Source organism: Tachyglossus aculeatus, chromosome 14 (genome assembly GCF_015852505.1).
Source record: "Tachyglossus aculeatus isolate mTacAcu1 chromosome 14, mTacAcu1.pri, whole genome shotgun sequence".
In the NCBI taxonomy this organism is placed as follows: Eukaryota; Metazoa; Chordata; class Mammalia; order Monotremata; family Tachyglossidae; genus Tachyglossus; species Tachyglossus aculeatus.
The window spans coordinates 44,542,248-44,614,336 of NC_052079.1; the positions used below are offsets into that span (position 1 = coordinate 44,542,248).

The following is a 72,089-nucleotide window of genomic DNA, read 5'->3' on the forward strand; positions in this document are numbered from 1 at the left end:
CTGGGAATCTGTGAAATAACATTTTTTTGTGTGTGATACTTACTAAGTGCTTACTAGGTGCCAGGTACTGTACTAAGTTCTGGGGTAGATTAAAGACTTGAAAGAGATTGTGTCCAACCTGAATATCTCCAGCATTAGTAAGGTGCTTGGCTCATAGTAAGCACTTAAAAAGTACCTCAATTGTCATTGTTATTATTATTGCTGTTATTACCTCACCTTTTTAATAAAAAGCTGAGATTTTCTAATCCTGGTTCTGCCACTTGTTAGAGGCAAGTCACCTAACTTCTCTGTGCCTCAGTTACCTCATCTGTAAAATGACAATTAAGTTGGTGAGCCCTATGTGGGACTTAGACTGTGTCTAACCTGATTAGCTGCTTTCTACCTCAGTGCTTAGTACAGTACCCAGCACATAGCGAGTGCTAAATGAATGCCATTCAAAAAAACAAAAACAATTAAAGTTATCAAGATAGAGTCCAGCAGTCTCTGTAGGGGCAGAAGCCCTTCTACAGTCAAACTGTGTCTCCTTTGCTTAGAGAATCCTTGAACTGTACATTTGTGTGGCCTTTGATAAGAATAAAGCCTCAGCTCTGATGAGAATAATGCTTAATGGTCCCTGACAGCTAATTAACATGGAAATTAGAATCAGGCCTGGTGAGACATCTGATTAGGAAAACTTGATTATTTTAGAAGTGTTGAGGAATTCTCCTAGTCTCTGGAAAGAAATTCACCAGGTTTAGTTTCCAATGATGATCCCAGTCTGTTGACCTATGCAGGCCTGACCAAGCTGGAGGGGTTAGCCTTCCAGGGAAGGGGCTGGCCCTGTCAGTCTCTCTGTCTCAAAGCCAAGGTGGCATAAAGTGTGTATCTGCCTTGGTCAAGCTCACTCCCCTGTAATTCATTCATTCAATCGTATTTATTGAGCTCTTACTGTGTGCAGAGCACTGTACTAAGTGCTTGGGAAGTACAAGTCGGCAACATACAGAGACGGTCCCTACCCAACACCAGGCTCACAGTCTAGAAGGGGAAGACAGACAACAAAACAAAACATGTAGACAGGTGACAAACAGCTTGGGCTGTCAATATAGAAGTTTTGGTTGTGCGGGCGGTATCCCACCCTCACTTCCAAGTTCCACCTGCTGGCTCAGGCGGCCATGAGATAGTATTTGACCTTGAGATGGCTGGTACCCAAGGGTCACCTTGAGACATACCATCCCTTGGCCCTTGCCATCTGTGCCCACCTGACCGCACCCCTTCAGGCATCCCCTCTGGGTCGCATGGTGGTGGGGTGGCGCTGGAAACCGTGTCTTCCGGCCCCATCCCTCCCCTGACCGCATGGGCCGATAGCCTCCCTGGCTTGCCACAGGAACCAGGAAAGCAGATCCATGGGTCGGGGCGTGTCACCCCTGAGATGGAGCCCTCAGCCCCAGGAGCCATTATGGCCCCTTGTATCCAGGTGGAAGGCCCAGAAGCAAGTGTGGCCTTGTGACCAGACCCACTCTGCACCCTCTGTTTTGGTTGTTTACTCCCCCTTGGTCACAAGGAACCTGGTTCACCGATTGCTGCCAAGGATTGCGGGAAGAGGAAGGAGAATATGAAAAGAAGAAAAATTATTCTGAAATGCCAGCCTCTGGGGAGAAATGATACAATTTTCCTTGAGACTGGCCAAGACCAGCCTGAAGAGCCTAAACAAGCAGGGCAGGAATGGGAGTGGCAAGGAAGAGGAGCAAAGCAGAGACCTTTGGGGGTTTGGGCCCCTAAAACCAAGCTCTCCTGTCCCTCTGAGAAGAGTTCTGACCCCTCAGCAATGCAAAGACTCTGGCCCACCAACATCTCACTCATCTTGTTTGCTTTCCCCCGCTTCTAGATTGTGAGCCCGTTGTTGGGTAGGGACTGTCTGTATGTGTTGCTGACTTGTACTTCCCAAGCGCTTAGTACAGTGCTCTGCACACAGTAAGTGCTCAATAAATACGATTGATTGATAGATTGTAAGCTTCCTTAAGGCAGGAGATCATGTCTCTCCTACTCTCCCAAGAGTTTAATACAGACCTCTGCACACAGTAGGTGCTCACTAAATACGTTTGATTGCTTGACCGATCCTCCGGGAACTCTTCCTTTCACTCTTCCCCTGGCTCCAGAGTATGAAGTTTAAGGGGCTGTGGGGAAGTGAAGGCTGGATTGGCTGGAGTGGGTAGGGTGGGGCTGGACAAGGCCTGGCTGTGCTCTCTTGGTGCTAGGGAAGCTGTTCTCTGGGCAGGGGATAAGCTGTCTACGGCCTTTGGTGTTCCCTTCTCTCTGGTTCTGCCTGACTCCCTCAGAAACTCTGGCTCTTCTACTCCTTGTCAGAGTCTTAGGACGTGTTTCTGCCTAGGCACTTAGCAGTGGTGGGGCTGGTAGGGGGTAGTAAAGGGAGAAAAGAAATGGAGAAAACCCAACCCAAAAGAAATCGACTGTGAGATATTCAGATGACCCAGTACACCCCACAGGGGCAAGCGACTACCAGAGGAAGCATTCACAACTTTGGCGGACTGGCAGCTCCTGGTGGGCAGCGCTTGTGCTTCCCAAGTGCTTAGTACAGTACACTAAATAACAATGATTGATTGATTGATTTAAGGTTTGGGGAGTTCTGCCAGAAGCAGAGGCAGGGATTAGCCAACCAGTGTTAACAGTTTAGAGTCTCACAAATAGCTCGGGACAGGGGCCGCATCTGATGGATTTATTTTGTATTCACCCCCAGCTCTTCGCAAAGTGTCTGACACATAGTAAGGGTTTAATAAATATCATAACTATGAATGCTTTCCCCATAGCAAGTTAAGAGAATGCCATTTGAACTTCAGCCATCTCTGAGGGGGTCATCTGGAATTGCAATCTGTGCATCAAAATTCCTGGCCCTCACTCTAAATCTTAGTGTTTAAAGGCAATAGATGTAAATCTCATTACAAATGCACTTAAAACACCTGTTTCTGATCTCCCCTAAGGCAAGAACAAGAGGAACTGAACCTAAGTAGCAGCAAGGAGGATTTGGTCTTTCCCCTCCCCACAGCACTTGTATATATTTGTACAGATTTATTACTCTATTTATTTTACTTGTACATATTTACTATTCTATTTATTTTGTTAATGATGTACATATAGCTATAGTTCTATTTATTCTGATAGTTTTGACACCTGCTTACGTGTTTTGTTGTCTGTCTTCCCCTTCTAGACTGTGAGCCCATTGTTGGTTAGGGACCATATCTATATGTTGCCAACTTGTACTTCCCAAGCACTTATTACAGTGCTCTACACACAGTAAGCACTCAATAAATACAGTTGAATGAATTTGGTCTGAATAAGTGACATTCCTCAAAGGGATGGTTTTGTATTTTTGAACCAGTGGCCTTGGAGGAGCAGTGTGGCCCAATGGATAAAGCACAGGCGGGCCTGGGTTCTAATCCTGGTTCTGCCACTTGTCTGCTGGGTGACCTTGGGCAAGTCGCTTCACTTCTCTGAGCCTCAGTTCCCTCATCTGTAAAATGGTGATTAAGACTGAGCCCCATGTGGGACAGAGACTGTGTCCAACCTGAATGTCTTGCATCTATCCCTTTGCTTAGTACAGTGCTTGGCACATAGTAAGTGCCTAACAAATACCATAAAAAAAGTGTCTGTGGGATAGCTTTCTTCGGGTGACCTGTAGGAACAAGATAGCTGCTCATAAAATGGGACCGTTTCAGTTGTTCGGATGGAACAGGAGAGGGGGGGTCAAATGGTCTCTAGAGGCCCCTTGGGGCCCTGTGACTGTAATGAGATGCAGTAGTTTTAAATCAGGTTGCCCTTCCAGGATCTGTTTGCAATCTGAGGGCAGGTCCAAGTGGTTTAGCATGAGTTGACTAGAGCCAGATAATTGCGTGCAGCTGGAGCCACCTGGTGACTTCTTCATTCAATAGCGGCCCGATGGTGGGAGCTGGGATCATCAGTCTCCTTCGTTTCCTTAAGAGGTCTCGGATTGCCCTTCAGGAGCAAGTGCTGCTTTTGGCGTGGAAATAGCAGTCAATCAATCAATCAATCAATCGTATTTATTGAGAGCTTACTATGTGCAGAGCACTGTACTAAGCGCTTGGGAAGTACAAATTGGCATCACATAGAGACAGTCCCTACCCAACAGTGGGCTCACAGTCTAAAAGGGGGAGACAGAGAACAGAACCAAACATACCAACAAAATAAAATAAGTAGGATAGAAATGTACAAGTAAAATAAATAAATAAATAAATAAATAGAGTAATAAATATGTACAACCATATATACATATATACAGGTGCTGTGGGGAAGGGAAGGAGGTAAGACGGGGGGATGGAGAGGGGGACGAGGGGGAGAGGAAAGAAGGGGCTCAGTCTGGGAAGGCCTCCTGGAGGAGGTGAGCTCTCAGCAGGGCCTTGAAGGGAGGAAGAGAGCTAGCTTGGCGGATGGGCAGAGGGAGGGCATTCCAGGCCCGGGGGATGATGTGGGCTGGGGGTCGATGGCGGGACAGGCGAGAGCGAGGTATAGTGAGGAGATTAGTTGTGGAGGAGCGGAGGGTGCGGGCTGGGCAGTAGAAGGAGAGAAGGGAGGCAGGCAGTGGTATTTATTGAGCACTTACTGTGTGCAGAGTACTACTAAATAATAATAATGATGGCATTTAATAAGCGCTTACTATGTGCAAAGCACTGTTCTAAGCGCTGGGGAGTTTACAAGGTGATCAGATTGCCCCACGTGGGGCTCACAGTCTTAATCCCCATTTTACAGATGGCGTAACTGAGGCACAGAGAAGTTAAGTGACTTGTCCAAAGTCACACAGCTGATAAGTGGCGGAGCCAGGATTTGAACTGATGACCTCTGACTCCAAATAATAATAATAATCGTGGCATTTGTTAAGCGCTTACTATGTGCAGAGCACTGTTCTAAGCGTTGGCGGGAGGGGGGATACAAGGTGATCAGGTTATCCCACGTGGGGCTCACAGTTTTAATCACCACTTTACAGGTGAGGGAACTGAGGCCCAGAGAAGTTAAGTGGCTTGCCCAAAGTCACACGGCAGACAATTGGCGGAGCCGGGATTTGAACCCATGACCTCTGACTCCAAAGCCCGTGCTCTTTCCACTGAGCCACGCTGCTTCCCCATACTTGGGAGAATACACTATAACAGGATTCGTAGACACGTTCCCTGTCCACAGGGAGCTTAGAGTCTAGAGTGGAAGTTTAAAGTCTACAGTATAATCAGTTCTACAGTATAGTCAGTCATTCATATTTATTGAATGCTTTCTGTGTGCAGAGAAGCAGTGTGGCTCAGTGGAAAGAGTACGGGCTTGGGAGTCTGAGGTCATGGGTTCAAATCCCGGCTCCGCCACTTGTCTGCTGTGTGACTTTGGGCAAGTCTCTTCTCTGTGCCTCATTTGCCCTATCTGGAAAATGGGAATTAAGACTGTGAGCCCCAGGTGGGACAATCTAATCACCTTGTATCCCCCCCCCCCCAGCACTTAGAACAGTGCTTTGCACATAGTAAGCATTTAACAAATACCATCATTATTATTATTACTATTACTGAGCACTTGAGAGAGTACAGTATAGCAGACATTAAATATACATAAATAAATATAACAAGCAATGTGTGCTCGTGTGCAAAACACTGTGCTAAAATATATTTTTTTTTAGTTGAATGCTTACTATGTGTAGAGCACTGTACTAAGTGCTTGGGACAGTAAAATACAACAGAATTAGCAGACCCATTCTCTGCTTATATGAGTTTACAGTCTAGAGGGGGAGACTGACATTAATATGAAAAATTAAATAATTTATAATATATAATTTAAAGATATGAACATAGGTTCTGAGGGGTTGGGGTGAATATCCAATATCCAAAGGTCATAGATCAAAATGCGGAGATGACACAGAGGGGAGAATGAGCGGGGAAACGAGGGCTTAATCGGGGAAGGCCTCTTGGAGAAGATGTGATCTTAATAATGCTTTGAAGGTGGGAAAGTGATGGTCTGGCATATATAAGCTTGTTGCGGGCAGAAATATGAGTGTTTGCTGTTATACTGTACTCTCCCAAGTATAGTTCTTTGCACAGAAAAATCACTCAATAAATACGATTGAATCAATGAATGAATATGGAGGGGAAAGGAATTCCAGGCTAGGGGGAGGATGTGAGAAAAGGGTTGGTGGGGAAATAAATGAATTCAGAACTCAGTGAGTAAACTGGCAGAGTGTGTGGACTGGGGTATAGTAGAAGACTATGAGGGAGGAGGGGGTGAGCTGATTGAGTGCTTTAAAGCCAATGGTAAGGAGTTTTTGTTTGAGATCCAGTTCCAGCTGAAAGTTCATGTCACACACTGCCTCATTAAATTGTAAGCTTTATGTGAGCAGGGAATATGTGTTTTGTCTCTGCTGTATTTTCTCAAGTTATTTTTTCAAGTTAAAATGGAAAGAGCACAGACTTAGGAGTCAATCAATCAATCGTATTTATTGAGCGCTTACTGTGTGCAGAACACCGTACTAAGCGCTTGGGAAGTACAAGTTGGCAACAAGTCGTAAGACATGGGTTCCAATCTCGACTCTGCCAATTGCCTGCTTTTGGCACCTCAGGCAAGTCATTTACCTTCCCAGTGCCTCTGTTTCCTCATCTGTAAATTGGGGATCCAATACCTGTCTTCCCTACTATTCAGACTGTGAGCCTCATGAGGGACAGGGACTGTGTCCAGCGTGAATAAATATATCTACACCAGAGTTTAGAATAGTGGTTGACATATAGGAAACATTTAAAAAATACTATTAAGAAAGAAGAAAAGTGTTTTGTTCAGTGTTTTGAACTCAGCAGGGGCTTAATTGCCACTAATTGATTTTGTCCCTGAATCACCTGGTTCCACCCAGGTGCAGCTGTTAGTTATCACCTTGAGGCTGATGGGAAAGTGCTTTCTTTCACTTTAAACTAGGTGAGTGGGCAGCGCCTCCCATTTCTTCTCTCTTGCTCACCATGCTGTAAGTTAGGCCCTCCAGCTTCCCTGGGGCCAGGCAATGGACAAAAGCAATCGACTTCAGCAAAGAACTGAGAGTGCTGATGAACTACCTCATTGTCTGTCTTCAAAGGCTGTGCCCATAACGGCCTTTGAAGTATCCCAGGGCTTGGGAATCTTACCCCCAACCTCCACCCTAGGTCACTGAGATCCATGACTAAGCTGCCCCATGACTGGTTTTGGGGGTGACCTGGAGAAGGCGGCATCTGCATCACCGGTAAGTGTGTGTGTGTGTGTGTGTGTGTGTGGTTGTCAGAGGGAGGGTGTTGTTTCCCAAGGGAAATAATAGGAACTGAGAGCCACTGAGGATCAGTAATGCCTTGCCTTTCTATGGTGCTTTTCATCAATCACAGTGCTTTTAATCTCATCACTCCTTGGTATTTATTGAACACTTACTGTGTGCAGAGCACTCTGGGAGAGTACCATAGAGTTACCATAATAATGCTAAGTGTAAGTACTTACTATGTGCTAAATACTGCACAAAGCACTGGGATAAATAAATAATAATCACATCAGAAATAGTTGCTGACCTATACAGGCTTCATCGTTTAATGGGGAAGGAGAACAAATATCGATTCCCCAGTTTACAGATGAGGGAACTGATGTATAGTGAAGTGATTTATCCAAAGTCATAAAGCAGGGAAGAGCTAGGATTAGAACCCAACTCTCCTAACTCCCAGGTATCTGGTCTTTCCACACTGTTTTGCTGTTCCTTCAGATCACTCACCTCATTTTATCTTCTGGACATAATAATAATGGTGGTATTTAAGCACTTACACTGTTCTAAGTGCTGGGGAGGTTACAAGGTGATCAGGTGTCATCCCACGGGGGGGCTCACAGTTTTAATCCCCATTTTATATATGAGGCACAGAGAAGTTGTGATCTGCCCAAAGTCACACAACTGACAGTTGGCGGAGCTGGGATTTGAACCTCTGACTCCAAAGCCTGGGCCCTTTCCACTGAGCCATGCTGCTTCTCCAACATCCCAGTGCAGTTGGGAGTGGCAAGTATAGTCATCATTATTTTCAGACAAAGGAACGAGAGACCCAGAGAGCTTTCTCTGAGATCACACAGCCAGTTCAGGGCAGGGCTGTACAAGAATCCTGGTCGATTGACTCCAGGCTGTTTCCACTAGGTTGCACCGCCAAGGCAAAGACAAGCCAAAGAGGATGATATTATGCCAGAAGGAAGACAAAGTATCTAAGCTAGTTAATGAGTAATTAAAAGAGTAGAAAGAGGGGTAGAAAATCAGAGGGCTAACTTCTGTATGCCCCAGTTATCTCATCTTTAAAATATGGACTGAGACTGTGAGCCCTATGTGGCTGTTGGACTGTGTCCAGCCTGGTTAACTTCTATCTACCCACACACCTGGCACATAGTAAGCACCTAACAAATGCCATCCAAAAAATAAAACAAGTAAGAAAATAGGAGCCTAATAAAAGACAAGACTGTACTATACCAGCGATAGAGTTTGTAATGGATCTCTAGGCCATCTGGCCTTTATTACTTCGTCCAGTTACGGTTAGGTCATCTGTGTCAGCAATTCTCAGAGAAAAATCATAATAAATCTGCACCCAAGGAGTTGGTTTCTATGGAAAGCAGCCTAATGGCTCTTCTGGGAATTAGTGGACCAACTAAGGCAGGGCTTTTCCTTGCTATTTGATTCTCTTACGGAAGGAGGTAGCAGCGAGGCAGAAAACTCTGGAAACAGTCCAGAGGCTTTGATGTCTGGCTTTTACAATGGTTGAAATCTTATCTGGCTTAGGAATCCTTCTCGGTTGCTCACAAGGACGGCTTCTGCCTTGACTGATCACGGCCTCTGGGAGTTTGTAATGAGACTGAGGTCCAGGGGGAGACTCCTGACTTGAGGCAGGTGGAGGCTAGTGGGCCGGAAGGTGGGAAGAGAGTGGTAAAGACAGAGAGGGAAAGGAAGACCGTTTAGAGAAGTGGCCTGCCTCTATAGAAGAGAAGCTGGAACAAGTGCTCGGGCCAGAATGTATTTTTGGTTAGATGTCCGGGGATGAGTGGGATTTCAACAATGGAGGAGAGTCTGGAGGGGAGGGCTGTGGATCATTGCTCTTGGGGACTATGGATTTGAAAACAAACATCAATCAATCAGCCAATAGTATTCACTGAACTCTTACTGTGTGCAGAGTGCTGTACTAAGCATTTGGGAAAGTACACTACAATGGACTTGGTAGACGTGATCCCTGACCACGGAAGAGTTTATAGTCTACAGGGGAACACAGACATTAAAATAAATTACGGAGAGGGAAAATAGTAGACTATAAGGATGTGCATATAAGTGCTGGGGGCTGCAGTAACTATTGAAGTGATTAGGAAGTACACAGCCAAGTGCATAGTCCACCCAGAGGGGTGGATGGGGAGGGGAAATGGGGGTTTAGTCAGGAAAGGTCTCTAAACAACAAGAGGATTTTTAAGTCTGGAAAAAAAAAGGTACAAGAAATGTTGGCTCGCAACAAGAACAAACTTTTAGATTTGGAGGAGAGAGAGAGGAGAAGGGAGAAATAGAAAATGGTACATTTGAATTTCAAGTCCTCTCATTACTGAATAGAAAAAGGCAGGAAAATATCCTGAGGGGAAAAATGGTCAGTCAGGATGGCATATGCTCATTCTATGGGCTTTGTAAACAATCCAAACCACGGTGTGCCTGAGGGTTCATGGTTTGTGGAATAGATGGGTTTAATGAAGCATGAGACAGAGATTAATAGTTCTGAGAAAATTACTTCAACAGTATTTGAAAGTCCCTGAAAAGAGCCCTGAATAAGGGCAATAATACCTGGTATTTATATTGCCTCTTTCCCAAGGCACTCAAAGAGCAGTGCACAGGTTAGCTCAGAAGCACTCATTTAGTCTACTCTGAAGCAAAACCAAAAGTTGGGTTTCCTTTGAATCCACTGACAGGACATAGCTCCTTGCAGGCCTCTGTGAGGCAAGTAAGTCAATCCTTTCACATGTTTGAGGACTTTTCACTGTCACCTCGCATTTCAGGTTCCTATATCCTATACTGCTTCTGCATCATCCTCCAAAGCCACTGGGAGCTGGATGGAAGGAAGCGGGCTTACATGTGTGACCTTGGGCAAGTCACTTCACTTCTCTGGGCCTCAGTTACCTCATCTGTAAGATGGGGATGAAGAGTGTGAACCCCATGTGGAACATGGACTGTGTCCAACCTGATTAACTTATGTCTATTCCGGTGCTTAGAACAATGCTTGGCACATAGTAAGCACTTAAGTACCATTATTATTATTATGTTTGGCCATAAGGAAAACCTTGGCAGTAAGGATGATGAAACAATGAAATAGACTGCCCAGGGAGACTGTGGATATTCCATTCCACATGTACATATCAGTAATTTATTTATATTCATGTCTGTCTCCCCCTCTAGATTGCAAGCTCTTTATTATGTTGTACTCTCCCAAGCACTTAGTACAGTACTCTGCACACAGTAAGTGCTTAATAGATATGATTGGCATTCCTGGAGACACTAGATCACTACACTTTGGGTTAGGTATTTTGCTACAGCTTAGAGAAGCAGCATAGCCAAGTCATTCATTCAATCATATTTATTGAGTGCCTACTGTGTGCAGAGCACTGTACTAAGCACTTGGGAAGTACAAATTGGTAACATATAGAGACGGTCCCCACCCAATAGAGGGCTCACAGTCTAGAAGGGGGAGACAGACAACAAAACAACACATATTAACAAAATAAAATAAATAGAATAGTAAATATGTACAAGTAAAATAGAGTAATAAATCTGTACAAACATATATACAGGTGCTGTGGGGAGGGAAAGGAGGTAGGGCGGGGGGAGGGGTAGGAGGGGGAGAGGAAGGAGGGGGAGAGGAAGGAGGGGGCTCAGTCTGGGAAGGCTTCCAGTAAATAAACTAATATAGACAGCAAAACAGAACACGTAGACAGGTGTCAGAACCATCAGAATAAATAGAATTATAGCTATATGCCCATCATTAATAAAATAGAGTAGTAAATATGTACAATGCAATCAGTGGCATTTATTGAGCACTTACTGTGTGCAGAGTACTGAACTAAGTGCTTGGGGAAAGTACAATAAAACAGAGTTTGATAGACATGATCCCAGCCCACAAAAAAATATATAGTTTTTAGGGGGAACAAAACATTTAGGTTGAAAGTAAGAAGTCTGGATGCCTTTCTTTGGGTTCTGGGTGAATGGGAAATAGAGCCACTGGTGAATAGTGGAAACAAAAGTGTACTAAACAGGAACTAACATGGATCCCCACCAATTAAGTCTGAATTTTTGTTTAAGAATTCTTAACCAAAACTGCTTCCTCCTTTTGGGTCCCTGTTTTGACCTTCTTGTAAAGCATAGCTTTCTCTGCTATTTAGCAGAAAAAATGAGACACACTGACAATTTGGGCAGAATCTTTGGCCAATTTAAGATTAAATCTGTAAATTTCATTTCTTCTGAATCTTGGGAGAACAGCCAAACCGCCTTAACCTCCTTGTGCTATGATCTTGTCAATTCTCACCAACTCTGCCAGATGGTGTAAGTCGTATGCTGAGAGCAAGCTTTCAGAGCTGGCAGTGGGAAAGCTATTCTTCTAGAGACAGACATCTTCTGTTGGAAAAAATCCACAGATCTCTCCCCAACCCCTAGGCTGCCTTTGACATTGTGCACCACTCTCCTTTTCCTGAAAACACTGTCTAACTTTGTTTTTTGGGTTTTTTTTTTTTTGGCTCTCTTCTGAGGCTCCTCTTAGCTCTGAGATCCATTCTTCTCCATCTCTTTCACTGGATTTTCTCTGTCTTCCACCCAGCTGCAGATGTCCCTCAAGAATCAGTATCGGTTCTGTCCCCTTTTCTTAATCTATACACACTCCCTTGCAGACCTCATCCACTCCCACGACTCAAACTATTACCATGTGCCAGGTACTGTTCTAAGCACTGGAGTAGGTATAAGCTAATCAGGTTGGACACAGTCTGTGTCCCACATGGGGCTGACAGTTTTAATCTCCATTTTACAGATGTGGTAACTGAAGCACAGTGAAGTGACTTGTGCAAAGTCACATAGCGGAGAAGTGGCAGACCTGGGAGTAGAACCCAGGCCCTTCTGACTCCCAGGACTCTGCTCTTTCCGCTAGGCCATACTGCTTCTCTTCCACCTACCTTTCCCGTCCTAGTTGACAATATCACCAGTTGTGTAGGGATGAATCTCTATCTCTCGATCCTGAAAGCTTGGCATTATCCCTGACTCCTCACTCTCTTTCAAGTCCCTTATTTAGTTTGTCACCAAATTCAGCTAATTCTTCCTTCACAACATTTCCACAAGCCACTCCTTCCTCCCCCTCCAAGCTACCTCCACACTGGTCCAGGCTCTTGTCATACCCCAACTTGACTGTTGCATCAGCCTCCTCACTGGTCTCCCTTCTCCAGTTTAAGCTTCACTCTGTACCTGGGCCATTTTTCTAAAAAGTCATTCAATCAGTCAATCATATTTTTGAGAACTTACTATGCGCAGAGCACTACACTAAGCACGAGAGCATTCAGTCAAATTTATGGAGCACTCAGTGTGCAAAGCATTGTACTAAGCCCTCGGAAGAGGACTAAATACAATATAACAGATCTGGTAGTCAAGTTCCCTGCCCACAAGGAGCTTACAGTCATTCTGAGCATATCTCCCCACTTCTCACGAACCTCTATTGACTGCCATTTCTCTGCAGCTTTAAGGCACTTGTATCCACTCTCTCCCTATTTCTTATGTACTCTTGTCTTCATTCTTGCTTGCATGGTTCATTCCACTCAAGCCAATGCACGTACCATGCCTCATTCTCATCTTCTGCCACCCATCTTTTCGCTCATGTGCTCCTTTCTGCTTGGAACTCTTTCTTTGTTCAAGTCCCTGGACCACTACTTTCCCCATCTTCCAAACCCCAAATCACATCTCTGGAGGCTTTCCCCTATTAACTTCTCATATTCTCTTATTTTCCCCATCCTCACTCTGCGACCCTTCCTTACCATCTAAGCACTCGGATACTCACATCTCACACTCATGAGCAGGTCTTTATACTTTATTACTTCCCCTTACCTGCATTTGATTTTAGTGTCTGTCTCCCCCACTAGACTGGAAGATCCTTGAAGAGAGGGATCAGGCCTACTAACTCTATTATACTCTTATTACAGTACTCATTAGGAGATGCTCATTAAATCCTATTAAGTGATCCATTCAAGGGGGTGAGTGGCAGGTCGGCCATTTATAGGGCAAGTAGGGATGAGCTTCTTTGCTAAGAACCCTGGCCTGCTAATTCCTGGGAGAGCTCATAGGTTTATATTGGTTCTGCAGGAGTCCTGTTATATGCTTGGGTCAGATATGGGGAAGCAGCATGGCTCAGTGCAAAGAGAATGGGCTTTGGAGTCAGAGTTCATGGGTTCAAATTCCGGCTCTGTCAATTGTCAGCTGTGAGACTTTGGGCAAGTCACTCAACTTCTCTGTGCCTTAGTTACCTCATCTGTAAAATGGGGATTAAGACTGTGAGCTGCTGCAGGACAACTTGATCTCCTTGTAACCTCCCCAGTGCTTAGAACAGTGCTTTGCACATAGTAAGTGCTTAACAAATACTATTATTATTATTATATGGCAGGGGCTGGAAGCAGTATTTGCTGCACAGAAACTCCTCACCATTGGCTTTAAAGCACTCAATCATCTTGTCCCCTCCTACCCCACCTCACTGCTATGCTACCACAACCCAGACCACACACTTCGCTCCTTACTTAGCTCAAACCAACAGATCCCACTTCTAAACCTTGGGCAAGTCACTTAACTTCTTTGGGCCTCAGGTCCTTCATCTATAAGAGGCTGTGATGAAGACTATGAGCCCCATGAGGGACAGGGACTGTGTCAAACCTGCTTTGCTTGTATCTGTCCCAGCATTTAGTACAGTGCCTGGCATATAGTAAGCACTTAACAAATACCATAATTATTATTAGGAGAGGGCAGTGGCCTGGAGCTGAGGAAAGGAGGCTATTGCTTAGTAAGTGCTTAACAAATACCACTATCATTATTATTGCTATTATTATTATTATGTTGCCTTGTTTCCTACCACCAGGGACTCAGATTTGTTGTTCATTATGAGCAGGGAATGTGTCTGCTAATTCTGTTGTATTCTCCCAAGTGCTTAGCACAATCTTCTGCACTTACTGAGTGCTCAAAAAATACTATTGAGTGATATAACAGCTCACAGAAAGTGCTTTGAAAAGTCCCATGGGACAAGTAAAAGCTCTCTTGTTTCTTTATCATAGCAAATGAAGAGTCAGCGCACTATGGCTAGACCCCAGTACCTGAGGGTCAGGAATCATGGACCCTGTTTAAATCTATTAGGCCTCTCTATGCTTTCACAGTTTTGCTCTTGGCTCACATATGGTGCTCAGATGGTCTCCTACCAAAAATGAATGATGAGTCTGCTTGGGAGCAAATTCTTTCTCTGAATATTCAGGGCAGGTTGATCAAATAGTGAAATCACTTCTAATCTGTGTTTTCTCTTGTGGGTGATCTTTTTCCATTACTATTATTTCCCACAGCTTAGTTAAACAAGCCTGGTTACCATGGCGATGGGCACTGTATAAGGCTAGCGTTTATTGTATGTATCTGCCCATGAGTTAATGGAAGTTTCCTTTCACCAATAGTGCCTGGTGAGCAAGTGACTAGGGCACTGTTTTGCCCAGACTGGGTGTTCAATAGATTTGTTTCAACGTGGGGATAACTGGCCATTTCTCTGGGGTTTCTGATCCAAAGTTATGTCAAGACAGTGTTGTGTAAATGCTTTGAAAATTTGGAAGTCATGGTTGCAATTTTACTGGTCCAAGATATTGAAAGAGGAAACATCTTGATCAACTGTGAATAAATTTCTCCTCCCAAACCTATTCTGATGAGGATGGACTGCCAGTGGGAATTAATATTAGTCCTTGGGCAATGTCTTCAAAAAGCCACCTGTTCCTAATGAAATTGTGGTTAAATGATCACTGAGTACATTGGTATTAGAATTTAGGGGAATGCAACTGGTGAATAGAACTAGTTTTACTTGCAAATGGGGCAGAGATCTTGTCTTATATTCTCTCAAGCCCCCTGCAGACTGAGACAGTCCTGTATTCACCTTGCATTCACCCCCTTAGTAGGTAGTAATAGATGCCATGGTTATTAGTATGTGATTTAAGGTTCCAATTTTGGCCATGCCCGCTGCATGTGTTGAAAGACAGTGGAGCAGAGGCCAATCTGAGTCTGGTCATTTTCAAGTCTTCACTGTGAGTGTGAATTGTTTCCTTGGCCTGAAATTATTGGCCCTGGGCAGGCTGGACCCGTTCTGAGGATGAGGGGAAGTGGAGCCAACTTTAATGATCAAGCAATGCATCAAGCAGTCCTGCCGACTCCACAGCTAGACTGTAAGCTCATTGGGGGCAGATAATGTGTCTGTTATATTCTATTATACTCTTCCAAGCACTTAGTAGAACGTTCTGCACACAGTAACTGCTCAATAAATGATTGACTCTCCTCACTTCAGCTCTGCCAGGCGGAGGCCCAGAGAAGTTTGAAATGGGGTTGAGGAAGCAAGGCCGTATTACGAAGCTGCTAAATGGGACTGTGGGAGTAATTATTATTATTATAACAAAGTCCCACACTCCCAATTAGCAGCCTTAAAATGTCTGTTATTATTGCACTAATATGTAATAGAATTATGGATTATAGTATATATTATAATGACAGTAAAAATAATAATGGTGGTATTTGTTAACCTCTTACTATGTACCAGGCACTGTACTAAGAACTGAGGTAGATTCAAGTTAACTAGGTTGGATATAGACCATGTCTCACATGGGGCTCACAGACTTAGAATGAGGGTTTTCCTGGGTTTATATTGGAAGTCGGGGGGGTGGAGGAGAGGAAACCACAACTGCTGGCTTCTGGGCTGCCAATACCATAAGTCCAGAATGCTATGTTGGGTCTCCAAACCTCCCTCTCCCCAGCTCTTCTGGGGCCCCGTTGTCTTTGGGTTGATCTGCCTGAGAGGAAATTTTCCATCTTTGACCCAATGAAACATTTGTGGAGTCTGCAGAATGTTCTGCTCCCGCCGCCCACAGTCATGTGGGTTCCTGCTGAGTGATGGGAGAACTGCATTCTGGTCCTGCCCAGGAAGGAGATTACTCCTACTTCTGATGGCAGACGCCTGGATTGGACCATGGCGTTCAGAAAGTGGAGTGACCAGCAGTGGTTTCCTGCTGACAAAAAAAAAAAAGGAAGGAAAAATGCGAAATTTTTTTTTTAAAGGAAAATTTTTGTATGGATAAGCATTTTGGGTTCTGATCTTTCTTAAATCACCGTGTTGAAAATCAGGCTGGGGACGGTGGGGAAAATATATGGTTTATATGCAGCCATTATAATCTTGGATTCTGTGCTGCTTCTGGAGCCATGGACCCTGCCTCTTGATTTTGAGCTTGAAGGTCAGCTCAAAACTGGGGCTGGAGGAGGTCGAGAGAAAGGAAAGATGTAGCAACTTACTCTGTGGCTCCCATCCCTCACGAAGAGGAGGAGGTGAGGGGGAGGGGAGTTAGGGGAGTGACTATTTCTCCCTCCAGCAGCATCCAGTCTCTTGCTCACAAATTTGCTCCCATGCCCTTGTCCCCTGCCCCAGGGCAGCAGTGGCTTGTTGGAAGGGAGTCCTGGACCCTATAAAATGGGCCCCTGGGAGAGAGAGGGAGGCATGTGGAGCAAGGGGCTAAGCATGTGAAACCCGTAACTGAGCATGTGGTTGTTGAGATCCAGAATGCAACAGGATTAGCATCTGTCTCCTAAGAGTAATCGTGGTATTTAAGTGCTTATTGTATGCCAAGCACTGTCCTAAGTGCTGGGAGAGATGCCAGATAATCAGATGGGACACAGTTCCCTGTCTCACACAGACTAAAGGCAGGGGAGAACGAGTATTTAATCCCCATTTTGCAAGTGAGGAAGCTGAGGCATAGAGAATTTAAGCAACTTGTCCAAGGTCACACAGCAGGAAAGTGGTGGAGCTGGGATTAGAACCCAGGTCGTCCAACTCTCAGCCCTGTCCTCTATCCATTAGATGACACTGGCTTCTCTGTTTCTGGCTGCTTCTCTCCTGTTTGAATTGATGATGAGTGCATTCTGGGTTGACTGTAATAGACCAGTGCCTTCTGACCTGAACACTGAGTGCAAGCAGTCAATCAATGGTATTTATTGAGCACTTACTGTGTGCTGCAGAGCACTGTACTGAAAACTTGGGAAAGTACAATACAACAGAGTTGGTAGGCATGATCCCTGTCCACAAGGAGCTTATAGTCTAGAGGGGGGAATGGATATTAAATTACAGGTAAGGGAAATGGGACTGGAAATGACCGATTGGGTCTAGACAGGAAGCATATTATCTTGCCCTCGTGAAGGCCCAAATCACCCGTGTTTTCTGGGAAATCCCAGCCCATTCCTTCCCTGAATGTTTCCTGCAGCAAGAAGTTAAACAGATCATTCCTCTGTAAGCCCCAGGGTTTGGATTAAGCATTCCTTTGCTGCCACTTTAATTTTTCCTCATCTGCTTTGAAAAAGGAAATGCCGCCTTTAGCCAAGCACAGTGCATCCAGGAGATGATCCAGGCTTCCATCACAGTGGTTCAGAGAACGTGGTGGGGGAAACAGGTCTGCCTGCTTGCAGCCTGGAACAGGGCAAGAACTCCCCTGGGCCTGCCCACTGGCAGCCTGGAGCAGGACAAGAATGCCCTCTGGGGCCTAGATGCTTCCTTTCACACTTGAGGTAAATGCAGGATGGATATCTCTATAATGAAATTCTCAGGATGCTGATGGTTTGCACGATCATTCAGGTGGGAGAAACTCCTGCTGTCCTTGCCCAGAGGAGGGCACAAGGGCTCTTCATACCATCTTAAGATGAAAGATGCCCAGGCTGGGGGCTCGCCAAAGGCATTATGGGACTTGGTAGGGTTTTCAAGCGCCAAATCCAATTGTGCCAGGAAATAAATTGCTCTCCGTTTCCTGAGTGGCATTCCCCGCGTTTGTCAGTTGATCCTCGGTATTCAAATAGCAGGCTTGGGCTCAGCACAGCAGGTTACAAAAAGCAAAGGCCCTGCTAAACTGCTTGGGATCCTAGATTCCTCCTTAGCTTGGGTGGAAAGAATCCTTGCAGTTTCCTAAGAGTAGGGGGGGATGACTCCTGTTTCCTCATCACTTTGCACACATTAAGTAAATATATGTGCCCTTTCTTTTGGAGCTCCTCAGTTAATATTATGCATTCCTGTTTCCTGACTGCTGCCTCCCTCCCTCCCTCTTCCCTGGCAGCCCCCGACATCTCCCAGACAAGCCACATTGTTCCAAAGGGCAGAAGCCTTTGATTCCATATGCTTATCGTTCTAAGACATTGTTTTAAATATTTGGGGCTACTAAGCAATAAATACTGCATTGTTTGTTTTGCCTTTTTTTTTGAATGTTTTCTAAGATGGTTCTTGGATTCTGTATTATCCTGGCTCTGTTTTTTTTTTTTCCCTCATGTGGCCCCCCTCTCCCTGCCCTAGTCCTTTAATTGCTCTACCAGGTGCTCTGTCTCTGTTACTGACCAGGGCCACCTCCCCTTTTCCTAATATTCCTGTCTTTCCCACAGGGCATTCCTTAATCCAGCAAACTCCCCACAGCTTTACAAAATTGAAGTTCTTCTGTTTACACTAACTCTTCCACTAAACGCTCATGGCAGTTATCTTACTTAGTTTCCCATTTCCTGCTCTTATTCTTGGTTAGAAGCCAGGCATCACACATTTAGACGAAATCCTGCCTCTCCCCACATAAGGGAAAGGCCGTTTCCAGGTCCGTTCACGGAAAGCACATGTGATATGAGGACGGTCCTCTGTGTGGCAGATAGCCCACAGGCTTCCCTTCTACTCCCAGACGGATGGCTGAGCTCCAGGCCTTCGGCTCTAACCATCATTAAGAGCAGAGGAGAGAGGCAAGCTCTCATTATTAGTATTATTTATTATAATCAGCGGTTGCTCATTCAAAACCAGACTGGGGTCAGTTCAAACTGAAAATGGTAAGAAAAGCTATGCTGAGAAGCAGCATGGCCTAGTGGAAAGAGCGTGGGCTTGGGAGTCAGGGGACCTGAGTTCTAATCTTGGCTCCGCTACTTGTCCGCTGTATGACCTTGGCCAAGTCACTTCTTTGTGCCTTGGTTACCTCATCTATAAAATGGGGATTGACTGTGAGCCCCATTTGGGACATAGACTGTGTCCAACCAGATTAGCTTCCATAGAGAAGCAGAGTGGCTCAGTGGAAAGAGCACGGGCTTTGGAGTCAGATGTCATGGGTTCAAATCCCAGCTCCACCAATTGTCAACTGTGTGACTTTGGGCAAGTCACTTAACTTCTCTGGGCCTCAGTTACCTCATCTGTAAAATGGGGATTAAGACTGTGAGCCCCCTGAGGGACAACCTGATCACCTTGTAACCTCCCCTGTGCTTAGAACAGTGCTTTGCACCTAGTAAGCGCTTAATAAATGCCATCATTATTATTATCTACCTCAGTGCTTAGTACAGTGCCTGGCACATAGCACTTAACAAATACCATTAAGCAAAATTCCCTAGCGCTGGCTCATACAGTGTGTTCCATGAGAAATAGTTTGGTGTCAAGTAGAAATAATAAATGTGATATCTGTTAAGCGCTTATTATGTCCTAAGCATGGGGGTTGAAAGAACACAAGTCAGCAGAGTTCCTGTCTCATATGAGGCTCACGTTCTAAGGGCGAGGGGAAAACAGGCATCCATCCATCAATCAATCAGTGATGATGATGATGGTATTTAAGTGCTTACTATGTGCCAGACACTGTTCTAAGTGCTGGGACAGATACAAGCTAATCAGATTGGACACAATCCCTGTCCCACACGGGCCTTACAGAATTAATCTCCATTTTACAGATAACTGAGGCAGAGAGAAGTGAAGTAACTTGCCCAGGGTCACACAGCAGGCACTGGTGGAGCTGGGATTAGAACCCATGTCCCTCTGCCCTCCAGGCCTGTGCTGTACTGACAAGGCTACACTGCTTCTCCCAATATTGAGGTCTTACTGTGTGCAGAGCATTGTAGCAAATGCTTGGGAGAGTACAATACAACAGAGGTACAATACAACAGAGTGGGTAGAGAGGATCCCTGCCCACATAGTTAGTGGTTCTTAGTCGCTCTACTTGATGCCAATTCTTTTTAGTGATTTCTTTCAACAGCTGCAACGCTGTTCCTGTCATCAAGGCCACTACCATGCTAGAGGTCTCTGTCCTGCAGGGCTCTGGCTCCCCCGCCCCCCCCGGCCTTGAACCTTCCCAGGGCTCAAACCACGGAAGTCCACCTGGGTTCCCTGGCTTTGCAGCCCCGGAAATCTCTGGGACGATGGTAGCAGCAGCAGCAAGATCTCCTTTGAGGATGATGGTTTTTAGCCATTTATTCATTCAATCATATTTATTGAGTGCTTACTGTGTGCAGAGCACTGTACTAAGCACTTGGGAAGTACAAGCTGGCAACATATAAAGACGGTTCCTACCCAACAACGGGCTCACAGTCTATAAGAGGGGAGACAGACAACAAAACAAAACATGTGGACGGGTGTCAAATCATCGGAATAAATAGAAATAAAGCTAGATGCACATCATTAACAAAATAAATAGAATAGTACATATGTACAAGCAAAATAGAGTAATAAATCTGAACAAACATATGTACAGGTGCTGTGGGGAGAGGAAGGAGGTAGGGCCGGGGGGATGGGGAAGAGGAGAGGAAAAAGGGGGCTCAGTATGGGAAGGCCTCCTGGAGGAGGTGAGCTCTCAGTAGGGCTTTGAAGGGAGGAAGAGAGCTAGCTTGGCGGATGTGTGGAGGGAGGGCAGGCCAGGGGGAGGACGTGGGCTGGCGCTTACTATGTGCTAAGCACTATTTGAAGGGATAGGAAAAAGTTGGTCAGGTGGTGCTGGAACTGTTAAAAAAATCAGTTATCAATCAATGGTAGATATATTGGGCTTAAAGTATACGCATCACTGTACTAAGCACTTGGGAGAGTACAATACAATAGAGTGGATAGAAAATCAGTGGCATTTTTTGAATGTGTACTGTGTGCAGAGCACTGCACTAAGCGTTTGGGTGAGTACACTACAGTAGAGAAGCAGTGTGGCTTAGTGGAAAGAGCCCGGACTTGGGAGTCAGAGGTCATGGGTTCTAATCCCTACTCTGCCACTTGTCTGCTGTGTCACCTTGGGCAAGTCACTTAACTTCTCTGTGCCTGTTACCTCATTTGTAAAATGGGGATGAAGACTGTGAGCCCCACGTGGGACAACCTGAGTATCTTGTATCTACCCCAGTGCTTAGAACAGTGCTTGGCACATAGTAAGCACTTAACAAATACCAACATTATTATTATTATTATTAGATATGATCCCTGCCCTCAGGGAATTTACAACCTAGAAGAGGAGGATAGAATCGAAGGGAAAGCATGGAAAGACAGGGAGGCATGTTGAAGGCTGAGATGGGAGAACAGGAAAGCCAGAGAACCAGGAGGGAGAGGGTGGGGCAGAGAGTCTAAATATATCAGGATTGGGAGCAGGAGACAGCTAGTTTCATGAACCTCAATAGGGAAAAGGTCATGTGGGTATCTTCTGTGGTTCCCTGTCAGGCAGGAGGAGGCCAATAAATCTGGAAGTAACGTAGACCATTCCCAGGAGTAGTCGGTGCAGAGTTGGTGGACGATAAGAAGAGAGGAGATGAGTGAAGACAGACCCCGGTTTGCCTTACTGCTCCTGTACTCCCTGGCCCTGGCCAGGATTGTTAATTCGGAGTCTCTTGGTGAAAGAAAAAGGGCTGACCCGGCAAAGGCAGACCCTGGAAATACATCCATCAGATAGAAAGGAGAGCTGCTCATTAAGGAAATATGTTTCAGATTCATAAGAAGCAGCATAGGTCTGGGAGTTAGGAGTACCTTGGTTCTAGTCCTGGATCCACCAGTTGTCTTCTGTGTGACCTAGGGCAAGTCACTTAAATGTGCCTCGGTTACCTCATGTAAAATGGAGAATAAGACTGTGTCCACCCTGTCTGGCTTCTATCTTCTCTGGGGCTTCGAACAGTGCCGGGCACATAATAAGCACTTAACAAATTCCATTAAAAAAGAAAAATCAGAGTTATAGCCAGGCTGGCTTCAGGCTTGTGGCAGCAACAGTTCTTAGTGCCGAAACCAAGCCTTGGTAAGCAAAATTAGGAAGGGATAGTCACTCTTTCAGGCCCCTGGACTATCATAGGCTGCCTCGTGCATCAGTGAGGGTGGCTCAGCACAAATCCTCGCCACCACCAAATGGACTCCTGCTAACAGGATTGGCCTCTTCACTCCTCAAAACTAAAGTCTTCTATTTAATCTTGGCTCCTCTCTCTCATTCAACCCACATACTCAAAACATCACTAAATCCTGTCAGTTCTACCTTTACAACATTGCTAAAATCCTCCCCTTCCTCTCCATCCAAACTGCTACCACATTACTGTAAGTACTTATCCTATCTGGCCTGGATTATTCTATCAGCCTCCTTGTTGAACTCCCTGCCTTCTGTCTTTCCCCACCCTAGTCTATACTCCATTCTGCTGTTTGGATCATTTTTCCTTCAAAAACGTTCAGGCCATGTTTCCCCACTCCTCAAGAAATTCCCGTGATTGCTCATCCGTCTCCACATCAAACAGAAACTCCTCATCATTGGTTTTAAAGCACTTAATTACCTTGCTCCCCTCCTACCTCACCTTGCTACTCTCCTACTACAACCCAACCTGCATACTTCACTCCTCTAATGCTACCCTTCTCACTATACCTTGATTTCATCTATCTTGCTGCCCACCTCTCGCCCACATCCTACCTCTGGGCTGAGACACCCTCCTTCCTCATATCAGACAGGTAATTGCTCTCCCCCTCTTCAAAGCCTTATTGAAGACACCATATCTTCCAAGAAGCCTTCCCTGACTAAGCCCTCCTTTCCTCTCCCACTCCCTTGTGTGTCACCCTGACTTGCTCTCTTGTCATTCTCTCTACCATCCCCACAACACATAAGTATGTATTTCTAATTTATTAATGTCTGTCTCTCCCTCTAGACTATGAGCTCATTGTAGGCAGGGAATGTGTTATACTCTCAAGTGCTTAGTACAGTGCTTTGCACACAGTAAGAATTCAATAAATATGATTGAATAAAGTTTACAGATCTTCCAAGGACAGTCTCTCAAGTGCTAAATTAATCAGTGGTATTTATTGAGCACTTGCTGTGTGCAGAGCTGCATGAAGCACCTGGGAGAATATAATAGAGTAGGCATGTTGCCTGCCCAAATGACAGGAGGAGCTTTTGGCAGCAACCTTGATATCTGGAGAGTCCAAATTAGGAATGCACTGCACACCCAGATAGGGAAAGGAACCAGAAAAAAAATGGGAAGTTTGGGAGCGAGGGCTTTTGGGCCACTTTCACACAAATGGGTGAAAACTCATGGGTGGTTGTATCCACTTCTAAAACAAAGGCTGCTCTCTTTTTTTCTCTAGTCCAAACATACACACACACTTTTCTATTGTACCAGGAAACGCCTTGCACTGGGAAGAAACTGGCTGATTCATTGTCAAGAGTGAATTCAACTCTGAATAACACTTCAGGGTTGTATTCATCTGGAGTTTGAAAATGAATTTTTCATTTGTATATAACCCAAAGAATATTTTGCCAACTTGGATTCTTGAGGCAAATCTAATCAGGTTGAACATGGTCCATGTCCTACCTGGTGCTCACAATATTAATAGCCATTTTATAGATGAGGTAACCATAGAAGTTAAGTGACTTTCCCAAGGTCCCACAGCAGACAAGTGGCAGAGCTGGGACTAGCATTTCCTGAATTGGACTAATGTCCCCCTGCACCTTCCCTCTAGCCTGGGGTCCCACTTAATCAGCTCTCTCCCCCTACTTATCCACTCTCTTCTCTCACTGGACCCCAATTTGCCCCATTAGAGAAGCAGCGTGGCTAAGTGGAAAGAGCCCAGGCTTTGGAGTCAGAGGTCATGGGTTCAAATCCCGACTCCGCCAACGGTCAGCTGTGTGACTTTGGGCAAGTCACTTAACTTCTCTGTGCCTCAGTTACTTCATCTGTAAAATGGGGATTAAGACTGTGAGCCCCCCGTGGGACAACCTGATCACCTTGTAACCTCCCCAGCACTTAGAACAGTGTTTTGCACATAGTAAGTGCTTAATAAATGCCATTATTATTATTATTATTATTAGGAGCAAGCAGCGTGGCCAAGCGCAAAGAGCTTGGGCCTAGGAGTTAGACGTCGTGGGTTTTAATCCAGGCACCACCATCTGTCTGCTGTGTGAGTTTGGGCAAGGCACTTCTTCTCTGTACTTGTTACCTCATCTGTAAAATGGGGATCAAGACTGAAAGCCCCATATGGGACAGGGACTGTGTCCAACCTGACTGCCTTGCATCTACCCCAGCACTTAGAACAGTGCTTGGCACGTAGTAAGTGCTTAACAAGTACCATAATTATTATTATTATTACAAGAGGGGCTTGAGAATGACCCTACCTTGCTCTGGCCCTGCATCTGCCTTGCCCCGCTCACTGGATGCCTGCTTCTCTGGCATTCTCTGAAGTAACAGTTGCCACTTTCTTTGCTGCCAAAGCATCTTTTGGCTTAGTCCTCCTCTGAAGCAGCCAGTGTGCCAGCAACCAGCCACGCTTCAGAAAGAACCTGCTGCTCTGCCAAACAATGGGCATACAATACAGTGCCTGGCACATAGTAAGCATTTAACAAATAACATAAAAAAAAAAAACCCAAAACCACTCCAGGAATTGGCCTTGTTTCTAATCTCCCTCAGAAAGTGGAAGCTATGGAAGAGCAAACACATTCCCTAACCTCTAAGATAGGCCACAGCCATAGGTAAGGGTGGAGGTGTAATACTGGGGAGGATGCTTTTTATTGATCAATATAAATTTCAATTCTTCCTCTAGACTGTGAGCTTCTTGTGGACAGGGAACATGTCTACCAACTCTACTATTTGTTTTTCTCGTGAGCACCTGGTACGGGGTCAGCACCTAGTAAGTGCTCAATAAATAATATTTATTTATTGATTGATTCCAACCTAGCAGGCCACATGCTAACTGATCTGGACTACTCGGGAGAATATTTGTACCCTTGAGAATGTGTGTTCCCGTCTGTAAAATGAGAATGCTTGTCTTTCCTACTGTTTGGAACTTTGAGCAGCAAAAGCCATATGGCAGATTTGAAAAAGAGTTGAGCTATCCAAGATAGTGTTTTGCAATATCCCTAGCTATCAGTCCCCATGATGGGTTCTGGCCATTCAAATGGTCTAGTCAACAGCTCTGTCAAATGATGGCTGTTTTTGGGAAAAGGTCTAATGAGAAATCTGCAGAGATTCAATCAATCATTTATTGAGTGCTTACTGTGTGCAGAGCACTGTGCTAAGATCTTGGAAGACTACAATATGACGGAGTTGGTAGACAAGTTCCCTGTTCACAATGAGCTTGCAGTCTAGAAGGAGAGACAGACATTTATATAAATCAATAAATTATGGATTTGTACATAAATGCTGTGGGGTTAAGAAAGGGATGAATAAAGGGAGCAAATCAGGGCGATGCAGGAAAGTGGGAAAAGAAGGAGTGAGGGCTTAGTGAAGGCCTCTTGGAGGAGATGTCTTCAATAAGGTTTTGAAGGTGGGAAGATGAGGGTCTGGGAAGGTGTGATGGTAAGGGAAGGCTGAGAGGCTGTGGCAGGAAAGGTGAGCTGGTCTCGGGGATCTTGTGGGAGGAGAGGCAGGAGGTTCAGTGGGGGAGTCTACTACGGGGGTCCTTGCTATCCTTCCCCAGTCTCACTATCACTCTCCTCTGGCATCTTTTTATGGTATTAAGCACTACACATCAAACACTCTTCTAAGCACTAGGTAGATAGACTGTACCGGGCTGGATATAGTCCCCGACCCACATGGGGCTCACAGGTTTGCCAAGTAGGAGGGAGAAGAGGTATTGAATCCCCATTTTTGTGGTTGAGGAAACTGAGACAGAGAGAAATTAAGGTCACGCAGCAAGCAGGTGGCAGAGCTGGGCTTAAAACCCAGGTCCTCTGGCTCCTAGGCCATGCTGTTTTCCACTGGCACTTGCCAATGCTAGCTGTCTCCCTGGGCCTAAATGACAGGGTGCTGATTGGTCTGAGGCTCTTGCACACACTCAGGAGTTTCTGGGACCGAACCAACATCTTTCCTGCATTAAAAATCACCGTAGGTTATATCGTAGATAAGGAGGTTGGTCTCCCTGTAGGGAACAATGTCATTATGGAGCCGATACTCCAGCCAAGGTGGAACCATATGGATACATGACCACCAGAGGGTAGCATCAGTCCAACTCCTCTGGGCGAGAGTCAAGCCTTTTCCATGGCCTCGATGGGATTTTTTAATTTCATGACGGCGGAGAAGAAGGAAATCTGATTTTTCATGCACGGAAATCGACAGATGGAACAGAGAGGAGATGCTAATGGCAATGGGGGAGTATTGTATTTTAAACATTTTTGTGTGTGTGCCTAAATCAGAGCTTGGAAAAAAACCTAATGGAATAAGATGTTAAATATTTTAAATGGAGGTTCGGTTACAATTTAAGCAAGGTAATGCAAGGCTGTGGCCTCTTTTAAACACACTGCTAAGTATTGTACTGCTTTCTGTGAGGAGAACGATTTACGCCACAATACCAGCCAGGCATAATGCTTTTTATCTAGATTTGTTTCCTACGTTTCGTTGCTTGTGCCGGATAGAACTTGTAATAATAATTGTGATATTTGTTAAGTGCTTAATACGTGCCAATCGCTGCACTAAGTTCTGGGGTAGGTACAAGATAATTAGGTTGGAAATAGTCCCTACCCCACAGGGGGCTCACAGTCTAAATAGGAGATGTATTGAAACCCCATTTTACAGATGAGAAAACTGAGGCACAGAGAAGTTAAGTGACTTACCTGAGGTCACACAGCAGACAAGCTGCATAATTGGAATTAGAACCCAGGTCTCTGACTCACTGGCTCATGCTCTTTCCACTAGGCCATACTGCTTCAAGCTCATATTTTATTAATTTTCTGAAAAAGCAGGAGGCTGAACAGTAAGGTGCTAGCAGAGTGTGTCATCCCCACCACCCCCGACCAAAACAGATTTATTTGCTGCTTAAATATTGTTTTACCTTACATTCACTTCTGTGGTGTCTTTACCCTGAGAGGCTATATGATATGTGATTATAGGTGCCCATTCATAGTTTTTGATTATGTGTTGTTGGTTTCCATACTGTTTTCACCTAACTTTCTTAGGAGAATTCAGATTTGGGGCCAAGAAGCCACTTGGCTCCAGCCCAGAGATGTCTACTGAATTGAGGATGATTGGTAAATTGTACATGCATTAATCTGGAGCCCTAGATAGGCCCAGTAGTCAAAAATTCATTCATTCAATTGTATTTGAACGCTTGTTGTGTGCAGAGCACTGTACTAAGAGCTTGGGAGAGTACAATACAACAATAAACAGACACATTCCCTGCCCCCAATGAGCTTATGCTCTGGGCAGTCGGTAGTATTTACTGAGTCCTTACTTCGTGCAGAGCATTGTACTAATCACTTAGGAGAGTACAGTACAGTAAATAGGCACATTCCCTCGAGGACCTTACAGTCTAATGGGGGAGATGACATTAAAACAAATTAGAGATAATGGGAAGCTACAGAGTGTCCAGAGAGGAGTGGGTACCTAAAGGTTTGGGTGATGTAGAGGAACTGAAGAGATGTTAGGGGAGGAGATAGGGTCAGGGCAGGGAAAACCTGGAGGTGATGTGATTTCAGAAGTATTTTGAACATAGGTATGAAGGAGGGGCAGTTCTAGAAAGATGGGTGAGACTGAGCAAGAGGTCTGTTTTTTATTCATTCAGTTGTATTGAGCGCCTACTGTGTGCAGAGCCCTGTACCAAGTGCTTTTCTGAAGAAATATGCTCAGCAATGGAAGGGAGATAAGCGATTCTGTTCCTACCCCATCATCTTGTCAATCAATCAGTGGTATTTATTGAGCACTGATTGGGTGCAGAGAACTGTACTAAGCACTTGGGAGAGTACAAAACAATACAGGTGGTACCCTGTCCTTCACTGGAAGGCAGAGTCAATATGGTTATGAGGTAGCAACTTGCTTGGCCTTTCTTCTGGCTACATCCCAGGCTACCCCTTCCTTCTGGGCCGCCAAGCTTGGCTAAAGGCCTATGAGAAACCCCTTGACTGCTCATTTATACACCAACATTCATGGGGAAGTTAACCCTGCCCCCATCTTCCAATGCCCTCACTGTCCCTACCTCTCAGCTTTCCACTGCCTACAGAGAGGAAGGGAGCATGTATTGTGGGGGTAAAAGCAAAACGAGGCAGAATGCTACATTGGCACAACTAGGGCCCATCTCTCCCATTTTGCTCAGTTTCCCAATTTACTTGGCCACACGTTTCCAGTTTGAACTTTGGAAGCAGTATTTTTTTTTTTTTATTTAAACTGCAGTCATTGCCACCCTTCCAGAAATGATCCTTTCACACCTGCTGAAGATCAGGTTGCAGGCTATTCATGTCACTTGCACCTTGAATCCTTGGGGGCTTTGGGATATGTAATTATATATGTTGTCTCTCAGCTCTTGCTTCTGTGATCTCTCTCCTGGATACCCCACATCTTTCCTCATCACCTTCCGGTGACCTTGAGGAGGGTCCTGCACCTCAGCGGTTCCTTTCTCAACCAAGAGAGGGCACAAACTGGATGAATTTGCCACCATTTTCAGCCAACAGAGCTCAGTCCCTGGAAACTCCCAGCCTGATTTTCTTGAATTTACCGTAGTGTTTAGTACAGTTCTTGGCACATAGTCAGTGCTTAATAAATGCCAATAATAATAATAATTGTATTCGAGCAGAAACTCCCCACTATCGGCTTTAAAGCAATCACCTTATCCCTCTCCCACTACAACCCAGCTTCCATACTTCGCTCCTCTAATGCTAACCTACTCACTGTACCTCGATCTTGTCTATCTTGCCACCGACCTCTCGCCCGCATCTGCTGTTGGCTAAGAATGTCCTCCTCTTCAAATCTGATAGACAATTACTTTCTCCACTTTCAAAGCCTTTTAGAAGGCACTCCTCCTCAAAGAGGCGTTCCCTGGCTGAGCCCTCATTTCATCTTCTCCCACTCCCTCTGTCACCCTTGCATTTAGATTTGCTCCCTTTTTTCATCCTTCCCTCAGCCCCGCAGCACTTATGTACCTATCCATAATTTATTATATTAATATCTGTCTCTTCTTCTAGACTGTAAGTTCACTGTGGGCAGGGAATGTATCTACCAACTCTGTTATATTGTCTTCTCCCTCACGCTTAGTACAGTGCTCTGCACATAGTAAGATCTCAATATGATTATTATTTGGTCAGGAGGTTGGCCTCTAGAACTCTTGATGTCTTTATTACTATTCAGTCACTTCTCTAGAGCTTTCTACCAGGTGGGATCCTGCCTAAAGGTCCTAAGCTGAGGATGCCACACTTGAGGACAGCCGTGTTTTCTGGGGTCCTGTCTGGCATAAGGTGAGACCCATCAAACAGTGAGGACTGCAAATAAGATTCTGGGGGAGAGTGTGGGGGCTTGCAGAGACAGCAACGGCAATCATTTGTATTTAGTGAGAAGGAAAGCATTCAACTTGTTAAATGTTTCTGACTACAGTGAGCTGGATGGACTAAAAAATAGGGATAGACTGGTGGGCATCTAAAGGGACTCTCAATATTAAAGCCAAAAAAAGGAATCAGATGTGTCTGACTGCAGATAGCGAACAGTGATCCTGAAATGGGATCCCACAAAGGTCAAACTTTGTCCTTGTCAAGGTTAAGCCTTATGTGAGCTCCATCTATGAGATGCAAGATATTTGACTAGACTGTAAGCTCTCTGTGGGCAGGGAGTGTGTCTGTTGTTGTACTCTCCCAAGCACTTAGTAGAGTGCTGTGCACACAGTAAGCACTCAATAAATACGATTGGATGAATGAATGAGATTATCAAATCAGATCCAGTTCCTGTTGCATAAGGGGCTTACAATCTAGGAGGAAGGGAGAGTACGTGTCCTATCCTGGTTTTACAGATGAGGAGACTGAGGCACATAGAGGTTAGGTGACTTGCCCATGGTCACACAGCATGCTAATGGCCGGGGTGGGACTACAGATTTGCAGTCCCGTGTTCTTTGCCCTGGCCTTCACTGCCTCCCATCCCTTCATGACAAAGAGAATAGTTCATTAGAGGGTGAGTAACCACAGAATTAATACCACCATTTTAAAGTGATTTTTAGAGAATTGTCATTAGCCTTTTGGAGAAACAGACAAAGCACCCTACCAAAGGGTGCCATAAATAATCCCTACTTTAGGAGTTTTTAAGCCTCCTCCAAGCTGTTTTTTTAAAAAAAGGGATTTCCCCTCCCACCCACCAATTTAGAATTAGGCCTACCGAATCACCGACACTAAGATCTGCAGCAAGCTGGGGCTTTCACTGGAGTTGCGCATCTCAGCATTAGCTAAGTCAACAACATGACCGAAGTCGGTGTGTGTTAAACTGAGATTTTCTGCTGAAAATTTAATTTCAAATAAATGATTAAATTTTGATTGGGAGTCCCTCCCCCCCCCTGCCCCATGTCCAATGCATTTACTTTGTTTCACTCCAGAGCTTAGCACAGGGCTTTTGCCCAAAGTAAGGGCTTAATAGCTCCAAATAAATGCACTGGTAAGCATTGAGCACCTCTTCTCAATCATTCTGAGAATGATGGTAGATTTTATGCCTTTTATGCTAGGGAGACAAAGTTAACTGATTTTAAAAGTAGGCATTCAGCCCAGTTTTTCAGGTTTTGAAAAATTTCAGTTGTAGTTTGTTTCTTATTCTGCTAGCTTAGCCCCCAGAGGCCAAGTTTCAGCTCAGAAAGAGAGCTCAGATCTCTGATCTAAAAGCTCTTGAAGTTTTGGGTTTATTAAAGGAAACATGATCTCTGAGTATGTGCAGCTAATATCTGCTACTGTAACTTCTGTAAAGGATTCATTAACTCTGCTAAACTACTTGATAGTTGTGGATAACTGAACTCTCCAATGAAAGCATGACCAGGAAAAGATAAGGCTTCATGCTTGAGCATGGTGTTTCTGGTGATATTCAAGATATCTTGAGAAAAGACAGCTTAAGGCCAGAAAGCCAGAAAATGGGTGGAGAAGCTTTAGACCACCCAGAATTTCAATAACACCATACAATAAAATCTTGGCTTTTGAAAATTCCTTGGCCATTGTCTCAGTCTTTGTGCTATTCTTCTAGTTGAGAAAATCATGCTGTTGCCTTTAAATCATGAAGACAACACTGCATTTTTTATGAAGAGGCCTGTGGAGTCTCAGTGTGGTAAATGGAGAAGTAGGGCCATAGAATGGCAATCAAAGCAAGTCTTGGAACTCCCCATTTGGTGTTGATTCATTAAGTAGTGGGAGGTTTGTGATCCCATTATGAGGAGCTGTGGCTACTGGCATACTGTATTTGACAACTGGATGCAATACCTACCTGTTGAGGGGATTTTTTTCTTCCAAAATTTAACTTGCCAAGCAATGCATATCTGGTTTCCAGACTGATTAACCCCTGGTGCATTTATTCAGGATGACATACTTTTCACTGCTTTTGAAAATATCATTTCTCCAGGGTTGTCTTATCGACTGTAAGACTGTAGACTGTAAGCTTATTGTGGGCAGGGAATGTGTCTACCACCTCTGTTGCATTGTACTCTCCCAAGTACTTAGTTCATTGTACTCTACACAATAAGTGTTCAATGAATATCACTGAGTTCCTCACCTTTGAGCTTTGACTACTACCTGAATATGGGACTATGCAAAATTGTAGCACTGTACCAGATGTAGAACAGTGACAGTTTTTTCTTCAGCTTATGTGAGTATAAGTGCTTAGCAATAAACTTGGTATATATACATAGGTCCAGCGATGTAAACGGAACTATTTTTTATGCAAATGTCCCTACACCATGCATTTGCTCCAATACGTGACGTTCCCAAAGTTTGGGTTAAAGTTTAGATAGAGCTCTCTGCCAGTAAAGACTGTGTCTGAGAGACAGCCTGAGCAATTAGTATTGGTAAACTTCTCGATGAATAAATTGCCAGAACAAATGTGCTAACAGCAGCAAGGGATTGGGTTTTAATAGGGCCTAATTAACAGGGACTAATTTGATGTCACAATGGAAAACAGAGTAGCTTGTGTGTATCCTAACTCAAGTAAAATGGGAATTAGTTTTCAGAGGTGTTTGAAATTTAGATTCAATTAATTTAACTTCTTGCAATCCTCAAAAATCTACAGATGCCAATACAGCTGTTCTAATTGGCATGCCCTGTAAACTCCACCATTGTACTGGAAACAATAACCTCACGTAAGCCCCAGTGCAGTAGTGCCCAGAAAACTCCCTGCCATGTGAGTGGAATGTCTAAGATTTATATACCTAATGGTTTGGAAGAGCTCAAAGGATAAGAGCTTGCATTACTGTGGTACCAGTTTGGATGGAGTGGAATTTTAGCCATGTCAAGAGAGAGTACAGTACTCTCTGTAGAGAAAGTAATAGCTAATCAGGGTTTTCCCTCAGTCATTCCACCCCAGCCCATGGACTGCCAGGCCGTGGGACTCCCCCCCGCCCCCCGGGGATCGGGGCCGTTTGGAAATGCAACTCTGTGGACTTGCCATCGAGGTCTCCTTCAGTGACACGGTACTGGAACCCAGCGCGTCGGACCGACGAAGGTGGGGGACAGGCAGAGCCGCTCCTCTGGTCCTGGATGACGCGTGACTGAGAACTTGGTGGGCATGCCGCCTGGATTTATGATCCCTAAGGTTTGGCTTTCTCGCCCTCCCCTCTGTCCATAGCTGAGGACCGTATCTACATCAGGCAAAAACTCCTCACCCTCGGCTTCAAGGCTGTCCATCACCTCATCCCCTCCTACCTCACCTCCCTTCTCTCCTTCTACAGCCCAGCCCACACCCTCCGCTCCTCTGCCACTAACCTCCTCACTGTGCCTCATTCTTGCCTGTCCCGCCGTCGACCCCCGGCCCATGTCCTCCCCCTGGCCTGGAATGCCCTCCCTCTGCCCATCTACCAAGCTAGCTCTCTTCCTCCCTTCAAAGTCCTACTGACAGCTCATCTCCTCCAGGAGGCCTTCCCAGACTGAACCCCCTCCTTCCTCTTCCCCTCCTCCCCCTCCCCATCCCCCCCGCCTTACCTCCTTCCCCTCCCCAGCACACCTGTATATATGTTTGTGCATATTTATTACTCTATTTTACTGGTACATATTCTATTTTATTTTGTTAATATGTTCTGTTTTGTTGTCTGTCTCCCCCTTCTAGACTGTGAGCTTGCTGTTGGGTAGGGACTGTCTCTGTATGTTGCCAACTTGTACTTCCCAAGCGCTTAGTACAGTGCTCTGCACACAGTAAGTGCTCAATAAATACGATTGAATGAATATTTATTTTTTCCCACATTATTCAAAATACCATGAATTTCCAAACATTTCACGGCACTTTCCTGGATTGGTAACTGAATGCCTGGTGAGATTAATCATGTCTTGCTGATGAAAAAACTGGGATTTACCCACAAGGCCACCTAGTGAGAGAGACTAAATGAGAGACACTAAATGCCAGTTCTCCACCCATAGAGGTTATGCTCTGTTAAATCAATTGAAATCCAAGGGTGGCAGCAGGGTCTGGGGATTTGAATTGATTTTGAATGTTGTTGTCTGGTGGCCCCTGACTTGGCAGTGTGGTCTGGTGGAAAGGATATAGGAATAAACTCAATCAGTCAGGCAATCTGTGGTATTTTTTGAGTGCTTACTTGTGTGCCAAACATATACTAAGGGTTTAGGGGAGAATACAACACAGTAGAGTTGGTAGAAACAATTTCTGTCCTCAAATCTTGAGAGGGATTGAGAAGCAGTGTACCCTTTTGGAAAAAGCATGGGCCTGGGTTCTGTCACTTGTGCCAGGCACTGATCTAAGTCCTGGGGTAGATCCAAAATAATTGGGTTGGACACAGTCCCTGTCCCACAAAAAGCTCATAGTCTTAATCCCATGTTACAGATGAAGGAACTGAGGCCCAGAGAAGTGAAGTGACTTGCCCCAGGTCACACAGCAGACAAGTGGCAGAGCCTAAACTAGTAGTAATGATGGTATTTGTTAAGCGCTTACTGTGTGCCAAGCTCTGTTCTAAGCGCTGGGATAGATACAAGATACTCAGGTTGTCCCACATGGGGCTCACAGTCTTAATCCCCATTTTACAGATGAGGTAAGTGAGGCACAGAGAAGTTAAGTGACTTGCCCAAGGTGACACATCAGACAGGTGGTGGAGTAGGGATTGGAACAGCACTTAGAACAGTGCTTGGCTCATAGTAAGTGCTTAACAAATGCTGCTATTATTATTATTATTATTATTGTGGTTGTTGTTAGAACCCATGATCTCAAGCCCAGGCTCTTTCCACTAAGCCACACTGCAACCCAGATCCTCTGACTCCCAGGCCCGCTGTTCTTCCTACTAGGCCATACTGCTTCCTACATGCCTAATATGCCTAATTTTCCTAATACACCCTAATCTGGGAAAATAATAAATGCCAAGTACAGTGTGATGACCTTCACTTACTATGGAGCCCCAGATCCCGGCATAAGGGCTCTTCACAAGGTTGACGTTCTGTCAATACTTGGAATGTTTGGAAGCTTCATCCATTCATTCAATCATATTTATTGAGCACTTACTGTGTGCAGAGCACTGTACAAAGTGCTTGGGAACTACAAGTCAGCAACAGAGATGGTCCCTACCCAACAACGGGCTCACAGTCTAGAAGATCCCTCTAGCTCACAGCTTCTCATAATGATTGTGCATGGTCTAGGAGATAGACCACGGGAGTCAGAAGGTCATGCTTAGTACAGCACCTGACACACATTAAGTGCTTAAATACTATTAAAAATAAAAGAGGGATCCTTTGCCCCAACAGCTCAAAGGGCCTTTAAGCAGCTGTATTCTTACAGCAGGACAGGCCTAAGGAAGAAGAATGCACAGGAATCCTGGATGGGAACCGCCCCACCCTGTGATACGTAAGAGGATAACTCCCATCCCATGTTTGTAGCTCGAATGTATCCCAGGGTCTTCATTATTGGAGCAGGGATCCAAATCATGGCTATCCATGCTTCCCCTGGGCTTCTTATAAAATTTTTCTGGATTTAGTTCAGACTCTCATAAATCAGGCAGGAATTTCTTGGCTCATTCCTGGGCTAAGTAGCACAGGTAAAGAATTGTGAAGCATATGAGAGATGAGCTCTTCTCCCCGCCACCCACCAATGAAGGTCGCAGGGTGTGCACCCAATTATCTGTCCCACACACTTTCTGACATGATCCTTCAACAGCTGAATCCATATTGAATTGGCCTGGATTCTATGGCTCTGTTGTTGTCTGGTCAGCAGTGTCCAAGAAGGGCCGTTTTCTTATTCTGTGTTTTTGTTTGCATGGTCCTTTCAGGCTCTGGGTTGCTCCAGAGAGCTGTGTCCCTTCTTTTTTATTACATGTATTTGGCTTGGGGAGGACACGAGAGGAAGGGACCGGGGGGGAAAATGACATGGCCTCCCACCCTGTGTTTATAAGAACTTCTTTCCAATGGGCCATGTCTGCATGAGGTAGAAGTGTGTTTTCAATTCTCAACTTTGGAGATGGGGGCCAAACCCGACTGCCAGCACATATTTTTCTCTTTCAAGTCTCACACTGATTCTAGAATTTGTAGACAACTTCATATTTGGTTTTCTTCCAATCTTACTACAGAAACAAATCCTTCAGTTTTCATATATATGTATTTTTTATTTTCCAAGGCAGAGAGTAAAAGTTGTTTTTCAAGGAAGTATGCCCTCCACAGGCTTAGGTAGGTGCTGTGGACCTGCCTTCCTTGGCTTGGGCTGATGTTTGGCCAAGCTGGATTTTTCATGTGACCCTAGGATTTTTCTCTCTTTGATCACAGAACAAAAGTGTTCTCAGGATTTATATCACTCCATTCGCCCTTGAGTAAACAGTTAGAAAATCTGGAATCGAGCATGTTTTTAACGACCACCGGGGTCTGTGTTGTTGGTTGCTATCTTTAGCCAGGCGAAGAATTTAGCCTGTGGAGAGAAGTGGTGACCACAATCCCTATCAAGATGTTTCCAAAATGGCTGCTTCCATTAAGCCTCACTCTAGAGGCTGAAGGGCCAGTGTGGAAATCGCCCCAGCACTTCATTTCTTCTCCTTCCTCTGAGCTTTTTATGTAATGTCAGCTATTTAAGTTAGGTTGTAAGCTCCTAGAGGGCAGAACCATATGTCTTGCTTCTTATCTTCTCTCCCAGTGATTTAAGTGCGGTGCTCCATGCTCAGTAGAGCCTCAGTCAATTAATCCATCAACAGTATTGATTGAGGGCTTGCTGTATGCTGAAAACTACACTAAGCTCTTGGGAGAGTACAGTAGAGTTGGTAGACATGTGCCTGCAAGGTATTATGATTTAGTGGATAAATACCATTAAATAATTAAAAAAACACTGCTCATGAGTTCTTCCACTAGACAGCGGCGAAAGGAAAGATGAGAAGCAGCATGGCCTAGTGGAAAGAGCACAGGCCTGAGAGTCAGAAGGATCTGGATTCTAATTTCGGCTTTGCCACTTGTCTGCTGTGTGACCCTGGGCAGGTTACTTAATTTCTCTGTGCCTCAGTTCCCTCATCTGCAAAATGGGGATCCAGTACCTGTTCTCCCTCCTCCTTCAGACTGTGAGCTCCATGTGGGACCTGATTATCTCATATCTTCCCCAGAACTTGGTATAACGCTTGTCACATAGTGAGCACTTAAATACCACAATTATGATGATGAAACTCAAAAGTAGTCCATTTTGCAGCTCTGGTAAAAAGTGGGGTGGTAACCATTGCTCCTTGCATACAGAGAACATGTCTACCAACTCCGTTATACTCTCCCAAGTGCTTAGTACAGTGCTCTGCATGCAGTGAGCACTCAATAAATACCACCTATTGAATGATTGATTTGTGGATGATCTGTGTCAGCCCTGATCCCTACAACAGATGTTATTAGGAGATGACTGTGCTGCTCAACAATCTCAGAACCATACAAGATGGTGAACCAGATATCCCACTTGATAATAATTAAGGTACTTGTTAAGTACTTACTATGTGCTAAACAATGTTTTAAGCGCTGGGGTAGGTACAAGGTAATTAGGTTGGACATAATCCCTGTTCCAAATGGGTCTCACAGTCCAAGTAGAAGGGAGTAGGATTTAATCCCCATTTTATAGATGATGGGTGATAGCTAAAGCCAGGTGAGTTTACAGGCAACTTTGCATATCACTCACTTTTAATGTATGAGAACCAGAAGAGGAAATAACTGAGGAGAGGTCAGAGAAGAACAAGGAGTGTTGTGTTGGTGAAATCAAGGCCTGATTGTGTTTCAAGGAGGAGGAAGTGGTCAGCAGTGCCCAAGGCAAGCAAGAGGTGAGGAAGGTTTAGGTCAGAGCAGGATCTTTAAGGCATGGCTATGAGAGGTTATTGATGACTTTGGTGTGGGGATCTCAGTGGACTGGAAGGGGAAAACCTTGATTGCAGTAGGTCAAGAAGAGAGTTGATGGAGAAGAAAAGGCAGCAAGTGTTTACCACTATTCAAGCCAGGTGCTTGGACAGAAAGGGAAACAGGGAGAAGGAGCAAGAGCTCGCAAACTGTCTGACACATTGTCTCCTTCCCTACTGCCTTCAAACCTGCTCAAGTCTTTCAAAGTATCAGGAGGAAAAATAGAGGCACAAGTAGCTCACGGTCTGTTTCTTGACGAAGCTCTTCATGTCAGCTTGTCTTAACGTTTTAAGAGTGTCACAGCGGGGGGAGGTCATCGTCTCCCTCATCCTTAAACTGATACAGCATTCCACTTCCCAGGGGTCAGATGATCCCAGACCAACTTCCCTACCTTACTATGGTAAACCTGGTGGAGTGGGTTTCTAGGCTTAGGAAAGTGGGGGAGAGAAAAATCTGGCCCTCTTCTGTGGCCCATGATAGTTATTGGCTCTGCCATTCTGCTTTCTGGAAGACTCTGTAGTGGAATGTCAGCAAAGCCCTCAGCCCAAGCACAGGAAATTTAGAGGAAACCCAGAGATGAGCCCCAGCTGTAGCCAAGCCAGGGAATTAGAAGAGCACAGAAAGGGTGGGTTAGAGGAGGACCTAGCAATTTTGAGTGGTCTGAGTGGGAGACAGAAGCTGGGCTTGGACTGCCTTTGAGAGTATAGGGGTGGCTCCCCACGGACCATATCCATTTCCTATAGCTTATCACAAGGGTCTGGATAAGCCATCTGGGAGCAGTTAGAACAATGTCAGGAAATAAGTACAAAATGTTATCTTTCAGCTTTGTCAGTTCGGGCTTCCAGATAATTGGCAAAAATCAGGTGCTCCCCATCTCTGGACTGGGTCGGATCAGTCTGTTATTTGAAAGAAAGGGAGAGAGCTTGTTTTTCTTCTCATTTGGGATCCAGGAGGGAAGTTTGAACTCTGACCCACAAGGATGGTGGTGCCCCAGGGTGGGGGATCACTGTCAAAGTATCGGGATACCCAGGAAAGTGTGTGTGTGTGTGTGTGTGTGTGTGTGTGTGTGTTGGGGAGGGGGGGGAGGTTGCCCCAAGGGGTCACAGAGACCGGAATTGCAGGAATAGAACTGTTGTTTGTGGCAGTAAACTGGACTCTGGGAACAGGGTGAGCCAAACTCCTCTCTCTTCTGGCCACTCCCCAGGACACTCTCCTCCTCAGCTTGGATGTCAGCCACTAAAGAGGATGTAGCAAAGGCATGTGGTTGTTTGCTAGGGATGGTGTTTGTGAGACAAACCTCATGGGCTTTTTATTTTTTAATGGAGAAGTTCGGAGCAGCATGAGGATGAAGAGGGGAGGGAGGTATTGTGGGAGCCTCCTGGGAGAGGAAGGAGAAATGGTCACAGGATGAAAAGGTCTGGGAGAGAAGGGGCAAAGGACTCTACTCATATTAGCAATATATCAATTGTATTGAGCACTTACTGTGTGCAGAACACCATACTAAGTGCTTGCAAGAGTGCAGTGTAACATAGTTGGTAAGACACATTCTCTTCCCACAACAAGTTAACTGTTTAGAGGACTCCTGGCACTGAAGCTGGGAAGGCATCTCAGAGCTGTATCAGAATATTGTGAGCTGCTTCTGGGCAGGGAACAAGCCTACCAACTCTGTTATTGTACTCTCCCAAACACTTAGTACAGTGCTCTGCACACAGTAAGGGCTCAATAAATACTATTGATTGATAATAGCATTTAGGCCCAGTCCTGGGCCAATGTTTGTGTCCTTCTAATCTATATCTTCTACTATTCCCCTATCTGTAGTTTACTGAAGTGCTTGTCTTCCCCTAGAAGACCTAGATTGTCAGCTCGTTAAGGATAGGGATTGTGTCTTCTAGCTCCCCTGAACTCTCCCAAATGCTTAGTACAGTGCTTTGCACTCTGTAGGTGCTCGGTAAATGCTAGATTGATTGGTAGTGCCGGGGTGAGCTGATGGCTTCTGGGAAGGGTCAAGTCCCAGTGAGGGCAATAGGGGTGTTGGAGGGTGGTGAGGTAGAATGTTGGCTGCTCTGTGGGGCTGCATTCCAGCCCTGTTGCTTGCCCGAGGAAAGGGTGTCTTGGCACCAAGTGGGCAGATGGGCCTTCATCTTTGGAATGGAAGTGGGGATGACGTTTGCCCATTTCGGTTCAACCTTAGTCTGGTAAGAGCCTTACCATGTGGCTACTGCCAAGCCTGTCTTTTGGGTCCCTGGGACTGTTAGCGCTCTCATGGCTAGTTATTGTTGGAGCTTGCCCTAGTGGCTTCCTCATGCCTTGGAGGGGCTCATTTCTCATTCCACTTGCCATTTCCCCCAAAGGCCTTTGGCCCTCAACCCCTCCCTTTCTGGCCTTTGTGATGGTCAGCAAGGACCATACCAGCCCAGCTGGAGAAGTCAGTGTTCCTAATTTCTAAGTTCTCCAGGGTGCATTGAGTATGGGGGAGGTCTTGGCAGCTGGGAGAGGGAGAGGTGGGGATGGGTTTTTCCTGGCCCAAAGATATTTGGGAGGATTTGGCAGCTGAATGGGGAAGAAAGGAAGGAGGGGAATGCATGTCAGGGTCCTGGTTCATGAAGTCCACCAGTGCTATTTATTGAGCACTTACTGTGTGCAAAGCACTCTACTAAATGCTTGGGAGAGTACAATAGAATTGTATAGACACTATCCCTATGCACAAGGATTTACAGACCAGAGGGGAGACACACATATAGGGGGATATGAACATAAATACAGTAGTAACAAAAGAATATTCACATGGAGGTACAGGGCTCCTTTCATTGGTAAGGTAATGCAAACAATTAAATGACAAAATAACCAAACTTGGACTGCTTGGCTCAGGCTCATCTTGTACCAATTGGGGTAACAATAAATTAGGAAAACTGGTTGAGAGAAGAGCAACAGAGCTGGCCTCTGGAGAAAGAATCTAACTGTGGTGAGAACAAGGGCAGGAAGGATTGCTGCGGCTGTGGGAGTGGGCATAGGGCAAGGATGGGCTTGTGGGGGGCAGGCACTTGGTGGGAACAGGGGAATCAGGATTGGCTGTGGCTATAGGCAAAGGGCAGGGACAGGTCCAGAGAGCTCAGTGAGAACAGTGTTGGGGGATCGGGATTGGCTATGGGGACGGGAAGGATGTCAGGGCAGGGACAGACCCAGCAAGGGCCAGAGCTCAGGCAGAGCAGGAGCAAGACAGGAGACAATTGGGCACTGACTGGGCATTTCTGCTACTCTATTCATGAAACAAAACCAGCCTTTGAGATAATCACGAAAGAAAAAAACACACCCTAGATCTGGGGAAAAGACTGAAATTAGTTATAAATTCCCAAACTGTAAATGATCAACATAATCAATCAGAATTTTGGCAGTCGTTGAGTAGCTGAGAATGTAGATTTGGGCTGGCTAAAGGAAAAGAAAGGGGATAGTACTCAAAACAGTCTACGTGTGAGAACAGGGTTTAGGACTGGGTGCATTGTGTAGTCGGGCCAGCAGGATTTAAACAGCTCTTCACGGGATTGCAAGTTCCTTGAAGACAAGGATTGCTGGTATTTACTCTGTTATACTCTCTCAAGCACTTAGCACTCTGGGTACAGTAAGTGCTCAGTAAAAAACATTGATTTTATTTAACAGGGGAGGGTCTATGCCTGGAAGCTGTCAGGGAGAGAGCAGTGTCTGATTAGTTGGGTGATCGTACTGAGGAGGTGTTTGTTATGGGGCCTGGCAAGTGTAAACTATTGAGAGAGAAGTTGTCCAGTGGGTTAGGAGCTGTCAGAGTAGTTGGGTGGACACCAAGGGCAGAAGGCACAAGGTGTGTTTCCTAGCCGAGGAAATAACCAACCAGGCTCTCATGTCCAGTCGGTGATCTTCTCCTGGATTCAGGATGGTTCATTGACCTTCCCCAGGATCCAGGTCCAAGCTGGGAGGTTGCTCTAGTCATGAGCCAGTCCTAGAGATCCAGAAGACCCCTGATGATGGACAGTCTCCCCCTTTTTTCATTCTCCTTGTCACACTGCGCTGACCCCCGCTCCCAGCCATCTCTCAAACATTCCCTCTCCACTTGTCAAGTTTCCCCTTCTTGGTCCTTCAGTGAATTCCACGAAGCCTCCTTGACTCACTAGATCAATCAATGGTATTTTTTGAACACTTACTATGTGCAGAGCACTCTACTAAGCACTTGGGAGAGTTCAGTACAACAGGGTTGGCAGACGATTTCTTGGTCTAGAAGGGAAGACTGATTTTAGACACAAGACAGACTCCCTGTTCCCTCAGCTTTTCTGAATTGCAGTCCCACAGTCTACTCTAATTTGATGCATTTATTTGATATTTATGCAACTCTCCACTGGAGCAGTTAGATACAATTCATGATGGAGCTCTAATGGCTCACTAGATAGAAAGAAACATCTGTAACCATGACAGGGTATGTCAAAGGCTGTTGTCAGTTTGCACCTCTAGCCAGCTTGTTGCCACTGGCAGAACGGGTCTCTTATTTATGATATTTGTTAAGCATTTACTATGTGTCAGGCACTGTACTAAGGACTGGGGTAGGAACAAGGTAATTGGATTGGACATAGTTGCCGTCCCATGTAGGGCTCTCAGCCTTAATCCCCATTTGACAAGCAGCATGGCTTGGGGTTGGGGAAGCAGCATAGCTTGGGGAAAGAACACGGGCTTGGGGTTCAGAGGTTGTGGGTTCTAATCCCGCCTCTTCCACTTGTCTGCTGTGTGACCTTGGGCAAGTCACTTCACTTCTCTGTGCCTCAGTTACCTCATCTTTAAAATGGGGATAAAAATTGTGAGCCCCATGAGGGACAACCTGATTACCTTGTATCTACCCCAGTGCTTGGCACATAGTAAGCACTTAAATACCATTAATATCATTATTACTATCATTTTACAGATGAGGTAACTGAAGCACAGACAAGTTAAGTGAGTTGTCCAGGGTCACACAGAGACAAATGGCAGAGTCAGGATTAGAACCCAGGTCTTCAGACTCCAAGGCCTGTGCTCTTTCCATTAGGCAACACTGCTTCTTCATCCATTCTTTTGGAACAGCTGGATCCTTGGACAAACCAAATAAGGCATTTCTTATTGGAGTCATACTGTCATTCACGGCTTGAATGATAAATTCTGCGAAAGCAGAGGTTGTGTCCCTTTAACTTGCTCCCTCTACATAACACTCAACTCCAGGCCACAATGAAGCCGGGCCCTTAGTAAGTGTGAATTGATGTTGTGGCTTGTGATGAAGAGGAGGAGATGGCAAGGAGACAACTGCTCAGAGAGAGGAACAGCAATCCTGCTCTAGCCTCTTCCAGTCTTGCTCTGACTAGGCTCCCTAGGAAGCTCAGCTGCATTATACTGACTTTGGCTTAAAAAGGACCACTTTGGGGTTTTCAATTTCTGAAAATAGAAAATACCTTGCAGAAGAAAATTCTATTAAGAAAACCCCAAGCAGAGATTACAGCAGCCCTCCTGGGAACCTGGCCAGCCTTGAGAGCACGGAGCAGAAACTCTAGCTGTTCTGAGGAGGCCTTTCCCATGGGATCTCTGCCTAGACAAAAAAAACACCTCCAGGCAAATCTTCTCTCCTGTGTCTTTTTCAACAAGGAAAGCTATTGTACCCCCAGCTGCAGAAACAGCTATTGAACATCTACTTCAGTGTGAACAGAAAAAGTTCCAGGTGGAAAGTGGAAGGCAAATCCTGGACAGCTCAGTTGTCATTCATGGGTTGTGACTGCAGTTATAATTTTCCAAACAGGTAGCGAAAGGAGCCAGCTTCTTGAGTCCGGCAATTTGAAGTCGATGCTACAGCCCCAGATCAGGGTAATGAGGTTAAATCTCCTGTTATTGTGGGATGTCTGCTTTCTTTTTTTTTTTTTTTAACTGTGAGGCTTTTGCAGATTTGGGCCCTTTTTATGGTCTACTGTGACCTCTAGTTATTTTTCATTTGTAATAAAAAAAATGGTATTCGGCATTTTTGTGTAGATACAAGGCTATCCAGTCTCTGCCCCACGTGGAGGTCACAATCTAAGAACATAGGACAGGTATCTTTTCCCATTTTATGGATGAAGAAACTGAGGCACGGGATTTAATTTGTCCAAGATCCCACAGTAGGCCAGTGGCAGAGCTAGGACTAGAACCTGAGTCTCCTCTGACTCCCAGACTTATGCTCTTTCCTCTGTCTCACTTCCTCACAGTCCGGCTTTCCTCATCTTGACTTTGTGCAACCTTTTTTGTTTTCTTCTGGAGATGGTTACAGATATCGTTAGTGGTTCAAAACCAGAAAATCAAAAACCACAAAGATAAATCTGCTCTCTCCTCTACTTCTTCCTTCCTCCCCACTCCCAACCATGCTGCTTATCGTCTGCGTAAAACCCCATCCTTATCTTCACGTTTCATGCTCCCAGTTCCGACCCCTGACCCAACTCCTTCCGTCAATAACATGGAAAGGGGCAGGGAGGATGAGTGGGCGAGAAAGGAAAAGGGAGTCCGTTCAGTCTTTCTGGGAATCTGAAAGTGAAATTCATAGTAGTAATAATCTTTTTTCATTCATTCAATTGCATTTATTGAGCACTGTACTAAGCACTTGGGAGAGTACAATATAACAATAGACACATTCCCTGCCCACAGTAGGAAGTACAACCGAAGCACATCCCTGCCCACAAGGAGATTACACTCTTCAGGGGTAGTGTTCCATGGACTGAATGGGAAGGGACAGGAGGAAGGAAACAACACGGGATTAATCTGCAAACCCGATTAAAGCAGTAAATAATAAATTAAAAGGATGACGGAAGAGCTGGCACTGACATCCTGCACTTTGGTTAATAAGGAAGCGTCATGTCAGAGGCAGGCGGCTGGTCTACTGCCGCAGAGGTATTTATTTCACTCTGAGGTCTGGCAGCGTGGAGTGACGGCTTGAAACGAACGCATATTCTCTTCATCCATTGTCACTATTTTGACTTATTTGGAATGTACTGGCAGGACAAGATGTCCAGACATGTTAGAGATTTATTTTCTTCTGTCCTCGACAGGAGTCTTTGGGCTGGACCCTCATCCCCCTCATGAGCCGGGGTCGTGGGTTGGGGGATGGCTCTCTTACTCTCCTGCTTTACCCCCAGGGGCTCTCATGGGAGGCTGCTGTTTGACTCCCTCAAGGACAGTTGAGATGGTTTAGAGACAGAGGAGGAACTGAGATGGGTATGCCCCTAAGGTTTAAAAAGTCCAGATTCTCCCCAAAGCATCAGATCCTCATTGGTGTTGACATAGCCCTCTGTCTTTCCAAAGTAAATGCATGGAACTTTCTGCTGGGATGCCAGGACTGTTGAATATCCAGGTGCAGGCTGACACATTCAGAGCCCTCAAGAATGGAGAGCAAGCTATAAATCATGAAAAGTAGGCAGGGACTTCAGGGGAACATGCTAGTCAGATTTGCCAAAAAACTGAAAAGGGAGAATCTTGGAAGTGGGAAAACGATATATTGTAAAATACTATGTGTGTGCATTCCGGGTTGGGTCACTAAACAATTTATGTCTGTGCAGGAAGAGGTGGTAAGTGAGAATGTTATCAGTGGATTTTGCTGATTTGGGCTCTCTTTTGCCAGCAAAGTTTTCATTTAGGTCTTTAATCATAGGTCTGAGGTGGCCTTCAAGATGGGATACTGCCTCTCTGTGAGAAAGGTGGGAGGGTGGGTGCTCAAAAGTCTATTTGCTGCTCTTGTTTAGTCCCCCAATTCCTTCCCTTCTCCATTTGATCAGATGCTGAGAAATGGGATGGGGAGGTGAGCCAACCTATACTGATCCTACAGAGTTGTGGAGGGTTCTTCACCCAGCATTTGAATCAAAGGTAGTTCTAGGACCACCTGGGCATGTGTGTGTGTGTAGTGGTGGGGAGGAGAGGGAAGTGGAAAGGGAAGCTATATAGAAAGCTGTAACCACCTAAAGGGGCTCACTTTGAGATTGTCCATCCCGCATTTCCAGAGGCTCCTGGGAGATGAAATGATTTTTTTAGAATGACTCCTGGATCCCAGGGATCCAGATTAAGGATTCAGAGGGCAGACTGAGTGTCCAGAATCTGGATTGGAGCCTCAAAGTGACTCTCAAATACCTGAATGTTGGTTAGCCTGTGGCTCGACTGGGGCACTGGGATGTGTAGCAGCGAGAGGAAAGAAGAGGAAATAACAAAATTCCTAGATTCCTGACTAATGTGGGCCACCATTAGGGAAAGGCTCTGCTGGTGCACTGAACTCAGAGTCATGAGAACGGGGGGAAGCATTAGAAGCAGTGTGATTAAAAGGGATAAAGCATGGGACTGGCTGTCAGAAGGACCTGAGTTCTAATGTCCATTCTGCCATTCAGTCATTCAATCGTATTTATTGAGCGCTTGCCGTGTGCAGAGCACTGTACTAAGTGCTTGGGAAGTACAAGTTGGCAACATATAGAGATGGTCCTTACCCAACAGCGGGCTCACAGTCTAGAAGGGGGAGACAGACAACAAAACAAGTAGACAGATGTCAATACCATCAAAATGAATAGTATTATAGCTAATCTCATCTGAAAAATGTGGATTGACTGTGAGTCCCATGTGGGATATGGACTATGTCTAATCAGATTAGCTTGTATTTACCCCAGTGCTCAGTACAGTACTTGGCATATAAAGTAAGTGTGTAATGAATACTATATTTTCTCTCTCTCTCTGTCTCTCTCTCTCTCTGTCTCTCCCTCTCTCCCTCCACCACCTACGAGAGAGGACCCAGGAGAAATTCTTCTAACTCTTGTTCAAGAAGGAGGCCCGAAAGCCAGGAGCAACTGCTATTGCCAGGTCCTGAACTAAGTCTGAATTTGACAATATAGACATCCTTATTATATATGTATGCAGCTCAGGAATATGAGGGAAAAATACTATGTCTTTGGGAAAAAATGGTGTCTGGTCTATTTGAGCCTGAGTATCACAATGGACCTGGAGTTCTTGGGATCCAAAATGGCTTTTTTTTTTTTTGATACTTGTTAACCACTTATATGTCAGGCACTGTACTAAACTCTAGAGCAGATAAACGCTTATCAGGTTGGACTCACTCCATGTCTCACACTGGGCTCACAGTCTTAATCCCCCTTTTACTGATGAGGCAAAGGAGGCACAGAGAAGTGAAGTGACTTGCCTAAGGTCACACAGCAGACAAGTGGCAGAGTTGGGATTAGAACCCAGGTCCTTCTGACTCCCTGAACCGTGCTCTGACCATTACAACATGCTGCTTCTATTTACTACAGCAGGGACATGAAGCCAGTTAAGTTTGTCAAAGGAGCTTTTCACCAAATCCTACTCATTTACATGTATGTGAACGTAGACTAAATGTAGACATGATCATTGTCTGCTACAATCTGACTTTTTCTCCAGTCAGTGGATTCTTTTGTTATGTGCGGTATCTTATTAGATCATTACGGTTGTAAAGAACATGAATTGGACAATATCAACAATGATTCAGATTTCCCTAGACAGAGGTGCTATAGCAGGAAATTACAAGGCAGTCTCATTATGGTTTGTTGTTATCAGTAATGATTATAATAATGTTAAGACCCAATTTAGAGACTGCTGGAAAACCATTTCTTCTAAATGTCTCCCTCTGATCTTATTGGAATCAAAGAGCCTGAAAACTCGGGGTGGGAATGAGAAATTGCAAGATTAGAATAGGCATTGTCTTTTATGTTTTTTTTTTTTTCTTTTTAAAAATGTTGGCACAGCTCTGTGTGGCAAATTCTTGGCATCATGGCCTGGGACTCTGCAGATTTAGACTTACTGTGTATTGCATTCTGGGATATGCTTTCTTATCACTTCAAATAAAGGAAGTCTGATTTTGCCACCTGGATTAAACTTCCCGAACAGATTGGGAGCAAAGATACTAAAGAAAGAAATAAAGTTGAGGATAATGGGCTGGGAGGGACAGCTGATTATTCATAAGGATAGAGAGATAAAGTGCCAAGATTTCAAGCAATTTTATTTCTCTGAAATAACATTGGAAGAATTTTCTGAAATATGGTTCAAGACAGACACTCTGTTTTATAAAGGCAGGGAATGCTATTTGAAAAGAGATTCCTTTTGGCTGGACAATTAATCAGATGACCTTATACAGGCAGTATGAAAACAAATATTTAGACTTGGACTTTTCCAAGAGTCTTTTAACCCATATGGGTCAGTAGGAAATAAACTGTGAGCAAGATAAAAATTACACTTACGTTCATGCTTCCACTTAGATACTCACCCAAGACCACATCCAGGACACTTAGGTGCATATCCTTATGTACCCTCTTGCTTTCCTATTTGTAATTTATTTTATTGTCTGTCTCCCACACTGGACTGTAAATTCCTTGTGGGCAGGGATCGAGTCTACAAGCTATATTGTACATTTCTATATGTTTAGTATAGTGCTCTGCAGATAGTAAATGCTCAATAAATGCCATTGATTGATTTTGGTTAGGTTTCTCAGCCCCAGCCCATCTTGTATAAACCCAGCCTCCTTAACACCCTCTAGATTGTAAGCTCCTTGTGGTTTACCAACTCTGTTACATTGTACTCTCCCAAGTGCTTAGTACAGTGCTCTACACACAGTAGGTGCTACAATAAATATGATTGATATCAGAGCCACAGATAGTTTACAGTTCAGTACCTCATAAAAGTAAGATTCACTCCCTAGTTAAACCTAATTTAGTTAAACATAAAACTAACTAGGGAGAGAACCTTACTTCTATGAAAATGCATTTCTAACTAGAATACAGTTTCAAGGCACAATGGGAAAGTCTTTTCAGCATGGAATATTAACTTCAGAGTTTGTCTTACAAATGTTCCTTCAGGAGAAAGATCAAAGCAAGCCAAGCAGACAAAATGTGACTGAAAACACCTTTTGATATGTTGAAAAGACTTCAGATTTTCACTCCAATTTCTTATTGAACAGTAACCACCCAGAAACCACCAACTAATCTTGCCAAACTTTCCCATCACCATCTCAAAATGCTTTGATCCCATTGTAGGGGCCTTTTTTCAAATCCATCACAACCATTATTATGATAGACATGCTACTCTAATTCTGTTACTATTTTTCTCTTTATTCAATTTGGAGATTTCCCTGCTTGTGTCTGGTAGGTTTTCAAGCAATTTTTACAGCTGGCCTGCTGGAGTTGTTTTTCCACTTCTTGGACTATTTTTGCCTTATCGGACAGTGTGCTGCCTCAGCACAATCATCCAGATCTGTTTCATTGTTGCAAGTCCTTCTTAGGTTCTAGGTTGGAATTCTTAGGTGCAGGCTAGCATCCCACACCAGTTTTTCCCAGGCTACTGTTTGTCCAGTTTGGCAGAGTGACTCATAATCTCATGCATTCCTCTCCTCCTTAAAAGGGTATTAGAAAGCAGGAGACTCCCGTCCTTTCTATTTTCAAGGTTTTCCTTAAAAAGCCCACCTCCTCCAGCAAGCCTTCCTTACTATCAACATCCAATGTCATATTAACCCAGAAGCTCCCTATTGCACGCGAACACACACACACACACACACACACACACACACACACACACACACACACACATATAAAAAGAGAAGCAGCGTGGCTCAGTGGAAAGAGCATGGGCTTGGGGGTCAGGGGTTCTAATCCCGGCTCTGCCACTTATCGGCTGTGTGACTTTGGGCAAGTCACTTAACTTCTCTGTGCCTGTTACCTCATCTGTAACATGGGTATTAAGAGTGTGAGCCCCACGTGGGGCAACCTGATCACCTTGTATCCCCCCAGCACTTAGAACAGTGATTTGCACATAGTAAGCACTTAACAAATACCATTATTATTATTATTATAATTATTATTATAATACCCATCCTTAGCATGCATTTTCCATTGAACATTTGGGTTATTCTGGATCCGCTGTTTATAAATAATCTTAGGTGTGTCTCCTTGTGGTCACAGGTGTGTCTTGTGTGTCTATCATGCTTTCCCAAATTCTTAGTACAGTGTGTTATATTCAATAATCGCTCATTAAATAGCACCGCTATTGCTAGAAATGAGCATTCACCTTTCCACATTGGAGCTAGGAGCCCCACTTTTGGAATGTGGCCAGTGTAACAGGGATTGTGGTGGGGTGGCACTGTTTTTTAACATAAAAGCATAGGGCTTCCAAGTTTCGTATTCTGAGCCACCTCAGAAACTGAGCTTAGCTAAGAGGTCAGTAGGAATATTGGAAATCATTTTCTAACAAAATTGAAAATACCAACCTCTTCATCCATCACCATTAGTGTGATCTTAGCCAGTGTCAAAGAGCAATGTAAAATGTAATGTCAAATGATGTGGTTAAGGAGGGTTTCATTGCCTCCTAAGTTGGTTGTATAGATGTAGTAATGGTAATGATATCTAAGTGTTATGTGCAGATCACTGTAGTAAAGAAAGAATACATAGATGAAAGCACATTCATGCAATTCTAGTCTAGACCCAAACAACAGACAGAGCAGGAAGGAAACCCAAATTTCTCCTCATGCACTCTTTCTGTTTCCTCAGAGTATAAATTCCCTTGTGAGCAGGGAACTTGACTAATGTATCAGTTATATGTTCCCAAGCACTTAATAGAGTGCATTGTCCTCTGTAGGTGCTCAATAAATGCCATTGCCCCTCTTCCACCTACTACTATGGTCTTTGGGTATGGCAGTCCAGCTGTAGAGGACACCTGATTCACATGGATCAATATGTTAGTGGAGATGCCACAGAAAAGAAAAAAAAAACTTTTGTGCAGAGATTTGTCTTTGCAGCAGTTTCAGTGGCTGCAACTGCCATAGATAATTTATCACATTTAATAAACTATTTTAACTTTACTAGCACTTGCTTCTGGCACTCATTGCACAAAAACAATTTAGTCAATGTGTTGGAAAAATGTGCTAATTGCAGCCACTAATTTTCTTCCAACTTAAAATAAATACTTAGCAATTCAGTCCTTTGGGTACGAGCTAATTTATTGTCTGAATGCTTGTGTAGCCCAAGGAGTGAATCGGGCTGGGATGGAGAGGGAGGGGGGATTGATACCAGAAGAGAAGCAGCCTGGCTCAGTGGAAAGAGCACGGGCTTGGGAGTCAGAGGTTGTGGGTTCTAATTCCGCCTCCATCACGTCAGCTGGGTAACTTTGGGAAAGTCACTTAATCTCTCTGTGCCTGTTACCTCATCTTTAAAATGGGGATTAAGACTATGAGCTCCACATTGGACAACCTGATTACCTTGTGTCTCCTCCAGCACTTAGAACAGTGCTTGGCACATAGTAAGTGCTTAACAAATACCACCATTATTATAGGGAGAAGAGTGGCTCTGCCACTTGTCTGCAGTGCGACCTTGGGCAAGTCATTTCACTTCTCTATGCCTCAATTACCTAATCTGTAAAATAGGGATTAAGACTGTGACCCTCATGTAGGGCAGGGAATGTGTTCAACCCAATTTACTTTCGTGAGAAGCAGCATGGCTTAATGGATAGAGCACAAGCACAGTAGTCAGAAGGACCTGGGTTCTAATCCTGGCTCCACCACATGTCTCTGTGTGATCTTGGGTAAATCACTTAATTTCTCTGTACCTTAGTTACCTCATCTGTTAAATGGAGATTGAGTATGAGCCCCAAGTGGGACAGGAATTGGGTCCAACCTGATCAACTAGTATCTATGCCAGGACTTAGTACAGTGCCTGGCACACAGTAAACATTAAACAAGTACCACTATTATTATTATTAAGAGGGGAAAATGTAGAAGGCATTGAAAATTATGACCCTTGGTTGAGTACACTGGAGAAAAGATTCTTTGTGGGGTGAGATTTCTCTTAGTCGTAAATTTCCTCATGACCACTACTGATGCTCATTTACTATGTTTGGAAGGGAGAAGAGAATTGTAATCACCTTTGTCATGCTCTCCATGATGTGGCTTTCCTCATTCCAAAGTGCAGACCCTAGATGTCTTGGCTGACTCTAGCTGTGATATACAGTACCCTTACTCCAGTGCTGTGCAAGGGAGTGAATGAGGGTCTTCCCAGTCTAAGAACCCAGCTTTTCCACCCTCATACCCTTTCTGAATACCCTACCTAGCTACATTTTTTTCCACCACTTCCAGAGCTCCTCTCTATATTCCAAGGATTCCATGGAGAGGCCAAGGCCGAAACAGTGTGACTGAGAAAACAGTTCCAGCCTGTAGAATTGGACTTCAGTTCTAAGAGGATGCGACTGATGGGTGGGAGAGGTGTATGCATGTGTTATACTTTTACACATGTCCAAGAAAATACAGTGGGGTGCTTTTTCCAGCATTTTTCCATTAAGGGTGAGCATTGCTAAGACACCTCTGGTGAAGAAAGGAAAGGTACATCCTATTGCCAGCATGGCATGTCTTGAGTTATTTTTACAGGCGTGGCTTTAGGTTTCTGCTGAGCCATGAACACACACTCTTGCTGTTCCATGTCCAAAGGGAGATCATACATGCCCTTTAGACAGGACTCACAGGCCCTCAGGAAGTCTGGTTGGGAAATTGCTTCTTTCCCAGAAGTTCAGTTTTTCCCTCCTGATGCCGAAAAGCACAGCGATCATGTTCAGGGACTTCAGCAGTCTGTCCAGGATGAGATGGGTAATCAATAGTACTTCCAATGAATCAGGACAGACTTCACAGAGGAGGGGAGAAAGATCCAGAAATGCTAGTTTTTAAACAAAAGAGAGAGGCTAGCACTTAGACCTCAAATACAAAGACTTTGCTCCCCAAGATCTTCTCCGGGCCTAGGGAAGAGTCCGAGGGCTGCTGATGGGTGTCACTTGTGCCCTCTTGTCAGCTCGGCCTATATGTAATTTTTAGCAGGGAATGTGTTTTATTGTACTGTCCTAAGCACTTAGTACAGTACTCTGCACACAATAAACGCTCAATAAGTACGATTGATTTTAGCAGGGCTGGGTGAGCGCACATACACAGATATGAACGCGAATGGAAATATTTTGACAGGCGAGGCACAGATTTTTGCCTGAAAGGCAGAATTTCCCTCGAGAGGACTTCCCCTGAGATTCTAACTCTGAGAACATTTGTGTTTGTAAGACGCAAGTCTGGGGCGAAAGTACAGCTGGCTGGCTGCAAGTTTTTCCTCGAGAAATACCAATGAACATTTTCTGAAGAATTAACTCCTTCCTAATTAGGGCAATGAGACAAAGTGGGGCTGGGGCCCTTTAGGATGCTGAAGCTGTCCAAAGACAACATTATAATTGTGGTATTTTAGCATTTACTATGTGAAGAGTGCTGAGGAAGATACAAGATAATCATGTTGGAAACAGTTCCTGTCCCCATGGTTCCACAGTGTAAGTAGGCAGAAGGGAGAACAGGTATTTAACCCCCATTTTTACAGTTGAGAAAAGCAAGGCAGAGAGAAGTTAAATGACTTTCCCAAGGTCAAACAGCAGGCAAGGAGCAGAGCCAGGATTAGAACCTAAGTTCTCTAATTTCTTCCACTAGGGGAAGGAGCCACATTCCCTATTTCCTGCCATCTGCATTGAAATCTGTGCTCCTGAAGGAGTCAGCAGAACTCAGAAGCCTGTATCTTCTTGTTATCAGGTTGGGGAGAGTTTCCTAAGTGAGCTTAGAATTGAATTTCTCTCCCTGAAACTACAGGACTCAGTTTGGACCTGGTTCCTGCAGTCATCTTAGGCATTTCGAATCTCGGGATCAGGTCTCTAGGTAAGAAGAAACCTGGTTGCAATCTACTTGGTATTTGTGTGTATCCTACTGGTCCCTGTATTGAAGAAATCTTCTTGAACTGAGGGGGCCCTGTGGACTGACCCAAATATGAAATCGATGGCTGAGAGGTGTCTGGAAGTTGATGCTATGGGGATAATAATAATAATAATAATAATAATTGCATTTGTTAAGCCTTTACTATGTGCAAAGCACTGTTCTAAGCACTGCGGGGGGTTACAAGGTAATCAGGTTGTCCCACATGGGGCTCATAGTCTTAATCCCCATTTTACAGATGAGGGAACTGAGGCACAGAGAAGTTAAGTGACTTCCCCAAAGCCACACAGCTGATAAGTGATGGAGTGGGATTAGAACCCATGACCCTTCCTGGACTTCCCCACAGTCTTACAGAGAGCCAGGTGTTATACTCCACCTTGTGAAACTTCTCACAGGGAAGCTGTGGGTATTTTTTGTTCACATCAGACAAAAAAAGTCTGGGCCATTGTCTTGTGCCACTGTTCTACCTGGGCCCCATAGATTGAAATGATTATCTCTTTGCCAAGACTCTGTATAGGAAAGCCATGAAAGTGCTGATCTCAGCTTGGTTCCCAGAGCCACTGCAAATGCTGGAACTGGACCTTAAAGAGGAAGCATGGTTGAGGTTCAGGAAGCTCTTATCCCATAGAGATGGGTGGGGCAGCGCCACACTGGCATCCGGGTGCTGAGAATATCAGAAATCTCCCACGTTGTGCCTCATGGCTTCCATTCCCCGCAATGCGGGAGGAGGGATTTCTTTTAGGCAAATTGAGGCTCAATTCTTCTATCCCACCAATGTACAAGAGTGTTTGCACTGCCAAATTATTATTGTTTTATTATGCTTTCACATGATGAAAGGAAAATGAAACCATGATACAGAGCTCCCAATTCTTAGGCATGTGTGGGCAAGTAACCCTGGGATAAATACGTTCTTCCTAGAGATTTGTCAGTTCTCATTTTGGCACCCAGTGCCATGTTCTGTTCAATTAATCATTTTAGCTGAACTCATCTAATACCTAACCCCTTCTTGTATGGAAATAATTGATGTCTTACAGTGTGCTGGTGTAGAGAGTTATGTATGAATGAAGCCTGGAAAAACTGAGACTCCATTTGCCAGATTCAAAGGAAACAATTGTAAGGAAGTGTAAATCCCATGTTCTTTATAGGCTTTAAAGACTTCTTTCACAAGTATCTATTGTGGTCTTCTGCCTGTTTTTTCAGAACTCTCCAAGAGGTGCACTGCCAATTTCCAAGTGGCTAGTCTGTTGAACTTTCATAAATCTCTTACACCCATACAGACCGAAAATTATAGCAGAAAAGGATTGGAAGTATCCAGGGCACCAGCTCTCCAGTGGTCAGTTCAGTGTGGTGGTGATTTACTTCCTTAGGTTCCATATGTATGTCTGCTTTACTTCTTTCCTTTTGACATCTCTAGTTGCAAATATTTTTTTATGATTGTTTCTCCTGTTAGACGTGTGAGCCAATTTAATCTGCACTTCCCAAACCCTTAATACAGTGCATCACATCAGGGGATGCTCAGTAAATGCTGCTGCTACTACTACTGCCTCCAGGGCCACCAGATGATGGGACTCAGACAGTCTGCAAAGTCCTCTCATTCTCAAGCATTATTCCCACAAGACTTCAGAGAAGTCTCCAGGGAGGACTCAATTTTGACCCTGTTCCACATCTGTAATTTTATGATGATCTGAATTTGTCAGACTTGACTGACAAACTACACCTCATTTCATCTGATGCTTACCACAAGAATACATCCCGACAGCATCAAAGAAAGGGTGGGGAGCATAACCAGGTTTGAACAACCTTCACTATTAAGCAGGTGGGGACTGAGATGAAAGGGTCAGTTTGGAGTCGCCACTGGGCAAGTTGGGTATACAAGGGAAGGGGACTGACTAGTCTCCCTCTGCAACTGAATAAATTACAATAATCAGGTGTCTTTCCCACCCCGCTCCCCCTGCCCAACACATACGCACACCACCATGGTAGCAGCTTAAGGTTCCTGGGACTGGAATTCACTGACTTTATTTTTAACACATCCCCACAAATTGGTACATACTGTTCTGGTGCAGCTTGTCCAAATGGTCTAAAAAAAGGCCGGCTCTAGTGATGATACAGTGGGCACACGGGCTGGTGGTTAAACTTTGCTGTAGCAAATGATACATTCATCTTCATCTGTCGACTGTTTAAAAGCAAGTGGTGAATATGACTCTTCCTTCAATTATGCTTCACATGCCTGTTTCTCTCTGTCTCTGTCCTTCTCTCACTCTCTCTCACACACAAACACACGTACATCCTGCCCCCCACCCACCAAAAGAATCTGTCTTCCTTTCCTCGTGAGTGGGGAATAATTAAGTGCTTTCTAATCAGCCATGTTTATTGGAAAGCTTTTGTTTTTCCCCTCAAGATAGGAAGCTCATTTAAGCACACACCAACCATCAACTTTTAACCTAGATTTTAAGATGTCCCGTGAGAACTGTGATATTTGTGAGGGGAATGTGATGAGATGTGAGAAACTCAGTGTGGCTTCACAGGCCCAGACTGCCAGAGCTTCCTGCTTGGCCTTCCCCGAGCTGATGGATACAGCATGAGCAATAGGCTGATCAGCTTGGCGGAGGAAGGTGGGGGAGAAGGGAAGGAGGGAGGGATGGACAGTTGCTTGGCTCTTTCCTCCCCCCGACTCCCGCCATCCCCCGCAGGTTCTGGAGCATGCTGGTCAGAACTTTCCCAGGCCTGGAAGGGAAAGGATCACTGCTCTTCTCCTTCTCCCTTTTCTCCTACTCTTCTCCTAAATTAATGATAACAATAATGACAACTATGGTATTTGCTGAGTGCTTACTATGTGCTGAGCACTTATTTTGTGCCAAGCACTGTACTGAGCACTGAGGTGGATACAAGATGACTGGGTTGGTCACAGCCCCTGTCCCATAAAGGACTCACAGTGTAAATAGGAAGGAGAACAGGTAATGAATCCTCATTTTCAGATGAGGAAACTGAGTAACAGAGAAGTTAAGTGACGTGCATAGGATCACCCCACAGACAAGCGGCAATGCCAGGATTAGAGAGCAGGTCATCTGACTCCAGTAGCCGTGCTCTTTTTGCTAGGCTGTGTTGTTGGAGGCAGCTGAAGCTGTCAGGAAAATTCCCTTGGCTTGATTGTGTATTGATGCATTCTCTCTTTCCTCACTGACTGTGGAAATGGAGCAGAGCCAGATAATTTACCTGGAAAGACTTCAGTGGATGGGGGCTCTACTCCTTCCCCACAGTCTGGGTTGCCTATCTAGAGCTCCAGGGTCTGGTTTGGGGAAGCGGGTAGATCTATTTTCCAATTTTTATTTTTTATGGTATTTGTTAAGCACTTAGTAGGTTTCAGGCACTGTACTAAACACTGGCATAGATACAATCCAATCACGGACACAGTCCGGGCCCCACATGGGGTTCACAGTCTTTAAACAGCTAATTGAGCACAGAGAAGTTGTGATCACTTAAGAGAAGTGATTTGCCCAAGGTCACATAGCAGACAAGTGGAGGAGACAGGATTAGAACCCATGTCCTTCTGTCTCCCAGGCCCGGGCTCTATCCGCTAGGCCATGCTGCTTCTCAGGAGATTAAAACTGTGAGCGCCACGTGGGACAACCTGATCACCTTGTATCCTCCCCTGCGCTTCGAACAGTGCTTTGCACATAGTAAGCACTTAACAAATGCAATCATTATTATTATTATTTGTACCTGCTGGGTTTGAAGAGCTGAACTAATGTTATTACCATGAAAGAAAACCTGGGATCAATCAATCAATGATATTTGAGTACTCGCAGTGTGCAGAGCACTATACTGAATGTTTGGGAAAGCAGTGTACAGTTGGTAAACAATGATAGCTGCTGACAAGGAACTTCCAGACAAGAGGAGTTTGCAGACTACGGACTTCATTGCCTTAGGTCTCTCTGTGGATTCAGTTTTCTCTAGAAGACAGATTTCCCCAAGAAACACATTCTTCTTTCCACCTCCAGCACACGGAGGACGTGTACTTGGGTGGGAGGGCAGATGAGCAACTGTAAAGGGGTAAAAATTAGGTGGTGACTGAGAGATGTGGCCTGAAGCATTGTCAGCTGTGTTTAGATGTCAAGAGATCATTGGCTAGTGAGGATTAGTGAGGAGGTATTTAAGGTCTCAAAGACCACGCTCCCATCGAGCTGCCGTTACATCTTATCAAGCCGGATCAGTTCCATGGAGCCGAAATGTCTCCTGGCACAGGGAAAGTGAAATAAGTCAGGACACAGAGGCGGAGGGAAGTATTTTCTTTTCCTTCTGAATAAGAGAGGATGTAGGAATGCTAAAGGGAGTGAAGGGAAGCCCAGAGAACTTTGTGGCAAACATCTCCTAGAAACCCCAAGGGGTGCAGGCAAAAATTTGTGACTACTTCAATGGCTTTCCTCTAGGGTATTTCTGTGAAAGCTTCTTGAGGCCCTCTATTGAGGAAGATCTCTATAGAGGCATATCTTTCGTTCCGAATCAATCAGTTGTGTTTTATTAAGTGCTTACTATGTGCATAACACTGAACTAAACACTTGGGAGAATACAATAGAGTAGATAGAAACATTCCCTGCCCACAAGGAGCTTACAGTCTTGACCACAATGCATAAAATCTTATGTCTGACAGAGCCCTGTGTCTATGAGCTCTGCCCACCATTTTGTCCAATCACGGAAGAGAATTCAATTCCTTCTCCACCTCTTCCTCCCCATACCCAGACTCGGAACCCAGCTTCTCTGCTTTGTCTGGGTTCTCATGAGGTAGGCTGCATAGATAGTCGAGATCTTAAGCCGATTTAGGGAAAAGAAGCATTGTGGCCTAGTGGGAAGGGCATGGGCCTAAGAGACAGGGGAACCTAACTGAGCTTCTGACAACTTGTCTGCTGTGTGGCCTTGGGCAGGTCACTTAGCTGCTTCTTTGTGCCTTAGTTACCTCATTTGACAAATGGGGATTAAAACCGTGAGCCCCAGGTGCGGTGTGGACTGGGTCCAACCTGAGTAGCTTATACCTACCCCGGTGTTTAGTGTAGAGCCTAATGGTCATACTAGTGCCTAAAGGTCTCACTTATCTCACTAAGCGCTATTCCAGTGCTTAGTGTAGTGCCTAAAACATAGTAACTGCTTAACAAATGCCTTAAAAAAACAAAAACAAAAAACCTACAGCTCACATGCCCCAATTCTGTGCTCATTTCAGCTGAAATAGAAGAACCTTCTCTCAACCACTGGCCCACCCTGTCTTCCCCCATCTTATCTTTCCCATAACCCCCACCCCTCTGAATTCAAACTGGAAGCTCAAATTCTAAAATGAAAGCAGCACAGAATCAGGATGAGGTAGAAGAGACTGTGAGTAAATTCATTTAAGATATCTGTCTTTCTACGTCGCCCTGATTCTGCATAAAGCAGAGAGAAACTGACTCTCTGAAGTCAGCTGGAAGGAGGTTGTCATCACTGCTGCTGAGGCTAAAATCTCATCCCCATCATCAGATAAATTTAGGGATTAAAAAGTCTTACATGACTGAACTATTAAAAGTGATAGAAGATAAGGATGAGAGAGAAAAGTTCAAAGGTTTGCAGAGATGTTCAGAAGGACTTAGCCTGCTACAAGGGGCTCTAGGAAGATACTGTGGTCTAACCTAAATTGGACAAATTTTTCACTAAAATCAACTACTGCAGCAATTGGCAGTGGGAGCTTCTATCTCTGTAGCCTCCTTTAAAGACTCATAATCATAATAGGGCTCTTTGTTTAGGTGTGATATTATGTTTCTGAATTAATGGAGAATAAATAATAGTTTAGTGATACTAAACTAAACTAGTGATACTAATGTTACAGAATATTGCCTGTAAAGGAATTTTATATTGCGGAGAGGCAGTGAGTCTAGTGGAAGAGTATGGGACTAGGTGTCAGAAGACCCAGATTCTAGTCCAGGCGCTTGGGAGAATGCAGAGTCTGTCATGTTCCCTGTCCACAACAAGCTTACAGTCTAGAGAGGGAGGAATCCAAACAAGCAGATATGCACCCACACCCAGATACACACGCTATTTCATTTCAAATGAGAGCAAAATCAAATTCAAAAGGGATTGAGGCAAACCTTGAATGTAACAAAAAAAAATTACTTTCACAAATTGAAAACGCCCCAAATGTCCCAATTGGATTAAGAAAAATCAGATCTCCAGGTCAGTGCAAGAAGGGATTTCTGGAAACGATTAAAAGCTTGAAAACTGGGAAGTTGCCAGCAGACAATGGGGTATCCTCATGCGAGCAGAATTCCAAGACTTTCTAAAGATCTACTCGGTGAAATGACTGGGCCAGTTCAGAGATAGTGATCGGTCTGAGGGTCTCTGGGGAGCCTATCACCAGATCCACGTCTCCACAGCTAAGCTGGGGCCGCTATTGGGGATTTGGGCGGATTGGCTACAGTCCCGCTAGAGTTCTCATTTGGATAAGGAGGTGGCGTGGAGCTAGCCGGTGGTGGGGCCTGGGGAAAGAGTGCCCCGGGGATCTCATTTTCCACTTTGGTGGGAACACAGAAACTTGACTGCCAGGATGCCCCCGCCCCCAGGGATGTGTCAAGCGAACAGTCCAGCCTTTAAAGACACATGGTGGAATAAACCGGCTAGGGAAAGAAACTTCAGTGGGCTTGATGAAAAATGTGTGAATGTTCTAATCTTCCTCAGTATAACCTTGAAGCAGAGAAGCCTGATGGTTAGGATAATTGCCTCCCCGGCTCCAGAGAACAGCACTCTTTCTTCTCGCAAAAATGTAGGCTGAGGGGGATGTAACGGTCCATGTGTCCAACTGACTGATTGTCTTTGAGTGCTTCGTCCAGCGGGGAATTAATATAAAATAAAAGGGTTGCCAAGGTATTTTCGTCTTAATATCGTTTTTCCACTGTGTGTTTCTGAAGCAAACAAATCCGGCACAGAAGGAGCCCCAGGCCAGGTCTGTGGAATAGTCTGGTTGAACAATCCTTACCTCTATTCATTGTGCTCTGGGGTCCTCCACTAGTCCATTAGCTCTGCATTCCTGACTCTGCCACTGGCTTGCTGAGTGACTTTGGCAGGATCGCTGCTTAACACTTGTTTGCCTTGGTTTCCCCACAAGCCTGAAAGGCAGTCAGACCTCCCAGAGGTTGGGGCAGGATGCAAAACACAAGCAAAGAGATTTGAGGTCCTGGGAGAAAGGCATTATTTGACTGAGTGGCTCTTGTACAATTCTGCAATTCTCCCCCATTCATTTGGTGTGCATGCACAGAGCCTAGGAGTCCTACTATAACACCGGAGCTTGTGTTCTTGAAGAACTCCATGCTATGGGAAAACTGTGTTATGACAACTGTTGATTCAGTGCGGTTTGATAGGTTTAAGCAGGGGCAGTGTGGTCTAGTGGAAAGAACATGGGCCTGGGAGTTGAAAACCCGGGTTCAAATCTCAGTATTGCCATTTACCTGCTGTGAGACATTGAGCAAGTCACTTGACTTCTCTTTGCCTCAGTTTCTTCACCTGTAAAGTGGAGATTAAATACCTGTTCCCCCTCCTACTTAGTGAGCCCTATGTAGGGCAGGTAATTTTTCTAACCTATTTATCTTGAATCTACCCTAACATTTAGTACAGTCCTTGGCACATAGCACTTAACAAAATGCACTGCTATTGTCATCATCATTATCATTTGTAACATTAAAGAACTAAGGAGAGGGGACATCTGATTCCCTTGTCACCTTCCCTATTTCTTAAACCCAACTGTGGGTAAGAAAACCAGATTATGAGCTTTGTATGGGACAGGGACTGGATCTGACCTGACTAACTTGCATATATCTACCCCAGAACCTAGTACAGTGCTTTGCACATAAGTGCTTAACAAATACTATAATAATGATAATGATGGCATTTAAGTGCTTACTATGTGCAAAATATTGTTCTAAGTGCTGGGGTAGATACAAGGTAATCGTGGTGTTCCACGTAGGGCTCACTGACTTCATCCCGATTTTACAGATGAGGGAACTGAGGCCCAGAGAAGTTGTGACTTGCCCAAAGTCGCACAGCTGACAAGTGGCAGAAGCAGGATTAGAACCCACGACCTCTGACTCCCAAGCCCGGGCTCTTTCCACTAAACCATGCTGCTGTGATCCACAGGCTGAATGCAGCCACCTGGACTGTAGAATGTGGCTTGCCTGAGAATTTGAGCAACAATTTTTAAACCTAATTAGATAGCACATGAATCTCAAGGGTGAGAGGGCCTAGTTAGAATTGAATAACTCCAGGGGGGACCAGTTAAATATCAATGATCTCATTGCCTTGATCAAAATTACTATAAGCTAGATGAGGCTTGTAACCATTCACCTTTATAGAAATAGAGTTGATCAAACTGCCCTTTAAAATTTTTATCATTGCTAAAACATTCTTATTTTGGAAAAATAAAAAGCTCGTCCTCAGTGATGCTATCAATACTAAAATCATGGCCCACACAAAAGTGATCTTGAACTATTGGGAAAAAGTTTGGAAGCTCCTGGGGTAGGGGGAAGATGGTTTGAAGATGTCAATACAACTGGTAGTTTTCCAAGTCATTCCTATAATATTGTTCTTTCCACCACTTGAAGAATACCTTATTGGTAATAATAATATTTGTTAAAGCCCATACTGTGTGCCAAGTACTGAACTAAGCTCTGGGTAGATAAAAGGTAATCAGATCGGACACTGTCCCTGTCCCACATGGCGCTTGCAGTCTCAGGAGGAGGGAGAATCCCCGCTTTACAGATGAGGAAACTGAGGCACGGGAAGACGCTAAGTGACTTGCACAAGATCACATAGCATGTAATTGATGGAGCTAAGAATAGAACACAGGTCTTCTGATTCCTGGGCCTTCTCTCTTTACATGCTTGTCACTCAATATTATGTTACTACTTATGACAGAGAAGCAGCATGGCCTAGTGGATAGAGCAGGGGACTGGGAGTCAGAAGGACCTGGGTTCTAATCCCAGCTCTGCCACTTGTCTGCTGTGTGGCCTTGGACAAGTCACTTAATTTCTCTGTGCCTCAGTTACCTCATCTGTAAAATGGGGATTAAGACTGTGAGACAGGGACTGTGTCCAATGCGATTAGTTTATATATCTACACCAGGGCTTAGAACAGCACCTGGCACATAGTAAGTGCTTAACAACTACCACAATTATTATTATTATTACTGAATTGAATACTGTCAAGTTGCGAAATTGTAAGATACCAAAGGGTACAATACAGTTTGGCAGAGGCTGGAAGGCAGCAAAATCCTTCCTTTACCAATGCCATTCACCCCCCTGTTTCTTGTTTTCTGAGTCCACCTGAGCCAATTCATGGATCGTGTTATACCAGAACAGATTCATTTTATCAAATAACTTCCCTAATTCACCCATGTTACAGCCAAATTGGGAAATGGAAGAACGTATTATAGCACAGCTAGGTGTATTGTTTCAGACAAAACAGTTCCACAAGGTATCCAACCACTCAATCTATACATTGGCTTTGGGGTTGTTGACTGGTGGATTACCAACATGTTTGCCGATTTGATATCTGGAGAAGGAAAACTCTTGGTTTATGTTGGTGCCAAGAATATGTTTTGTAATGCAAAATTGCAGCACGTCAGAGTCAGGATATCAAATGACCACATCTTGGCTATGCGGCAATGTTGTTTTACGACAGAGAGTCTGACTGAGTTACTGTGTTGTTGCATAACCCCGTTGTCTGAATTTGTCTGCCTGGTAATCTTTTCCCTCTCACTCCTCCAATAAGTCTGTGAAGAAATAAACTTAAACATTTTTCTTTGTTTTCTTGAATACTAGTTTTTCACCCTCTAAAGTGAGTCATCCCAGCTGCCAGGGATCAAACATCAGCAGAGTCCAATTTGGTGGACTCTTAAGTGGTCATTTAAATTTGCTTCTTTTTATGGTATTTAAGCACTTACTATGTATCATGCACTGTTTTAAGCCCTGGGTTAGATAAAGATTATCAAGTTGGACACAGTGTCTGTTCTACATGGATCTGGCCTGGAATGCCCTCCCTGCACACATCCGCCAAGCTAGCTCTCTTCCTCCCTTCAAAGCCCTACTGAGAGCTCACCTCCTTCAGGAGGCCTTCCCAGGCTGAGCCCCCTCCTTCCTCTCCCCCTACTCCCCCTCCCCATCCCCTCCACCTTACCTCCTTCCCCTCCCCACAGCACCTGTATATATGTATATATGTTTGTACATATTTATTACTCTATTTTACTTGTACATATTTATTCTATTTATTTTATTTGGTTTATATGTTTTGTTTTGTTGTCTGTCTCCCCCTTCTAGACTGTGAGCCCGCTCTTGGGTAGGAACCATCTCTATATGTTGCAAACTTGTACTTCCCAAGCGCTTAGTACATGCTGTGCACACAGTAAGTGCTCAACAAATACGATTGAATGAGTGAATGGAGCTCACCGTCTAAATTGGACAGAGGAGGATTTAATCCCCATTTTACAAATAATAATAATAATAATAATGGCATTTTTAATACCATAAATAAGGTAACCAAGTCACAGAGAAGTTAAGTGGCTTGCCCAAGGTCACACAGCAAGAAATTGGCAGAATTAGAATCCAGGTCCTCTGGCTCCCAGGCCCGGATTCTTTCCAATAGGCTATGCAACTTCTTGCTACTCACTGTGCTTGCTTTTGACCATGCCTATTCTAGAGGGATTTTACTGTGGAGACAGCTCCTGGGTCATCCAAGCAGATCCTGCTCTGAAGGGATTGAAAAGGCCACATTTCTCACTCATTCTGTGGGACTGTGAGGAAGACCTTTCTTCTCTGTGTCTGTTTCCCCAGTTTTACAGGTAGGTTGAAATCCTCAGAGAAGTAAGGTTGAACAGAGGTAAGGTCTTAAGCCCTCATCAGGCAAGAAACTCTTTTTTTAATGGTATTTGTGAAGTGCTTACTATGTACTTTTCTAAGTGCTGGGGAAGATGCAAGATAATTAGGTTGGGGCTCATATTCTAAGTCAGAGGGAGGAGGATTTAATCCCCATTTTACAGATGAGGAAATGGAGGCACAGAGAAGTGAAGTGACCTGCCCAAGGTCACATAGCAGACTAGTGGTGGAGCCAGGATTAGAGCCCAGGTCCTCTGACTCCTAGGCCCGTGCTCTATCCACTAGGCCACACTGCTTCTCAATACAAATAAATAAATTACAGATGTGCCATATAAGTATATCAGGAGCATCCTCATCAGTAGTATTTATTGGGAGATTACTGTGTGCAGAGCACTGCACTAAGCACTTGAGAGAGTACAAGTTAGTAAGTAGACACAATCATCCACAAAGAGATGAAAATCTATTAGGGGTGACTGATTCTAAAATAGAGTAGGGGAAGCAACCTTCTATATATACCCAAATACTGTAGGAGGTTCTAAGTGCTTAGGGGGTGCAGACCCAAGTGAATGGATGATAATGTGGGGAAGGAAATAGGGAAATAAAATGAGGAGTCCAAGATCCAGTTAGTCATTCATTCATTCAGTTGTGTTTATTGAACGCTGTGTGCAGAGCACTGTACTAAGCGCTTGGGAGAGTACAATATAACAGGCACATTCCCTGCCCACAGTGAGCTTACAGTCTAGAGGGGAAGAATCAGTCAATCCATATTCATTGAGTGCTTACTGTGTGCAGAGCACTGTGATAAACGCTTGGAAGAGTACAATATAACAATGTAACAGATACATTCCCTGCCCACGGTGAACTTACAGTCTAAAAGGGGAGACAGACATTATTATAAATGATTTCAGTTCAGAACACACAAAGGGAAACAGTCACTGCCATTATTAATAATAATGATAATTATAGTATTAAGCGCTTACTATGAGCCAAGCACTGTTCTAAGTGCCGGGGTAGTTACAGAATAATCAGGTGGGGCTCACCTTCTTAATTCCCATTTTACAGATGAGGTAACTGAGGCACAGAGAAGTTGAGACTTGCCCAAGGTCACACAGCAGACAAGTGGAGGAGCTGTGATTAGAACCCACGTCCTCTGATTCCCAAGCCTGGGCTCTTGCCACTAGGCTTGCCCAGGGGCCTTTGTGAACCACCAGCAATCCACCCACCTTTCCCCTTTGAACCCCCTGATAAAGAGACCGTGTGGATGAACACTTCCCGCCTTATGAGGTGCCTTCCCCCTCAGGATCTTCATAGGTAAAGAGGAGAGAGAGAGAGAGGAGAGAGACGACCTCAACAAAGCTGCAAGTATTTGTATCCAGTCCAGGTGTGGAACTCTCTGAATAATAATGCCGCAGATTTCTATCGTGTTTTCTTCTCGGACCTCAAAGCCCATCATTCTTCGTAGCCGGGGAAAACAAAGCTGATGGCTCCTTTTGGTAGCCAGGATGCCTGGCTGAGTAAAAGCTATTCCCAGTGGGGATATCGTGGACAATGGGGTTTTTGGAAGCAGACTCACGTTTCTAAGCTTTGATCACCAATGTGTACTGACACCCTAATATCAAGAACAGATCATCATTGTACTGGAGGAAATGAGGCAAACAGATAGTGTCTTAAACTCAGAGATAGGCAAGGAAAGAAAGAAGTTGTGTGTGGGGCAAAATAGCCAGACAGAAGAAATGCCATTTACAAGTAATTCCTGGAAATTTCTAGCTTTATCAAGGAATTTGGTCTCTTCAGTTCAGTGCCCAGTGAAAATAGTGGAGCTTTAATAAAGCACAGATGTTGACATAGTCACTCACCGTCATCATTGCATGGATGCATTTCATACTGAATTTCACCTAAGGAATTTTAGACTTTAAAGATAATAATCAAAAACACTTCTTGCTTCCCTTTGGGATCATTGCTGATTTTTGAGATCAAAGATGTCCCATCAACACGATGACTTAAGATGGAAAGTTGTGATTTTTTTTAGTTACTAATGAAAAGATTAATGTGATTTAGCTATGGTAATTTTGGCACCTTAGTGCCCCAGACTGTGTAGAGCCGAATCTCTTCTAGTATGTTTTTGCAATTTTTCCCTCCAGAATTCTATTTTTTTCTTTATACTATCAACAAGCATAGTTACCTCTAACCAAGTTAGGATTCTATTTCAAATACAATTAAGCAGATGTCTTTACTGGGTAATTCCTTGCATACCTTGAAAATGCTTTCTTTACATAAATGGAAAATATGAGATGTTTAAATTCCAAACAGTGAACAATTCCCATGGATTTCTCTCATGGGTTGCATAGATTGAGAATCTGCCCCAGTGTAAATAGTGAATGTCTAAGGAATACAGCTATTTAGCACTAATGAAAGCCTCTTTATTCTGAAAGTCGCACCAGATTGGGTCTTTCTGTATATGGCTGAGGAATCCAATAACTCTTGGGTTTATAGCTTTCCGTCTCCAAGGGACTCAATATATTCTGAAAACTTTGGGACTAGAGACCAGGTTTCCTGTTTGTAATCCAGTGTTCAATTCTACAGATCACTCCTTTTCAACACCCATCCTCTGGAATGTTTGGGTCCCGCTGTAGGGCTCCTGGGATCCCACAAACCCAAATTTGGGAATAACAGAATTTTGACTTGGGAATCATTGGCCTTTTTTTGGGGTAGAGTAAAAACAATAAAAACTAGAAATTAGTCTGTGAAATGGTCTCAACGGGTTTAGATGGACCTAGTGTAACTAAGATATGATTTTATTTTTCTCAAAATCTCCTTTCCTGCTTGGTTTTGATACCCTCTGTGATCTATAATGAGCTGTGAGAGAGCAAAATCAATCAATTGGTAGCATTTATAAAGTGTTTACTGTGGGCAGTGCACTATACTAAGCGCTTAAATACAATGCAACCATGCTAGTAGACATACTTCCAGCCCATAATGAACTTATAGTCTAGAGGGGAAGAATCTCTTGCATGTCTGGAATTGTCTTCTGACCAGCCTTCAGAGCTTACAGTTTAGACCAAGACATCACACTCTGGTATGGCTGAAATTTTCTTTCTGAGCTGTCTACTATGAGAAGGTTGGCCATAGCAGTGAACTTAGGATCGGAAGCTTTAAAATGGGGAATTGTTAATGGTGGGATTTTCCTGGGAGAGGAGAGGGACAAAACCAGTCGTCGGAGCCAGGTCAGTCCAGGATCCCCAGATAACTTTTTTTTTTCACAAGAGAACAGTAGCACACCAATTCCCATTGTGGAAACTTCATAGTGCCTAGGTGATTAGCAGAGTTCAAATTAGAGAGAAAGTAGCTCCTAGGAAGGAAGCTCCTTGAAGGCAGGGATCATCTTTAATACTTCTCTGTGTTCTTCAAGAACCTAGTGCAGAGCTGGGTAGCCAGAAAGAGCTCAGTAAGTGCCATTGATGGTAAAAGCAAATGGACAGCCCCTCCTTTCCAACGTGGATCTTTGAAATGTGGCAGAGAGGCCCTTCAGCTCAAAAACAATACTGCTATATGCTGAAACAGCATCCCTGGAGGAGCTGGCCACATTGAGGATCCCTTACCCAATTGTGTACTGTACCAATGACTATGGCTCAGAAACTTAATGACCAAGAGGGGAAATGCATGTCCTACTGCCCGCAAGGCATATGCTTGAGTGATTTGGCTGAAGTGGTGATGGCTTGGGTGAGCCATCCCCACTCTCTCACCTGCTGGAAGAGTCCACATTTGTACTTCAGAAATCAACACTCGACTGCCTCCTAGAATTGGAGAAACTGTGGACTGGATGGCAGTCCCTTGGAGCCTTTCTGAATGACCATTTTGTTTTCAAAAAAAACACCCGAAAGGCTGTTTCAGCAATTTGGTTACATAGAGAAGTAGTGTGGCTCAATGGAAAGAGCACAGGCTTTGGAGTAAGAGGTCATGGGTTCAAATCCCGGCTCCACCAATTGTCAGCTGTGACTTTGGGCAAGTCACTTAACTTCTCTGTGCCTCAGTTACCTCATCTGTAAAATGGGGATTAAGACTGTGAGCCCCATGTGGGACAACCTGATCGCCTTATAACCTCCCCAGAGCTTAGAACAGTACTTTGCACATAGTAAGTGCTTAATAAATGTCATTATTATTATTATAGGCTGCTGCTAGCTCCAGGGGGTCAGAGAACTGGCCACTCTGGGAAGCATGGCCTAGTATATAGAACATGAGTCTGGAAGTCAGAAGGACCTGGGTTCTAATCCTGACTCTGTCACTTGTCTGTTGTGTGACCACGGGCAAGTCACACAACTTCTCTTTGCCTCAGTTACCTCATCTGTAAAATGGGGATTAAGACTGAGAGCCCCATGTGGGATGTGGACTGTGTCCAACCTGTTGATCTTGTATCCAACAAGATCTAAGCTCTTGTAATCCCAGAGCTTAGAACAGTGTCTGGCACAAAGTAAGTGCTTAACAAATATCACTGAAAACAAAACAAATGAACAAACAAAAAAACTGGATAGGGCCCGAAGCCCTCCATGGGCCCCAACGGGCTAGCTGGATGGATATAAGATGGAGAAGCCCCTGTTACACAAGAGGAAAGCTCACCCTGTCCTGACGCTGTTCACTTTTAAGCTTCACCTTTAGGAATAACTCTCTTTGACCAATAATGAACTTGGGTAAAGTGCTTAACCTCCCTCCTGGGGTGGGTCGAGTGTGGTTACCGTAATAGACAAGTCCAGGATGGGGTGGTTGAAGAGATGAAAGGGAATTAATCACCTCTCAACGAGGAGGGATTTAGCTTCTTAACTCCCTTTCACATTAATCCCCGAGAATCCTCATAAAAGGAGAAAAGAGAATTCTCCCAGTCCTAAGGAAGGATGGAAATCGGGTGGCTTGGTTATCACCCACATAGGTGATTTAAAACAGAGAGGGGCCCAGTGATGAATTAGCTTTGGAGAGAGAAAAGGGAGAGCCAGTGGTGGCAGGATCAGTGACATGTAGCCTCACGCTGCCTATAATTCTCTCATGGAATAATAATAATAATAATAATTATGGTGTTTGTTAAGCACTTACTTTGTGCCAAGTGCTGTTCTAAGTGCTGGGGTAGATACAAGGTAAAATCAGGTTGTCTCACTTGGAGCTCACAGTCTTAATCCCCACTTTACAGATGAGGTAACTGAGGCACAGAGAAGTTAAGTGGCTTGCCTAAAATCACACAGCAGAAAAGTGCCAGAGCCAGGATTAGAACCCACATCCTCTGACTCCCAAGCCCATGCTCTTTCCACTAAGCCACGCTGCTTCTCACCGTGGAACAATGGTGGCTTATGGGTCTGCAGCTGGCCAATTGAGTTGGGACCAGGAAGCTCTCTGGTGGGCAAGAGGGTTGTGGCACTACAGTGATTCCAGGGGGACTGGTATTTCTTGGTGGCAAGCCCAGTGCTGAGCATGGCTGAATGGGAAATATTAACCTTCTGTATCTGTCTCCCCTTCAGTGTAAGTGGTTCCTCCCTCCACTCATGAGAGCAAGGACTAGGAAATTACAACTCCCTGAAATTTCCCCAGCACTACGTGGAGTGATGAGTCCATAAATGCCTTGTGATGATGAAGTTTTCACATCAGCTTTACTTAGTAACCCTCCTTATAGTATTTCTCTTTCCTGACATGTACAGCTCTGCTCTTCATAAATGGACTTTTTATCCTATTACTCACTGTACCTCAATTTCGTCTATCTCGGTGTCGATCTCTCACCCATATCCTGCTTCTGGCCTGGAATGCCCTCCCTCTTCACATCCGACAGACGATCACTCGCCCTACACTCAAAGACTTATTTAAAGCCCATCTCTTCCAAGAGGCCTTCCCTAATTTACCCCTAATTTCCTCCTCTTCCCCTCCCCTCTGTGTTGCCTATGTACTTGAATTTGCATCCTTTATTCACTCTCCTTCAACCCCACCACACTTATGTATGTATTTGTAATTTATTTTTAATAATGTCTGTATCCCCCTCTAGATTGTGAGCTTGTTGTGGGCAGGGATTGCCACTCTTTACTGCTGTATTATACTCTCCCAAGTGCTTAGTACAGTGCTCTGCACATGGTAAGTGCTCTATAGGTATGATTGAATGACAGAGCCAAAAATGTAGGTTTGGAATTGGGGTGCATGTACGGATAACAGGAAAGGACAGGGAAGGTGTTGGGGAAGAGGGCCACAGAGTCTCTTTATTGGACGGACTGTTTACTCAAAAAGCAGGATGGGTGGTTTGCCTGCTACTGAGACATTATTTGTGACTCCTCTCTCCCTTTCAAAGGCCATTTTCGGTGTCATACGAAATCCCACCAGGTATTCCTCCACGGTATTTCCCCTTCTGCTCTTTCTTCTCTGTCTATATAACCACTAACCTTGTCCAGGCTCTTGCCATATCTCAGATTCACAGCCTGACTGCAGAGGAAATGCATATGCAGAGTATCATGGAAGTTACAGAGGATGAAGAATTTGTGGCTCCTGTTTCTCTAGGAGCTATAGTGTAAGGGTTATAGAGGCAGCATGGTCTAGTGGAAAAGAGCACAGACATAAGAATCAGAGGACCTAGATTCCAATCCTATCTCTTTCTCTTGTCTGCTGTGTGACCTTAAGCAAGTCACTTAGCTTCTCTGGGCCTCAGCTACCTCATCTGTAAAAATGGGGATTAAATCCTCCTCCCTCCAATTTAGGCTGTGAGTCCCACTCTGGAACAGGGACTATGTCCAGCTAAATTATCTTGTATCTATCCTATCTCTTAGTAGAGTGCCCAGCAATAGTAAGCACTTAAGTACCATAAAAAAATGGATAGGTGTCTTCACTCTAGCTGTGTGACTTTGGGCAAGTCACTTAACTTCTCTGGGCCTTAGTGACCTCATCTTTAAAATGGGGATTAAGACTGTGAGCCCCACTTGGGACAACCTGATCACCTTGTATCCTCCCCAGCGCTTAGAACAGTACTTTGCACATAGTAAGCACTTAACAAATGCCATTATTATTATTATTTTACCTCAAATTAGGAAACCCCATTGTGTCTTCTGATCTTTCATTGTCTCTAAATTTCTAGGTAGGACTGATCTCAGGGTGAATAAGAATTCATTCAATCATATTTAGCACTTATGTGCAGAGCACTGTACTAAGTACTTGGGAGAATACAATATGGCAATAAACAGACACATTCCCTGCCCACAAAGAACTTGAGTTTCAAACACAGGGCTTAAGGGCCAGTAGCTAGAAGGGAGTGGATAGAGAAGAGAAGATAGGGTTTTGCTGAAATTACTGGGTAGACTGAATTTGAAAGGTATCGGAATGCTGAGAAGGAGGAGAGATGAGGTATCAGAGGAATGCAGGAAAATGAGTATGGTTTAAAATTCAACTTTGTACCATTTTGAGTAGTCTGTTCTGAAACAGTGGAAAATTGAGTGGCATAAGATCATTAGCAAAAATTGGGACAATTGACCTAGAGGGAAATCCAGTTTTCTGAAACAATTAAACCAGCCAAGTTACCCTTCCTAAGATGAGGTGCTGAGAGAAAACTCAGAGGGGGAAAAAAGCATTGAAGCCTCTATTGGAACAACCACACACTTAATTTTCTGTACTACAGAAAGAAAGAGAAGCAGAACACAGTGGTGAAGAAGGTGGAGTGGGTCATTACTTGAATATTTTAAGCAATCTGATCG

General features: G+C 44.5%; 1 long non-coding RNA gene across 1 annotated transcript; it reads left to right on the top strand.

Moving 5' to 3' along the window:
* The first annotated feature begins 7,052 nt into the window (after positions 1–7,052).
* Positions 7,053–54,601, top strand: LOC119936533. Its single transcript, XR_005453798.1, has 3 exons — positions 7,053–7,240; positions 53,387–53,452; positions 54,541–54,601. It is a non-coding gene; the product is annotated as an uncharacterized LOC119936533 (long non-coding RNA).
* Positions 54,602–72,089: the final 17,488 nt, after the last annotated feature.